Here is a 72,089-nt window from a genome sequence, read left to right as displayed (position 1 = left end):
TTTGCTTCTTCTGTCTCCTGGGAGCACCAGCGTCCCTTGACTCATAGCAGCATAACTCCAATCTTTGCCTCCGGCATCACACAGAATTCCCCTGTGTGTGTTTCTCTCTGTGTCTCTCCTTTCTCATTAAGGACATCAGTCATATTGGATTAGGGCCCACTCAACTTGACCTCATCTTAACTTGATTACATCTGCCGGAATCCTTTTTCCAAATAAAGTCACATTTGCAAGTACTGGGGGTTAGGACTTGAACGTATCTTTGGGGGGACACAACTCAACCAATGACGGCCCTCTAGATATGAAAATGTAAAAAGCACAAAGTAAAGCAAGAAGGACAACAGTTGCCTAGGACGTTTACTTTATCTGACATAAAATTGACAGACTATGAAAATAATTGTAATATGTACGATCTATGATACCTTTATGATTAATAATATTATTTTATTTTGTTCTTTTCAAGAAATCTATACACTGGTTATTTTATTTCATTCCTACAACAAATCCATGAACTCTTTCACAAATGAGAGAGACCTTATTTTCTAGTCAACGACATAAGATCCCATTCCCTTATTATCAGCCATCTCACTTTTCATGGCTATGTCTTCTCCATGAATCATCAAGTGTCACGCAGCTGATGTAGTTGAAAGGAAGGAGTCAATCCAACGTTAACATCCAAGCCAGGAGAATACTGGAGACTTCAGTCAAGGCTGCTTTTCTTCTCACTGCCACATGCTGTCACTCTTGAGAACTGGTGCTGCTCTGGTGGTGCTGATCTGTCCCAGGACACTGCGGATCTTTCTGAGGGAGGATCTCATTCTCCTAGTCCGAGTTAGCTTAGAGGACTCGCCAGTTGAGCTCCCCAGTTTGCAGCTCTTAGCCCTCATTTTCAGGTCCTACACAGTCACTCTCAGGTTACCATCTAACTCAACAATGCATCCACCCAGAACCCTTACCTCCCCTTCCCTGAATGGAGATTCCGACTAAGGGCTTTCAAGTGCCCCAGAAGAGTGTTAAAACACACCATATGCCTCGTTTAGTCTTTAAAGGTCACCTTGTCTCCAAGGTTAAGGTTGCTTGGACTTGCCTCCTACTACAAATATAAGGAAGGTTTTCTTACAGCCATATCCAGAGGTGACACCTGGCCCTGAGAACACTATATCAGAATCAACTTAGCTGCTTTCCACTTTTGGACCCAGAATCTCATTTCTATTTCCCCAAGGGTTCTCTCTTTCTCAGATCTGCCAGTTTTTCTGTTTTAAAGCCTGGAAAACCATACCCTATTCCATTCTAGATAAAGTTGTTTTCTGTCACTGTTTCTGCATTACCAAGGGTCCCATTACAAGTCCATGTTGTAGACAAAAGGACCAGTTGCCACTGTATACCTGCCCTTCTGAACACAGCTGTCTTCAGTGACTCAAGATGCCCTTCTCCTCCACGTGGGGACAGCTTCTCTCAGTAATTCCAAGCTGTCTTCCTCGCACCCTCCCTTAGAAGGTGAGGAAAAAGGAAAATAATCATCTTTAGCAGGATCATGTGCTGTAAAAACGATGATGGCATCAGATGTGGCAAACTGTCTGAAGCCAATTTGGCCATTCACACTGCTAGGTTTGAGAAATTAGAAGTGGATGGAGCTATGTGTCTCCCCTCCTACAACCTCACTACTAGGCAATGGAAAGTATGTCTTATACTGCATCTTGCCTCTTACACAAATATTTACTAGCCAGTAGACACAAAAAGTGTCATAAAGCCTGTTCTGTAGGCATGGTGAAGTCCCAAGTTCTTGTCCTTTCAGGGGCTCTGACAAATCCTGGCAAGGAAACTCCTTTCAGTGAAAAAATGCAACACTGTTCTGACTGCATTCTTCTTGAAATTTCTTGTTGGACCGAACTGAGTTCTGTAGCGTAAAGGATAAGACTGGAAGGTCTTCTGTGCTTAAAGGTCAACTCTGAGGTGCTAGATTGCTGGACTGGCTGATTCATTATATGTACTTTGTTCATACCTGTGGTCTTTTTAGCCATTTATTGAGCTGCACTCATTTTCACAATAAATACTGGGTTTTTAACACCAGTGTTAACAAAGTGTCTAATGCATACTTACAGGATTTTTTGAGATGCCTCTCATAGCCACCTCTGTGATGTGGACCCATAATCAAGGTCCTACAGATGCTAACTAACCACAGACATAGTGTGTATTTGTGATTGAGGTACTTCAAGTAAAAATGAACTTCCCTATGTAGATAAACGTTAACTTGCATATATATCTTCACATAGTTTAAACTAAAGTCATATAAAGAAAAGTAAGGGCCGTGGAGCACTGTATATCTACATTACAACTTTTAGCATTATTTTTTGCATAATTTATAAAACTTTTTAACATACTTAATTTTATTTAAATTCATGGAAATTAAATACGGTAAAATTATCACCTCCCTTTTTCAGATGAAAAAACTAAGGTTTGGAAGATGAATAACTTCCCCCACAGTTACTCCACTCCTAAGTGGCAGAGGGGTTTCCCCGTGTCTTTTCACGTTCACCTTCCAAATTCTTTTATCAAGACTTGCCTCTCAGAATGGGACCATGAACCAGAAGCATAGCGTCATCTGAGAGACTGCCAGAAATGTAGCATCTCAGGGTTTACCCCATAAGTGCTTAATCAAAATCTTCTATTCTTTGTCTATATAAATAAAGTTTTGTGGGACCGTGATTATATCCATTCATTTATGTATTGTCTACGGCTGCTTTTGTCCTTTAACAGCTGAGTTACTAGTGGCAATCGAAACCGTACAGTCCACAAATCCTAAAATATTTAGTACCCAGACCTTTATTTAAAAAGCATGTTGACCCCTGGTCTAGAGCAGTGCTTCTCAAACTATCTGTGTCTAAGGGCCAGATTTTTTCTATGTTTGTTTGATTTTAATTTTTAATCCATAGGGATTAATTCTTTTATTTTAATACAATAAAAATGAATTACTATAAAATAAAGCAAAAAGACATATAAATATAAGGCTTGATTTAAAAAAAAATTAGATTCAACACACATACAGTTACTCTGTCGAATTGCTAAAAATGTTTAAAGGCTTGCTCTCAATTTTCTTACCGATCACAGACTGGTACCTATTTGCCTCCTTAGGCTAGAAGAGCACGGCTAACTCGTTTTTTTTTGTTGTTGTTGTTTTTTTTGCGGTACGCGGGCCTCTCACTGTTGTGGCCTCTCCCGTTGCAGAGCACAGGCTCCGGACGCGCAGGCTCAGCGGCCATGGCTCACGGGCCCAGCCGCTCTGCGGCATGTGGGATCTTCCTGGACCGGGGCACGAACCCGTGTCCCCTGCATCGGCAGGCGGACTCTCAACCACTGCGCCACTAGGGAAGCCCATAACTCGTATTTTTCACTGCAGTTCTCATAACCTGGTTTTCGACAGCTTGTTATTCACAGGACAAGGAAACCTAGGAATTACAAATATTTCCCAAGTAGAAGATGCCATCACTCTTTGATATTTCTTTTAAGAACTTCTGCTGACGTTTTATTTACCACTTTCTTATCACAGCTGCTATTTTCCATTTGCCTTCTTATTCAGAAATATATGCAGCGGCTGCTGCTACTTTGCACTAAGTGCCACTCACCCACTTACCCCTGAGCTTTCGATTTTAAATATATAGTATCTGTGCTCACACTGCTGAAGGGACAGAACCCCCAGATCTCACTGCATACAGGGAGGGCTCACTAACTACATTCTCTTGACTAATGGACAGGCCGAACAAATGCTAGATTCCAGAAAAGAAAAAGATATAAGAACATGCTTTCCAGACTCCCCCTAGAAAAATTACCTGCAGTCTGGGAAACTAAAAAGCCTCCAACTCCCCTTTATTATCTGGTGTCCTGTTGCTAAGCGACGAGCTCTCAATAGCTCTTGGCCCGTTTCCACAGCCAGGCTGTAGGGAGTCAGGCTTGTCTCTAAGTCCCCCCAGAGTCCTCAACTCTGACTCCTGTCTTCTCTACCTTCTGTTCAGTTGCTTTGTGGAGACTGCCTGATTCTGGGATCCTGGCAGAATCCCTCACCTACAGCCCAGTAGAGCTATGTCCCTTAGGAATCACAGGTGGGAGAAAACTTAACCTGACATCTATCTGCCTCTTAGGTTTGCAGCCTGGAAGAGACCCTGCAGGCCATCACGCTGCTCTGTGTGCTGACCAAATGCTCTCCTGCAGAGCTCTTGGAATCTCGAATGCACACATGAAACAGACTGAGAGTATATATAGACCTGGGATAGAAAGCACACTGGGTCAGAAAGTGGCACCCCTGACCGCACACAACTGCTCTCTACTTTTTACCCTACAAGGGCGTGAATAGAGCTGTCCATCGTTTTAGCTCCTGAAGCCCAAAAAGTGGACATTTTTGCATTACCTGTACAACACACACCACTAGGTAGGCACATAAACAAAAGCTAAATATTAATAAATGTCACTTTCTAAGCCATAAAAGAGCAGAAGAAGCTCAGCTGCCAAGTAAGTTGCCATAATTATAGTCAGTGAATCTCAATCATGTGTTCCATTTATCACCAGACGCAGGAACAAGAAAAATGGTCCAGGACCTCCCCCTCCACACATCACAGGTTTGAGCATAAATTGGCCCAAATAAGAAATCTAGGAGAGAGAAGGAACTGAAATCACAAAATTTTCCTGCTGTAGGTGAAGGTAGGAACAAGACGAAAGAAACTGTGCTCATTACTCCAGTAAAATGCAACCATTCATTGTGGGCTCACAGAGTGCCAGGCCATTTATCTTTAATCCTGACAATAGTTAAGGAGCTTGGTAAGTAAACCCAATCTCGCTTTAAAAACAAGGACCTGGAGGCTCAGTTAAGTCTCTTGTGCAAGTGGGAATTTTTAAATGGCAGAGGCAGGATTTGAACCTGGATCTGTTTTGGTTCAACGTTCTTCCTACCAATTCAACGCCTCTATCGATGCCTCCTTGGTGAATCCTCAGTGCTCAGGAAATTGTAAGGTCTTAGAAATATAGTTGGAGTTGAAAAAGTATATAATACAAACCTCTTGACCATTAATATCTGAGCCCAGGATGAAGAACAAAGATAGTGGCCCAGGACTCCTCAGTTAGGTTTTCAATCGCAAGTGTAAAATGGAGATGGAGCAAGGGGAGGGCTAGGGAGGATAGGTGTAAATTCATCACAGGAATTTGAAACTTTCTTTGAAGCTTTTTGTTCTGTTTCTCAGAGCTTCATCTGGCATTTAAAGTATTAAATATACTAAAAGGATACCTTCTAAGAACAGATTCAGTACATGGTGTTTTCCAGCCATACCTTACTTGTACATCAAAGGGTAAATATTTGAAGCTAAATTATTCAGTGAGGATTTACTATTCATCTATTGCTGATGAATGTTAATGAGAGAATGAGGACATGGTTTATCATTTTCTATTACAATAGAGAAGAAAGCTATTGGCAAAGTTGCTGAGAAATGCCTTTTCTAGGTCACTAACCTTTAAATATTTTGAACTATCAGTGACAAGCAAATATGTATGAAGTATCAATTATGTACCATCACCACTAGGGAATGTGTGTGTGTCTGCAGGGTGTGTGTATGTGTGTGTGTGGCAGGGGGAGAATTTGGGGATTGAGAGCTTGGAAATCCAAATAGGAGAATGACCTATCACCAAAGGACTAATACTTAGCTGAAGAAATGCGGTGTATGCTTAAAAAAACAAATCACCCTTCAAGGCAATAAATAATTTATCATTTTTTAGGAATGACAGGATATTGATGATCCCTTTTCCCCTTAAACCTCTTCATCTCCCTTTATATTGTTTCTTCTTATCAACATTTAAACTTTTTGAAGTCACTCCATGAAAAAAACCTTTCCTTCAACCTTATGTTACTATTCAGCTGCCACCTTATGCCTCTTCTGTCCTTTAAACCTCTGAAACCAGTGTCTACCTCCATATCTCTAACCATCCAATCTGGTCACATCCCTCCACTGTACCTTCTAAGACTGCCATTTATCCCAGGTCATCAGATCCTGAGGGTATTTTTCACTCTTCCTATCTCTCAACATCTCAGCATCTTTGCATCTTTCATTATAATGTTCCACTTCTTTCTTGAAACACTATGTTTTTGCTCCCATCCCCACTCCCAGTTCTTTACCATCTGCTTCTCAGCCTCTTTTGCTGGCGTCTTCCTAACCAATTTTCAAATATTGGCATTCCTGAGAGACTTTTCCCTTTTTGTGTATACTTTCCACCTCTCCGCCACTGACGTGGGTTTAATTATTCTCCACCTATATGACTTCTAACTATATGTGAACTATTCCCAAATCTGTATTTGAAGTCCACATTTTTCCTGAATCCCAGGTACAAATACATTTCCTTAATCAGTACCTGTCTCACAGGTACCTCAACTCAACATATTCCAAGATGAATTCATACTCTTTCTTCCTGCCTTCCTCCACAAAGGAAAATGCAACCTACAGAAACTTATGGATGAGTGAAAGCAGTGCTCACAATGAAAGTAATAGCTGAAAATTAAAAGAGAGGAAAGATCTCAAATCAACAACGTAACTTTAAACTGTAAGGGACTAGGAAGAGTTAATTAAACCCAAAAGTTGCAGAAGAAAGGAAATAATACAGATTAGAGCAGAGATAAATGAAATATCAAAAAGAAAATCAGGGCTTCCCTGGTGGCATAGTGGTTGAGAGTCCGCCTGCCAATGCAGGGGACACGGGTTCGTGCCCCGTTCCAGGAAGATCTCACATGCCACGGAGCGGCTGGGCCCGTGAGCCATGGCCACTGAGCCTGCGTGTCTGGAGCCTGTGCTCCACAACAGGAGAGGCCACAACAGTGAGAGGCCCGCGTACGGCAAAAAAAAAAAAAAGAAAAAAGAAATAGAAAATCTGAAAAGACCTATAAAAAGTAAAGAGATTGAATCAATAATCCAAAAATTCCAGCAAAATCTACAGTTTCACTTGGCAACATTTCTCCTTTTGTTGGATGACCCCAGCAGCTTGGAAGAATACCATCTGTCAAATCTCAGTTTCTGAGATAGCTTTGAGAAAATGCCAGTCGGTGTACAGAATGGGGCTCACACATGGCCTCAGTCCTGCTTCAAGAATTGACTGAGGAGGGACACTGCGACTTGTAGAAGAGTCCCACACCGTGGATTCTATTTGGCTGGAAAGTATGCAACAGTGCCTGAGCCAGCCAAATGTGATGCCCTTCTATGATCTTTAACTCCAAGAAACAAGAGTCAGCCCATGCCTCTCCACATGACAAACCCATATATCTATGGCCAATTGATTTTGAGAAGGGTGCCAAGATCATTCAACTGGGAACGAATAATCCCTTCGGTAAATAGTACTGAGGAAATTAGATAGCCACATGCAAAAGATTGAAGTTGGATCTTTCAGTTATGCCAAATAAATACATGCTGGAGATCTAACATGCAATGCGGTGACCATAGTTAATGATACTGTATTGTATACTTGAAATTTGTTAAGAAAGTAGATCCAAACTGTTCTCACCACAGAAAGAAAGAAAGAAAGAAAGAAAGAAAGAAAGAAAGAAGAAAGAAAGAAAGAAAGAAAGAAAGAAAGAAAGAAAAAAGAAAGAAAGAAAGGAGGGAGGGAGGGAGGGAGGGAGGGAGGGAGGGAAGAAAGAAAAGAGGGAGTATAGTAACTATTTGAAGTGATGGATATGATAATTACCTTGATTGTCATAATCATTTCGCAATGTATACATGTAACAATGTATATATCATGAGCTATCGACTTGGGAAAAGACACAGAAGAATCTTAAATGCCTGTTAGTAAGTAAAAGAAGCCAATCTGAAAAGTACATACTGAATGGTTCCAACTATATGGCATTCTGGAAAAGGAAGAACTATGAAGACAGTAAAAAGATCAGTAGTTGCCAGGGGTTTGGGGATGGGGTGGGAGGGTTGATGAGTAGGCAGAGCACTGAAGATTTTTAGGGCAGGGAAAATACTCTGCAAGATACTATAATAATGGATACATGTCACTATACATTTGTTCAAATCCATAGCCTGTACAACACCAAGAGTGAAAGCTAAATTAATTATGGACTTTGAGTAATTATGATGTGTCAATGTAGACTCATCAATTGTAACAAATGTACCACTCTGGTGGGGGAATGTTGATAATGGGGGAGGTTACACATGTGTGGAAGCAGGGGATATATAGGAAAACCCTATACCTTCCTCTAAATTTTGCTGTGAAACCTAAAACTGCTCTTTAAAAAGTAAGTCTTTAAGTTTAAAAAAGAAAGAAAGAAAGAAAGAAAGAAAATGGTAACTATGTGAGATAATGAGTATGTTAGCTTGACTGTGGTGATCATTTCACAAAGTTGCAATCTGTGTGGAGCTTGCCCAATTATCGTGTGCTCAAATGCAAATAGTTAACGTATTAAAACAAAGATTAATTCATAACATACCTTCTTTATTAGCATTAACTGACTTAATTTTAAATTCATCAGTTAAAATTATGAAACTTTACATACAAATTGTGTCCTAGAAGCGTTAAATTAATAATATGTGGTGCCCACAACCATCCATTAGCACTCTTCCAGGTTGCATGAGCATGGGAATAAAAATGGGGCACATACACTTGCTTGCACAGATTTATAGACCAATATAGTGATCTGAAATTTTTAATGTGCTAGAGACTCATTCACCATACTTGTTTATATTGCAGATGCTGGGTTTTTTTTAAGTTTTATTGGGGTATAATTGACCTACAAAACCCCATACATATCTAATATATGCAATGTGATGTGTTTGGGACATAGGCATACATCTGTGAAACCATCACTGCAATTGATTAATAGACATATCCATCACTTTCAAAAGTTTACTTGTGCCCTTTCAAATGGACGTGTGGACACAGGGAGGGAAGGGAAGGGTGGGATGAATTGGGAGATTAGGTTTGACATAAATACACTACCATGTGTAAAATAGATAGCTAGTGGGAACCTGCTATATAGCACAGGGAGCTCAGCTCTGGTGCTCTGTGATGACCTAGATGGGTGAGACTGTGGGGTGGGATGGAGGAGGGAGGTCCAAGAGGAAGGGGATATATGTATACATATAGCTGATTCACTTCATTGTACAGGAGAAATTAACACAACATTGTAAAGCAATTATACTATAATAAAAAAGTTTACTTGTATGTTTTTGTTTTTTATGTTTTGTAGTAAGAATGTTTAACGTGAGATCTACCCTTCTGAGAAATTTTAAATGCACAACACAGTATTGTTAACTAGAGGCACTATGTTAGTACAGCAGCACTATATGTGTCTGTCGACAGATGCGTGGATAAAGAAAATGTGGTATGTACATACGATGAGGTATTATTCAACCTTTAAAAAGAAGGAAAGCTTGCCTTTAATGAAAGATGCTAGTATTCTTCTTGCCACCACCTCCAAAGATTGTGATTCAATAAGTCTGAGCAAAGTACAATTTAAACAAATATTCTAAACCATTTCATCAGTGTTCCAGGGACCACAGTCAGGAAATGCTAAGTTAATGGAATTTCTGGAAGGACTAATTATTTTTACAGATAAGGAAATGGAGATCTTTAGAATTCTTTTACATTTATCTTTAATTCACTGTTATTTTCATTCCAAATGGAAACATTTCAAAAATTAACTTCTTTTTTCTCTCTCGAATCTTTCTGGTGATAAGTCAGAGAACAATGAACCAAATGGCCAACAAACAAAATTAACAAACCACAAACAAGCAAACAAAGGACCAGGTTTTTAATGTCCTAAATTAAGCTTTCTTCTGCTCTTGTTTAGGTTTCTTATGCTAAAAACAGATGTATGAAAATATATGCAGCATTATTTTGATTTAGAAATTTATTATGCATAAATACGTAGTAATTAATGCGGTAAAGTCCATAAAATTCCTATTTTTGAGCTGAAAACTTTCCTCTGTAATTTTATCATTACATGAGTTAATTTCTTTTCTTCTTACCATTTTTTTTAATGAATAATGTACAATTAAATGTGAGCTCCAGTTCAGATCCCAACTCTGAATAGAGTCGAAAGTATTCTTCTAAAATTCACTATTAAGAATAATTTCCATATGGTTACTAACACATTCACATACATTTTCTTTTGATCCACTCAATAATTCTATGAGGGAAGTAGGAGAATAATCATTATAATTCATATTTTTAAAAAGATAATTGATGTTCAGAAAGTTTAAAATATGTGTTCAAGGTCATAACAGACAGCAAATGGAGTCGATGGAACTGGAAACTAGGTCTCCTGGCTTTAAATCCTGTTCTCTCTCAAATATACCACCTTGATGTTCTAATTAAAATTATTTAGTATACATCCCACCAAAGTACAATCGAATTCAAGTTCAAAATGACAGGGAATAATATTTTATCAATTAGTAATGGAGAGGAGCATGTAGCAAGCTAGGAAAAAAATGAAAAACCAGTTATAATCTAGCCAGCATCCACAAATCCATTCTCAAATTTTATAGCCAAGCAAAAGCTTGTTGTCTTGGAGGGGACCAGAAGAAGGCTGAAGTCTTTGTAAGATGGGTAGAGAAACAACATAGCAACTTTGTTAAAACTAACTACTATTAACAAAGTGTTCTAGCAGCAGGGGTTAGTACCCCGATGTGAAAAGTGATTTTCTTCCCAAGTATCATCTTGTAGCGTAGTTTGCAATTCTCAAGTTTTATGTATTTGAATGAAAGTTACAGACTATTATAGTTTCTGATAATTTTTCATTCTGCTCATTTTCTTTGTGGCTATCATCAAATCCAAAGGATTTAAAAGGGAGATCAAAGAAAGCAAACAAACCAAGATTTTTAATATGACAGTTATAAATTAAATGCAATATTTTAAATCCTTACACTTTTAAAAATCAGGTGAGGGGGTAATGCCTGACTCACTACTCCCTACCACTGGGAACTGCAAGGGAGAGACTCTAAGTGAGAAAAGAATCTTAGGGTGCACATGGCCAAGTTCAAATGTGAGGGCCTGAGCACTTCACCCTGGAAGGAATCTGTGTTCCCAGATACCACTTTTCTGTCTATCACAATAAGCACCACTGCATCTTTGCCTCCAGGACCCACAAGAGCAGAAGTAAAACAATAAGCTCTAGTCTGCATATTTCACATTGATTTTTTGAATAAAGTAAAAGCTGTTTTTCTGAACACCTACTGTATCTCTGGTAAAGATTTCAAAAGTGCAGAGAAGCCAGGATTTTCTTTCTCTTTCTCAAATTCCAGTACAATGATTTTAAATGATGCTTTAGATTATCAAACACGAAGCCACTAAATATTTACTATCAGGCACAAAGAAAAAACTCCAGAAATACTGTGGCTAAGATAAAAAGATATAAGAAGAAAATTTTCAAGAATTTTACGTTTCTATATGTTGGTCATTTTCATGATCTTTGAGTTGTATAAGGTTATACTTGCTGGGTCATTTGAAACATAAAGTATGGTCATCCTTTTCAAGAATAATCTGACCAAACAAGCAACAAGCCACAGGTGATAAATTAAAAACAATTTTAATTATGGAATTAAATGCATTTGCATACAATGGATTAGCAAACACCAATGTCTGAAATGAGGGCTCTGGGGAAGAAAAAAGTTTTAAGCAAATTCTGTCATGGAAGCCCATTACATTGTGAGCTGCTTACAGAAGGTGACTGTGTGCTATTCAGGTTAAATCCTTAGTACCTGGAACATAGTGCACAATGAATGTTGAATATCTGTTATCTCTAAGGAGAAAAGCTAGGACCTCCTTATCCAGAAACAGAAAAATCTCCTCAGTCTAAATCTGGCTGGGATACTAGATTGTACATTTCTGGAGGCATCATTCAAAAATATGGAAAATATTTCCATATTTTCATAACCACTCAAAACATTTTAGTGAGTCATACAGAATATCAGGAACTAACAGTCCAAGAATTAGAAATTCATTTCTTATTACATTAGAAGATGAAAGTCAAAAGGAATCACAAAGAACAAAGAAATTTAGCATGATGGAATGAAGGGAGAGGGATGAGAGACAGAAGGAGACAAATAAAAAGTTAAAAATCATGGACTACAAATAAAACACACAGAAGAAAATAAGAACTCATGAACATTAAGCAGAAACTGAAATAATAATATGACTTACTTTAAGAATTAAACCAATTTTCAAAACTAGTTTATCTACAGCATAGGTTGCTGGAATTATTGATGGACTTTAATTCATTTATTCTTAAATCATCACTATCATTACTATGTTGATTACCCCCAAATCACTGGAAGACTGACCACTCCTCCTGAACACCACACCCAGATTTTCTACTCTCGGATGTCTTCACCAAAAAATCCCATGAGTATTTTTAAGCTTAACATGGCTAAAGCTGACATGGTATCACCAGATACGCCAAAACTCCTTTGTCCCTTTCTTAGTAAAGGCATCGTTATTTCAGGCATATAAGGCTAGAAAATCAGGGTGATCTTTATCTCCTCTTTTATCTTCACATCCAATTAGTTATGAAGCCCTACTACTTCTGCCTCTACGAAGTTTCCCTTACCTGCCCCCACCTCTCCATTCCCACTGCTGCCATGAGCATATTATTCCTGCCCTCATCCTTTCACATCTGGACTTGACCAGTCTTGAGATATGCCTCAATCTTTGGAAGTTTATCATGTTCCTTCCTACCTCACGATTCACGGTCAAATGCGTAATGTTTATTTCCTGCGGTGCTATGCAGGATTTATGTGTCAATGACTTTGCTTTCATCTTTTCCTCTGCCTGAAATGTTCTTCTTGAACCAAAATTCTACTAATATCTGATGCTTTTACATATTCTAACAGTATAACCTATATCTCATTTATTTTCTTGAACATTTTGATTTACGTTTCTCTTAAAGCATTTTCCCCACTCTGCTTTATATTAAAATTGCTTGTTAATATACGTATCTCTGCCAACAAATTCTAAGTGGTTTAAGGGAAGTGATGGTGTTTTTTATGTTTAAATCTCCCCAAAAAACTTAGAAAGTATGTGATTCATAGCAGGCATTCAAAATACATTGATTAGTTATACTTTTAACACCAAGTGATTTACAACTAAAGACAATAGGAAATATAGTTTCAAATTGAAAAGTATATTATATTTGGCAAAAGTAAAACATTCTAATAATGATTATAAAAATAGAATTATTTGCACTGACACTTATGCTGTCTTAAAAACACAGAATTATCCTATCCAAGACATGAGATTTTATGTAAAAGTTACTTGTCTTCAATAATCATAATGGCTGACATTTATGAAATATTTACTAGGTACATTAAATTATTTCATCTTCAAAACCACCTCATTCAACAGATAAGGAAACTAAGATGTGGAGAAATTAATAATTTTCTTAATGTCCTAAAGATAGTAAGAGTCAATGCAAGGGTCTGAGTAAAAGAAGGAATAACATATAATGTAGAAAAATCATGTCATATTTTATTGATTTTTTTCCACTGAATTTATTAAAGTAACTAATGTCACTGTGATGAGAAGCCTACCATCGATTTCCATTACCAATGTGTTCAATGGATTCTTGCTCTTTTAAAAATAAAAACTTCTAAATCATAAGCTGCACTAAATGAGTATTTAAGGAATACTGCTGCACAGCCCATTTCAAAGTAAAAGTTTAAAATTTTTTAAACATTATGATAATATAGCTGCTTAAGGAAATGTTTGATTCTGAATATGATTTCCTACTCTTGCATGAATTTCCTAGAGGTCAAAACATTACATTTTAGGGCCATTTATTTGCATTTCTACCACTGTTCCTTCAGAGTCAAGTGTTATTGCTGGGATAAAATAATCCCAAGCATTAAAGTAAAATGAGAATTATATTAAGTGATTCCTTATCTCGTAAAAGCTATGCTCACCACTAGCCCATATATAATTCTACATAAGTTCTATGTTTGACTCAAGGCAATATTTGTAGAACATTAGCCACAGCATTTTTCAAAGAAGACCTAGGGAGCTTCAACTCTTCCATCAGGCAATAATGGAAGCATGAATTGTGTCTCAGATTTTTCAGCAAGGAAACGGGAATGAAGAAATAGTGGCTTAATCCAGTCCTGAAGTATAATAGTAGTTTCAGCAACATTTAATATTTAAGCCCTGGGAGAGAAGTGAGAGGGGAAAATTACATACACTTGATTCCATGAGACTGTGATCCCTGACATAATGATTCCCATCAAGTGTGAACCCCAGGCAGCCTATCACCTTGCAGGGACAGGACTCAGTTAAACAGGCAATGGAACAGAATCATAGTATCACCATGTCCACATCCTCATTCTCAGCTTTCCCCTTTTTTACAAATTCCACTCTTTTTCTCATTGCTCATGATTCCACCAACAAAAATAGTTCCTTGTTTGAAAGGAGAATTTTTTTCTAGAATGGAAATGGCTAAAATCTGCTAAAATATAATAACAAGAAATTTTTATATAGGCTTAACTTTAAGTTTTTATTACACATCCTAGTAATAGAATAATGGATCCGAAAACATTGTTTCTTTTGTGTGTAGAACTGCCTCTTTGAGCAGAAGGAATCTAAGGACATCTAGGAACCAGCCCACCAGAATACTCCTTGTATTTGTACAGTGTTTTCTCATTTATCAAATTCTTTCATGCATATTTAACTTTAGCTTCCTAACAACACTGTGAGTAAGAAGACAACATTACCATCAGTTTATGCTAAAGAGATGCAGAAATTGCGGCTTAAGCCATTGTTTCCTTCGGTCTCATAGTTGTACAGCTATTAGGCAAGATTCAAGGAGTGTTATACAAGTCACACAAAAAAGCATGAACTCTAAAGAGAGCAGGAGATGTGTAATCAACATAGCAGGTTCAGGCCAGGGAAACATTAAGAAATGTAGAGCTCAGGACTAGATTCGGTAGATTCTGCTGACCTCTGTTGTTGAGTAAAGAGGGACTGAAATCCAAATCCTTGTCCCAGTAGACTGCAGGACCATGACAAGGGTATCTGCAGTAAAAGATTGAAATGGAGACTAGGCAAGTCATAATGAGCGGGACTGAGAAGAGGTATTCAGAAAGGTTTCCAGAGGCCATCAGATGCAACAGGAGCACGTTTGAGACGTACATGAATAGACAAGGAGCAATTAATGTCATAAATCTGCCTGGTTAACAAACCTAAACTCCCTCAGTTTTTAATAAGGATTAATTGCACACTTGAAGAAACTATGAGTGTACTGTTTAGTGGATACTGTGTTACAGGAGGAGGTGTGATAAGAGGAACACCAGCAGGAAAGGCATTGATAACAAGAGGTAGTCTCCCATGGGTTTTGCCCCACGGTTCTTTACAACCCTGCTATGGTGGCTAAGGCCTTGGAAATTGAGCTGGGAATACACTTTCTTGCCAACAGCCTTGAGAAGGCCTAATTCCTCCCAAGGAATAATGATTTTTGTACATTCTTGGATAGGACTTATCCCAGAGAGAATGAAGTAGATATGTTTTGTCAGTCCCACTTGCACATCCACATCTCCACACTCTGAGGCTCCTTCTCTCTGAGTCCTTATACTTAGTGCCTCATGTCCTCCCCAGAGTGGCCTTTCTAGAACCTGCAAAGAGGGCGAGAGGAAAGGGGCATTTTGAATTCCTGAAGGATGTTGTTCATGTTATTACTTGTAATACATCTCACTGATTGAGAGATGCTGACATTAATAAAACCTTGCCATTCCTTCGCAACCAGCAGTAATTGATAAGTTACAAGTGTCATGATTTGCATGCATGTGCTGAACAATAAACAGCCACATTTGGACAGTGGTAGTGATTACGCTTCTTCATTAATTCATCAACCGTATGGATCTTTGAAGTGTTCCTGTCTAGTGATGCCATCTCATGTCACTTTCAATGAGGAAGAAAATCCTGATTGATTTGTTTTACTTTCTCGCAGTTAACCAGCAGAATCAACTTTAATGTAAGCTACTAAACTTCAGACAATAAGTATGGTAGAAAGGAAAACTGGAGCAAAAAGGATAAGTTTTTAGACTCTTGTTGTTATTTTGATGACATCTTTTTCCTCCCATGGGTTGCTGTATCAAGGGGCTCTTTCAGGGTTCTCAAAGCAATCTTACCTTATAGATTCCTCTTAAATTTACCTATCTTAATCCTATGCCTGTAAGGCCAAGTGAGTTTATATGTATAGTGGGTGGATTATATAATTATATATGTAGATAAACATATTAGTATGTATATTATATATACCACATGTGACAGGAGAATTATTTAAAACTTTTTAATCCTTCCAGATCTTCCAAAGGGAGTGGAATCCAAGAATAAACCTTTGTCAAATTTGGTAATGAGCATGAAAATAAAACTTATAGAAGCCAAAAGAAAGCCAAATTTCACTTCACAAGTAAAGTCACATGCCAAGAGAGGAGATGTGGAGGAGAGGCTTACGAAAGAAAGACTGGAGTTTGTATGGCTAGAGAAATTAACAGAAGAGGGTAAAAGTGATTGATATTGGGATAGAATTCTGGAGAAAGACAAGAGATTTTTCAGAAACATCCCTTAAAGATCTCATGCCATCACCCCAAACTGCTTATCAAAATATTTCTTCCAACATATACGGAACTCTTAAGAGTTCTGACAAATAAGCCTTTAAGACAGATATTTAAGAAAAACTGACACAGACATAAATGCACTTTCATTATAAGGAAAATGGGAATATGAATTTGTGATCGTTAATTTGATGTGTTTACTTGAATGGGCTGACAGATGCCGAGATAGTTAGTAAACATTATTTCTGGGTGCATCCATGAGCGTGTTTCCAAAAAAGATTAGAATTTGAATTTGTAGATTGAGTAAAGATCATTCTCACCAACGCCAGTGGGCATCATCCAATCTGTTGTGGGCCTGAATAGAACAAAAAGGTACAGGAAGGGAATTTGCTCTCTGCTTGAGCTGGACATCCATTTTCTCTTGCCTTTGGACATCAATGCTCATGGACTTAGACTAAATTACAACTACTGGCTTTCCTGTTTCTCCAGCCTTAAACAGCAGATTGTGGGACTTCTCAGCCTCCATCACAGCATGACCCAATTCCTACAATAAATCTCTTTCTTCTCTCTCCATACACACTCACACATATCTACATATTTCATAGATATATATCTATCTGTATCTATATCTGGATCTATACCTCGGTAGGTTCATACTGGTTCTCTGGAGAACCCTGATAATACAGATGTGCTAAGATTTATTGATATTAGAAATAATTCATTGAACATTTACTATTTACCAGACACTCTGCTAGATAGTAAACATCTTTTTGAGCTCGATGATACAAGCTCTATTTTACAGATGAGTAACTGAGGCTTAGAAATGTTAACTAACATGCACAGTATTACAGAGATAGTAAGAGTAGGAGCTAAAATTGAACCCAGGTCTGATTCCAGAACTAATGTTCTTAAACACTATCTCTGCTAAACTGCGTTGTGTGTGGTCTCATCTCCTATACTTGAGTCTGTCTGACTCTATTCACTTGAATTATATAAAATTCTGGCAAAATAAAAGCTATTAGCCATTTGGACTTTGAGTAAATTTCCTTACTGGGGATGAAAGGAAATCTAACTTCATAGACATTTATCAAATTGCTGAGCTTTCTTTTTTTTTTTTCAGATTTGGAAACATAATTTATTTAGTGCCTATTCTTTAGAGCCTCTGTTCATACCACCATCCCTCAACCCACTCAAAAGTATATTTCGTCTTTAGCTAGGTATATGCAGGAATATACAGGTATATCTAAATTGAGTGCAGTTAAGGATTTGATCATTCAAATGTCTAGCCCTTTATGCTTGAAATAACAACAAAATAACCTTTTGAAATCATGACTTCAGAAGTATGTAAGGTAAAGCATCACCAGTATTTGCGAATGTCAAAATTAATTCCATTCAGGGGTTCTATTTCTCAAATCACAGAACCAAGCTCTAATGCTCTGTGAATATGACAGCAAAATAATAGATTCTATATCCACAATTGACTCATCCTGCCGTATCAGTGGATTAAAGAGTAGGAAATCTATCTGGCATTTATTATAACTGTCAATCATTGAGATTATTGCTACCTTTCCTGTATTAAACCATCTCCACTTTCCTTCTATTTCAATGGTCTCTAACTTGAATGCTAAAATATTAACCTGCAGATTCCCAGGCACACTCTCCAAATATTCTGATGACAGGTCTGGCATAGTGCCTGATAACCTTTTTAAAATAGAAAACTACGATGATTCTTGTACAGATTATCTCTGCCTCACACTTGGAAAAATAGTGCCTTGTTTTAATTATTAGAATATTTTTCCCTTATTTTGATGGATGAAAAATAAGTTTTTTATTTATAACAATTATTTAAATATTTAGTGAGAATTTGACAATATAGAAGAAAGGAAAAAGAAACAATATTTATTACCTATTGATAATCTATTAACTTCCTGGTAAATATCCTCCTGGAGTTTTCTTTTATTAATATATGATATGGCTATTCGTATATTCTACATTTATAGTATATTCTGTGTTTTACTGTTTGTATATTCTTTGGGGTTGTTTCCAGTTTTATGTGCCAGCTGTTTTTTTTTAACTTTGTTTTTTAAACTGAATAATATCTATTGATCTCTTTCAAGTTCATTAACCCTTTCTTCCATTTTTACCACTAGTGCTTACATAGAAGTTGCTGAATACAATGTTCTATATCCATCCCTTAGCTTATTTGCTAATTCTATTGCTCAAATCAGAAGATTTAAGCACAAGAATTCTTTACTGATTTTTTCTTTACTTGTCTTTAATCACTGAGAAATTCATTCTAAACTACCTTATTGTGATTGTGGATTTGTCCATTTCTTTTTGTATTGTTGTTCATTATTTGTTTTCTATATTTTGAGGTTACTGTATTTAGATGCTTACAAATTACAAATTGTGATATCTTACTGAAATGCAACTTTGATCATTGTTAATTGATCGTCTTTATCTCTGCTAATGCTTTCTGTTTTTCATTCTATTTTGTCTGATATTAACATAGATAAATCAACTTTATTTTGGTTAGTGTTTGCACAGGTATTTTTTCCATTTCTTTAGCTTCAATGTTTCTCTATCCTAATGTTTTATATTTGTCTCTTCCAAATAACATTATTAGCTTGAATCATAAAAATTATTCATTATTGGCAATTTAATATGATTTAACTTAATATTTGTAGTTTTTTAAATATACAGTCAGACAGCATTAATCTTTTAACTGGAACATTCAGTCTTCTTCCATTTAATGTGGTGTATAATGTGTGACTTTAAGTCTACTCACTTATTTTGTGTTTTCCATTTATCCCAGTTTTTTCAATTTGTTTTTCTCATTTTTACATATTCTTTTAAAATAAATTTTTAATGTTTAAATGTATTCTCTTTTTGGAAGTTATATATGCAATTCCTGTTCTTTTAGTTAATAGTCTAAAAATTCATATATGCATTCCTAACTTATACAATAGTTTAACATTAATCAATACTTTTACAAATTCCTTGGACAAATTCCTTACAGCAATTCCCTTTTATTCCCCTCTCAACTTATTATTTTTAACTTTATTTTAGTTCTATTTGAAGAACCTTCAGATCATCATTATTTTTACTTACAGTTAATCTTCAGTTATATATGTAATGTATTTACCATTACTATTGTTTTCTTTCCTTCTTAGACTTCTGACTTCCATCTAGGATAGTTTTTCCTCTGCCCAAAGCAGATTTTTAGAACTTCTCTTGAAATTGTCTTTTTCATGCCTCCATTTTGGAGGATATTTTTTCTCAGTATGGAACTCGAACTTGGAAATTACCTAATGTCAGCACATTGAGTTTTTTATTTTTTCTTTATTGGAACTATACTGAAAATTGGTTCTATAAATCCTTACCATCTTGTTAATAATTTCATACTTTTAAGCTCTTTAAAAATTTTTTTTGTCAGCTTCATAGATGCCTCTAGTGGGAGGGTTGGCCATAACTATCTAGAACACAATTACTGAAAATAGCAATCTACAGGCTTCCCTGGTGGCACAGTGGTTGAGAGTCCGCCTGCCGATGCAGAGGACACGGGTTCGTGCCCTGGTCCGGGAAGATCCCACATGCCGCGGAGCGGCGGGGCCCGTGAGCCGTGGCCACTGGGCCTGCACGTCTGGAGCCTGTGCTCTGCAGCGGGAGAGGCCACAACAGTGAGAGGCCCGCGTACAGCAAAAAACAAAAACAAAAACAAAAAAAATAGCAATCTACACCTTTAAATTTTTACTCTATTTATATGCCATTTAAACACTTACGCAGAAATTATTCATGTGTTATTTACATATATAAAAAATACCAAAATTACCTATAATATACTTTTTAATGGTTGAATTCTATTGTGTGTGTATATATATATATGTATTTTTGATACATTTATTAATCTGTTACTTGTTTCTTACCATAATTTTTTCTTATAAGTAATAAATACAGAACATCTTGTAGGAGAATCTCTAAGTTCATGCCTAATTATTTCCTTAGGATAAATTTCTAGAATTTGATTGTTATGCAAAAGATTTGCACTATTTTAAAGCTTTTGTTATACATTGTTCAAATCCTCTAATTTATATTCCCAACAGTGTGCAAATTTCCCCACATTTTCTGCAACATTAAATTTAATAAATGTCCTATACCTGTGTAGTTTTTATAATTTAAATAGTTTAGGTCTTTCACAGGAAGGGAAAATATACTCTAGAGAAAATTAATAATTATGTTTTTTTTTAAGAGTGGAAATGTATATGAGTTTGCTTTAGACCAAATTGTAACTTAGCAAATTCCATGAGTTTGCCCAAATTATCTTATTGTGCTGGAATATTATTGTACAGAATGCTACTTGAAATAATAGGAAATCAAGCAGATCAGAAAATGCAAAAAGTTTGTTTGTTGGCTTAAGTAGTGTTGTAAAGGAAATGAAGTAATCTTTTTTCAGAGATACTTTTTACAGGTACCCTGCAGCTTGTATGTTTGTCTCCTTGAAGAGAATTCTTGATGGTAATTGCTAACATTTATAGAGTGCCTACTGTGTACCATGCACTTTGAATAAATTTTCTCCCTTATTATAAAGGAATATGTCTTACATAGATAACAGTTGTCACCATGACCCACGTGATTTAGTACAACGTAGCCCAAACACAAACTCCAATCATTACTTGCATATTTTAAAAACATTTATGCCATGCAGCATGGAGTCTGTGGCAATGCTAATTAGAATCCTCTTATTTTAACACCTTGGAACGCCTAGATTTCTCTCACACCCTTAGCACAAAAGAATTCACTCTTTTCTACGATCTGTTTCCCTAGATCATTTCTCTCCTCTTCACCCTGAGCCTCTCGCATGCTATGCTCCCAGCACATCACATTTCCTTCTACCTGCTCATCCCTCTGGAGGAATGCAATTAGCCATTCTCTACAACAGCTTTACTCAAGAGAATGCACTTGCATTCTTCTCTTTTTAGAGGGCAGGAGAGGGAGAAAAGATGAGCTGGCAACACCCATACGCTCTTTCCCAGATGGAAGAAGGGAAGGCTGTTAACTACTGCCCCTCCAAAACACACACACATATGCGCAACGCATACACACATCCCACTACCACTTTTGCCCAGGCATATACGTCAAAGGAGAAACTCCTTATCAGAGCTTTTTAACACCCTGAAATTTAATGATCATGCAAGTGTTCCCTTGTTTTAAGCAAAAAGCAATGTATAAAATATGCACTTATTCAAAATTAAATTATATATTATTATTTACTTTACACAAGGGTACTTCACATATTTCCTTCAAGTAGGTAGCTTTCCTGGTACAATTATAATTTAATTCCAGATACAGAATAAATATATCTGTGATTTTAGAAACACTGGTAATAACAAAATTGAGCTGCAACTCCAAGAGATTAATTTATAAATATATGTATCATACAGTCACATAATACTCTTGACCCATATAAATGGAGCTTTAAAGAATTCCTATAGTTAAAGGATCATCTCTTCTGGAATTAAAAAATTTCCAAACACTGAAATTTCATCACATATTTGAATGTATAAGAACACAGATGGTTATAGATCACGTATTTGAATATAGAACCCCTGATATCAGTGGTTATAATGTGTGCTTAGAGTCTTATCGCAGTGGCACAGCAATATTTGAGGATTTTAAAAAGTTTATTATTAGTAGTATTATCATTTCAGATCTTGGCATATCACCAAACTTACCAGGTGACTATGTAGAAACTGTGTTTTCCCCTGTATTTTTGCAGAGCTAGGATCCTTTATGAAATGTTGAACAGGAAAAACAGAAGCCTCCACTTTGGTGTTGACTCTAAAACACTATTTTAGTGAGTTAATGGCCTTGTCAGGCACTAGGCCAAAATCTCTTAACAGAAAAACAAATATTCATTTTTACTAGATATCAAAATTTTTCAGTAATTTTGAAATTTAATACTTTCTTTTCATCCCCACAAAAACGATGCAAGTAGTTTTGAGGAACTGTTTTTTAATGCAAGATTTCTTTTTAAGACAATTTTCAGCTAAAATTACTGATTTATAAAAGCTGTCTACTCTGCAGTGTCATTTCCTCCCTCAAATAGGAAAAAAAGTCTTCTTCTGGCATTTTCATTAAATACTTTATTAATCTCAGTTACAGAATTTATTTAGTCCTTATTGGCATTGACATTTTACTCCCTCCTAACTCGCCGAGGTCAGGACTATATCTTCTTTATTCTGTTATCTCCCCACAGGGGTACTTAGCATAGTGCTTTTCACATCATCGGAGTCTAACACATTTTTCTTAACTGTATTGAATTAGTGATTTGGGGAATATTAAATATATTATTTATAAATTTGTATGTTAAAACTATTTTAATTGAACCATGGAACTAGAAGTAACACCTCAAAGAGTTAAAAGAGTTAAATTATTGTCCAAGGTCCATAGCCAGTCAATGGCAGATTCAAATTCCAAACTTCCTAATGCTCGGGACAATATTCTTCTTTAATCAAAGTTTTTTGAAATAAAGTATATTCAAATATTAATGACAAATTTACTCTGAAATTTACTTTAAAATTTTTAAATTAAGTGGACTCAATACAATTGCTGTATGTTCACTTATTAATAGTGGCGTTTGAAGAGTATTCTACACTGGATTGTTTTGATACTTTTTTCCTCACTTTTGTTGCTCTCATAAAATAATTCCCAGGCAATTTCAATTTTTTAAAACATATTGCTTTACTAAATTTCATTACTAGAGGGTGAAAACTGGATATCTGTGATGACACTGATATTACAGTATGAGAATCAAATGAAGGACATTAGAAAGAGCCAGTTATACTTTCTCCAGTCTGGTCTTCCTCATTCCACACAAAGAAGGATGTTTTCATGGCTTCAAGATTTTCTCCTATATCAGATTAAGAAATACATTGACTTGTATTTATAAAACATTTTACAGTACAGAAAGAACTTAGTGCCTGACATCAAGTAGATGTGTAATAAATATTGTTTTTTAAAGTCTTTATTGAATTTGTTACAGTATTGCTTCTGTTTTATGTTTTGATTTTTTGGTCGCGAGGCATGTGGGATCTTAGCTCCCTGACCAAGGATCGAACCTGCACCCACTGCATTGGAAGGCGAAGTCTTAACCACTGGACCACCAGGGAAGTCCCTGAATGAATATTTATTGAATATGACCTACGGGGGTGGGTGATTCCTTTATCTCATTGAATCTTCACCTTTATGAAACTTCACAACAACTTCATGAAGTAGGTATGTATATATTTACTTTACAAATGAGTTTATGTATGTCAGAGCTGAGATTTTAATTCAAATTAGCATATTCCAAAGGTCTCTGTCTCTCTCTCTAGTTGTATTTGGATATTAATAGTTCATAAGATAATATGTGTAACTCACATTTTCACCTTAAAATATTTATAGTATGCAGTTGCAGAGATTGTGTTTTTCATTCATTTCAGTCAGAATCATGACAGGACACACAAGGTGTATTCTAATAGGCTATTTTATTTTTATATATAAATTTATTTATTTTTGGCTGGGTTGGGTCTTCGTTGCTGCGCTGGGCTTTCTCTAGTTGTGGCAAGTGGGGGCTACTCTTCGCTGTGGTGTTTCTCATTGCAGTGGCTTCTCTTGTGGAGCACGGGCTCTCGGCACGCAGGCTTCAGTAGTTGTGGCACACAGGCTCAGCAGTTGTGGCTTGCAGGCTCTAGAGCACAGGCTCAGTAGTTGTAGCGCATGGGCATAGTTGCTCCATGGCATGTGGGATCTTCCCGGACCAGGATTCGAACCCATGTCCCCTGCATCGGCAGGCGGATTCTTAACCACTGTGCCACCAGAGAAGCCCTCTAATAGGTTATTGAAGAGAGATTAATAAAAGAACTTTGTACAAGGATGTGGACAGTTAATAAAGAGAAGCCAACAGGTGATGATTAAGGATCTAGGGAGCTAGCTACAGTGGGTGGGGAGCTATCGCCATCAATTGCCTGAAAGGCAAAAGGGAAAAGATGATGATTCCACCATCCCTTCAGCCACCACAAGCCAAGTGAAGAGAATCCTTTGAATTTGGGGTTATCTGCAAAAAGGAGAAACTACATCTAATTTCCCTTGGGCAACAGGGTTGGGGATATGCCTTCTGTATCTATTTGGTTAAAACAGTTGAACTGGTGAAAAGACAGTAGTAAAGAAGCTCTATTGGAGCAGTCTGCACTCCCACTATTTATCCAGATAGAAACTGCAGGCAGGATATCCAGGCTTGAGTTGCATTACTAATATCATGAACAGCAAGACTATACCAACAAGAGAATATGGGAGGTATCCTAGAGTAGGAATCTGAGTAGAACTCTTTAATAATTCATGCTCTCATCCCAGGTAAGAAAGCCAGCTTTGGAACGCAGGTGTAAACATCTGGCCTATCTCATATTTCTCTTCCCATGTTCTGCTGTAAGAGGAGAAAGGTAAACCCAGAAAAGGAGGGGACAGAATTAGAAAGGGAGAAGAAATGAAAGAACAGGACCCACACACATAACTCCACAGTGCAATCTCCTTAGACCTTTAAACAAGCACAAGACACAGAGAGGAAGTGTGCTAATCTAGCATGTAGCTGAACTTATGTCATTCTAGAATGGGATCAATTTTTTAATGTCTTGGAATGGATGAAAAGTTATGGAAACAATCTAAGATAATTTTAAGAGTACTGGAAACAGTGATTTAACAGAGCATGGTTGAAAGTAGCAATTGGAAAAAAATAAAATTATTTCATAATTAATACCCAACCAGGATGAACCTGCCTAATAAACCAGTTACCTGTATAAGCATTGAGCACCAGTGCATACATATTTGACAATAGTACTGCAAAGAATTAACTGCAAATAACTTTCAGCCTTGTTAGCCTTACATTATCAATAAGCTTGGGTAGGAAAACTGACCAAAATAGTCAGTTTAATAGGAACTCATGTTTTACCATGTATCACAAAAATGTACTTAAATATAATTTACTGTTTGTTATCAAATACATATAGACCTTTATCTTTTAAAACAGAAGTCCATTTTTGTTTTACTTCCTTTGTAAATATTACAGTCACAGAGCCAGGAGTGCAAGTCTCAATTTCCTTCTAACTTCAACTTTTGACTTGTTTTCACATCTCTCACATATTTTGAGTGAGCTTAGGAATAAGCATTTTTTTAATGTTTTCCACAAGGTTAAATTCTTTACTACTTTCTATTTCCAGTGCTTTGAAAACTAAGCAAGAGAACAGAAACATATCCACGAGCCTCTGTATCAAGTCACTAAGAATAGTCCAGCAAAGAACTCTTAAAAAATGACTCATCCACCCTAAAGTTAAAAGTATATCTAGGGACTTCCCAGGTGGCGCAGCTGTTAAGAATCCACCTGCTAATGCTGGGGACACAGGTTCAAGCCCTGGTCCAGGAAGATCCCACATGCTGTGAAGCAACTAAGCCTGTGCGCTACAACTACTAAGCCTGCGCCCTAGAGCCCGCAAGGCACAACTACCGAGCCTGTGTGCCACAACTACTGAAGCCCGCTAATCTAGAGCCCATGCTCCACAAGAGAAGCCACTGCAATGAGAAGCCCGTGCACCACAACGAAGAGCAGATCCCACTCGCGGCAACTAGAGAAAGCCCGCACGCAGCAACAAAAGACCCAACGCGGCCAAAAATAAATAAATAAAGTAAAAGCAATCTCTCTTTTAAAAAAAAAGTATATCTAATTCTTCCATTTAGGAGTTGGTTTTATCTGCTTATCTTCAGTGGTGAGGATTAAAAATCATCTAGTTTTTTCACTTTATAGCTTTCCGCAGCAATATTTTTTTATCAGTTTTTAAAAAATTCTTTAGAAACTTCTGCTTTACTATCTAGTAAGGAAAGCTTCCAATTATTCTCTTTTTTTATTTATTATGTTTTAAATAAATTTATTTATTTATATTTTTGGCTGCATTGGGTCTTCGTTGCTGCACGCGGGCTTTCTCTTCTTGCAGTGAGTAGGGGCTAGTCTTCGTTGTGGTGCGCGGCCTTCTCATTGCCGTGGCTTCTCTTGTTGCAGAGCACTGGCTCTAGGTGCGCAGGTTTCAGTACTTGTGGCACATCAGCTCAGTAGTTGTGGCGCGCTGGCTTAGTTGCTCCGCAGCATGTGGGATCTTTCCGGACCAGGGATTGAACCCACATCCCCGACATTGACAGGCTGATTCTTAACCACTGTGTGACCAGGGAAGTCCTCAGCAGCAATACTGAATCAAGTCTGTACATCACTGGTATAACCCTTTATATTAAAATTTGTATTAATCTTTTTGGAAGCATTGGTAATACAATGTATATCCTCATATTTTTCAGGGTAATTATAAAAAAGTTCTTTTTAAAAGAAGGAAAATAATTTCTTCTCCCTCCTCTGCCCCCAGATGAATTAATTTCCTCCCTAAGCTTTCACATCTCCAAATGTGTTTTCAGTTTACTTGACTACAGTTGGCCCAACTGGTCACTGTTTCCTTGAAATCTTCCTTCTCCTCTTAAGACATGATATTCCTATTTCCTTGGCTACAGTTTCCCTCTTTCCCATCTCCTCCTCTATTCTTGACTCACACTGCTTACTTTGATATTATGTTCTCTTCTTTCTGTATATTTTCTATGTTTAACCATTCTTGCAGTTTCAGCTATCATATTTAGGTTGGTAATTCCTAAAGTTTACAACTTATATCTCAGTGTTTCATCCTTTTTCCATCATCTATGCAGAGGGCATGTCTCATGGTGTCTGCAATATCTGAAATGTAAATAAGTCTTAAACCCAGTCAAATGACCCTACTATTTAACTGGCACCCTGAGTCTCCCCCTAGTCAATCAAACACTGTCCCTGCCCCACTTTGTGAATTTGTATTTTCCTCTTCCTTTCTCTGGAAACCTCCCAAGAGCAGAACTTTATCTTCTTACTGGGATTACTGTGAAGCCCCCAGTTATCTGCTAGATCTCTAGCCTCCAAGCCTATCATTCTATCCTGCACACTGCTGCCAGGATTATCTTCCTCAAACACTACCTTTATGATGTCAGTCTCTTAGAACCACTTTCTCTCGCCTTTGACCTCTCATCGAAATTCCTGAGGCTGGCGTCTAAGGCCCTTCATCAACGGGGCCCACATTCCCCATATTTTCTAAACAAACATCTCATTACTCTTCAACATACCATTGTTTTAGCTTCATCAAGTAAACCGTAACTTCCCACATATATCTTAATTAACCCTTTTATGTGTTTTTTTCACAACCTCACATTTCTTCCTTCGTCCTTTTTACTGGCCCATGATTATTACTGGCCCTCCTTACTATCTTTGGCCATTTAATTACTGCAAGTTTGCCAGTCTAAGACTACAAAATTTTCTCTACTTCTCGCCTAGCCTATTTTTGGATTTTCCTTGAGGGTCTCATGCATAGTAGTCATCAGCGATAGCTTCCATATATTGCTGACAATCCCGTATCATTTTTCAAATAAATTGTCAACCTAAATGTATACAAACTACGTATAATTTCAGATGAATGAACTAACCCTAAATATGTCCAGTTCATTCATTAATTCAACCAACATTTATTGAGCATCTACCACATGTCAGCAACTATGCCAGTAGCTAGCAATGAAAAGATATATATTTTAAAATCAAAATACACTCAGTAATTTGAAAAGCTCCTCAAAAACTATTTTCCCATCTATAAACAAGCACTTTTTGAAGTTTATCCCTGGGTCATTTAAATATATATCCTTTATATCTAGGAGTCATTATCTGAGAGTTGAAAGAATTCCTTCATTCAACAAATATGAGTACCTACTAGGTGATGAAAGCTTGAATAAGTGAACTCTGCAAGTAGGGGAATTTTTTGTTATCCTATTGTATGTATCCTCTGTTAGAGAAAATACATTTTATATTATTAAAAATGTTGCCAAAGTACAAAAGGACATGAACTTCTTGCTTTCAGAAGCATTAAAAATAACTCTCCATATTTAATAATAATGTACTAAATGTGTCAATGACCCAAATGGCTCCAGCTGCTCCCTGTTACGTGGTGTCTCATTTTTCATACATAATATATATGATGACCAGGTTTTTTCATCTCTTAATGGCTATGTATTAGAAGAAGACCAAATAAGAGCATTTGTGCAACCAAAACTGTTAGAAGGCAGTCTCATGTTAGAGACCCTCTCCTCTGTTAGTGACCTTGTCTCTGAGATGGGTCTTTTTAAGGAGATCACTCAGACATGAATAACAAAAACTACAGATGTTTCATAAATCGTCTGTTCACAGGATACACGTTTCTAAAGTGTCAAGAAAGAGTCCAGCTGCCTGTTTGAAATTGTATACAAACTACAAAATCAAGGGCTGATCCAGATTTTGTTGAACCTGAAGCTTATACAATATTGGGAGACACTTCACCCAGAGCAAAGACAATATGAGGTACAAAAGTGATGATTTATTTAGAATAAGAAAATCAACCACCAAAATTACTGCAGATTCAAGGTCCTTTCTTCAGAGATTTCTTGAGCCATTTAACAGAGATACCAACAGAGAAATGCTTCCTGATAGCAACCTGGATTCTCCCCTCCATTTAAAACTCACAGTAACTCCCAGAAATCTCACACTCACCAGGGGAGGTACCCTGAAGCTTTAATTCATAAGCTGCATGGGAAATTTACTTCTGCATAGTTAAAACAAACAAATGAACAAAAAAACCCTTTAATACTCTTTTACATGGTTTCTTCTGTCCTAGCCTTGGCCTTCTCCAGTTAAGCTTCTGGCCTTTTCTGGGTTTCCTATGATGTGATCATCATCTTTATTAAACAATATTTAGGATGCAGAACATGGTGTCCAGGGACTATTGGATACATATCTCTACAAAGCTATCACCATTCTCTCTTATCCCCCATCACACAGAGATCAGCAGGACAACTATGCAGCCCTCATTTTTGTCCTCCCAGTTTCAGTCTGTATCTTCCACACTGACATCCAAGGGTTTCAACCTTTTTGTCTGCCTTCTTGAGTTTCTTGAGTTTCTCCATGTTCAACGTCAGCATGACATTCAGACCCACATCCTCTCCAGAGTGCTAAGTTCTTGGACAGACCCTCAGGTTCTGGGGGCACCTGTGGTACAGCAGACAAGACAAGCCAACAACTGAAGCCAAAAGAAAAACCTTTCCAAAAGATATTTCAGATAGTAAAGCAAAACGAAACGTTTTCCTACATCCTCTAACTAGAAAACCATAGAGCAGCTTATAAAATACCTCAGTCTCACAAAAAAACTACATTGCCTTTGCATCTACAAATTTACAAAATGTTTTAGACCATAAGTTTATTTTCTGGTCATAAATAGAACTTTTAAACACACTATTAACTGGGAGATCTTGAATTCTCAGTGAGCTACAAATAGCAATTCTGGCTACTATTGGGGATTATCTCCTAAGGATAATGAAAATAAATTTTGCTTTGATATTTTATATCAGGTTTAAGAACACTAACTGGGGCAGAGACTCAGACTGGGAGTTTGGCCTCTATGGGTTTATTTCTAGTTCCTGAAAGTATCTTTGACAGTTCACTTCAGACAACTTTATTGAAGCTCATTAAGAAACTACTGGGTACTTTTGTTATAGTTTATTCTAATATGTTTTCTTTTAAGCAAAAATTTAGTTTGCCTCAATTTTAATAGTTCTAAAGAAAATTTAAAACAATACCCCACTGTCTTTGTTAGAGGTCAAGCTGTAGAACTTGCAGCACTGTTAAGGAAATTGTTTAATGAGGTAAAAAATTTCTCTTATGCAAATATATTGCTAATCATTTAGCAACTAAACGTGCTAGAAAAACTAGCCTCCCAAGAGAATAATGCACATTTTAGCAGGTACATTGTGGTATGTTTCTGAATGGATCAACCTCTTACTATCTGTTAGATAGTAGGAACCCATACATAATAACTGATAATACACTTATTATTATTTTCTTTGTACCACTTTTTGAATAAACTCCCTAAATATATAAAAGCATGTCATTCTTTGTAGTACATACAGGATACAAATAGCTAACACCTTCTAAACATATATTGTTATCTGACAACTTAGGAGATTTTTTTCCAAGGTGAGTATTTTGATATTCTACTTTATTAATATATAGATATGGAAATCATATCAATAAATCTGCTCTTTGAGAAAATATCTCAGTGGTTTTCCTTTTGGGAACCAATGCTTAGATCAGTGATATTCAAAGTGTGATCGAAGGACTACTATGAAGGTCCTCCTCAGTATACAGAAACGTATTAAGTGAGCTATAAAAGGTCATTAATAGTTGCTGTTTATAAACCAAAGTTACTGTTAGAAGAATTTTCTAAGGGCTTTAATGTAGCATTCTGTTACGAAGTCTGGCTGCTATGCTGTGCTTCACAATGTTGTAAAGCCCTACTGGGCACATCCCTTCAGAGAGTTGAAATTCCTGAAATTTTCTAGTAGACTTGTACACTATTATTAGTATACTTCAGTGTAGCTTTTAGTAAATTACAGGATTCATTTGCTGCTATTCTTTCTTTGTCTTTAATTCTATATTATTGTTGATTTTAATCATCATTATAACTATTTGTTATAAATTGTTAGGGTTTTCTCTTATAATTTGCATTGATACAGGTTTTCATAAGTACATGAAAAGGGTCTCAATATCAATAGTTGTCAGAAACATGCAAATTAAAATCAAAGTGAGATAACATAAAGCCCACTAATATGGCTAAAAATAAAAAGAATGTATAGATGTAGACATAAATATAGATCTCCTGTGGATACCATAAAGTTTCAGTGTATTCTTACCATAGTAGAGGAGAACACAGGGACTCACTGGTTGTCCAGTGGCTGAGCCTCTGCGCTCCAAATACAGGGTGCCCGGGTTCGATCCCTGATCAGGGAACTAGATCCCACATGCCGCAGCTAAGACCCAGAGCCACCAAATAAATAAATTAAATTAAATTTTAAAAAAAGAGAATACAATCTTGAGGGAGTTTTAATAGCATCTCAGAAAGAAATGACAAAATCAAGGTATTTGTGAAGATTGGGAGTCTGGTTTAAGGTGTATATTCAATGCAGGGCTTGATTGAGATTGGTATGGATCATTATAATTTAGGACTGATGGACACAGCAAGGTGAGGATTTAGAAGCATGAGTTTCAAAGGGTTTAGGGAAGTAAACAGTTGTTTGATGCTCTCTACTGAACAGTTGAACAGTTTGGTGTTTACTTAAATGGGTTTTTTTGTTTTGTTTTGTTTTTTGCGGTACGCAGGCCTCTCACTGTTGTGGCCTCTCCCATTGCGGAGCACAGGCTCCGGACGCGCAGGCTCAGCGGCCACGGCTCAGGGGCCCAGCCGCTCCGTGGCATGTGGGATCTTCCCGGACTGGGACACAAACCCGTGTCCCCTGCATCGGCAGGCGGACTCTCAACCACTGCGCCACCAGGGAAGCCCTTAAATGGGCTTTTAAGAGAGTCCATGGAACAAACAAAATTATTTTCATCTTCTCTTTTTCTAGACAAGAGTTTTCCAGAATGTTAAATTCATATTGATGAAGAGCAATAAAGTCATATTAATGAAGACAGCCAAATAATAAAAGTCATGCTTATACATTCCATAAGCAGAACGGATGTAGAGGGTTTCAGTTCTCACTGTCCTGCCATGTGGTAATTCTTCAGCTTGGGCTGTGAGAGGTCCATTAACATCTGGACCTAAATTGTCATCACATGAGTTGTCATGATAGCGTATCATGTATCCAGAGATGGTTGTTTTAACCTCCACAAGTGTCAGGTTTTCCTATTCCTTTTGTTGGATGGTCATTTGTTGGATCATTCAGTGCCCCAGTGGCTACTTAGCAATGTTCAAAAATCTGGAGATCACATATCTGAACACTGCAACCAGACAAATACTGAGGGAAGAATTATGATTAGAGTTTGCAATTCACTTGTCAGCCAGGAATCAAGGTGTCCAAATTAGTCAGAATAGATCTCATCCTCAAACCAGAGAGCCAACATACCAAATAGAGGTTTATTAGACAAACTGATCATCTTATGGTTTGTTCCCCCCCAAATCTTTTTGGTAATATTAAAGATACAAAAGAATTCTGCAAGAACATACGCACAATTCTTCCCCTGAAACGGCACATACTCCTCGTAAGCAGCCGATATTATATCTAAAGAGGCTCTGTTCTGAACCAGCACCTGTCCAATTTCATGAATTTCTCAAATGACACTTCTCTAGGAGGCACTTTCTAGCTCTTTTGTTAGTTTGTGAACCGTGGCATGTAGGTTTCTTCCTACTCCCCAGGCCTATTCTAACGCACATGGTGAACTTTTTCTAAAAGGAAAAACGGGTGGACCAAAACGGTCCCTGGGTGATGCAGACTATCTTGAAGATAGGAATCAGATTACCAATATAACAAGTCCCTGTCCAGTTGGCAGGTAGAAATCAGTGGTCCTTTGTACACAAATCCAATACCAGTCATTGGAAGCCTGTCAGTAATCTGTTTTTGGACAATCTACCCTAATGGACTGTCAAATAGTGTTGTAAAGTTTGGCACCACTTGTCAAGAAAGGCTCAGTACCAGGCAATGAAGTTTGCAGTATCAAGATCCTTAAGCAGATCTAAGTCAGAAGAAAAACTGTTTCTTTCTTAGATCTTTGAAAGTTAGTTGGCCTTCAAATATATACCATTTGTACCATGATCCTCCTCAGTTCTATTTTTGCGTAAGCTCAGTTTCAGAAGTGAGGCCCAACAAAAGATCACTGAATGTTGTTTCAGTGGAGACAGGAACCTCCTTTTCTAAGTACAATATGATATGGGGTTTCAGATTTCTCACTGTCTGGTCTGTTGTGGGGTTCTCTATATACAATGTTAGTTAACAGTCAAATACAATTACCCAGGAAACCAATGGATTTAGTATAAGGAATTGGTACCAAAGGAAGTTGGGGGGCTCCCAAAGGAACGTGTACTTTCTGTTACTTTAGTTGCATGCTTTAGTTGGCTAGTAAATTGAAGTCATTCATGGGACCCATACAATGGAGTGACTAAGGAAGCAAACATTAAAATTAGGAATATAATAGGTTTTTTGTTCTTAAAAAACATAGTTAAAGATAGTCTTAGTCCAGCAAAAGAAGAAAGAAAATGTCTAGAAAAATAAAGAACAAAATAATGAGATTAAAGCATTACAATCCACAGTCTTATTCTGTGGATGTTTGGTGGAAGCTCTCTATAGACACAGAGATAGATGTAGATACATCACTTAGTCATCTGCTCAGTCTGAAGATCTTGAGATGAAAAAATCTCCTTCAGAATACTGTCTGCTTCTGGAGAGATCCAGAGAACCCTCATCTTGAGATCTCTGCTAAGGACCATCTTCCAGTGATTCAAGAATATTTTGTACCTTTTTATTTGAAAGATATGAATCCAAGTATCAACCCCTTGGAATTTTACAGCTGTTCTAGTTGTAAACAATGCCTGAAGGACTCTTTCTAGAAGACCTGCTCTCAGATTTTAGGTCATTCAAGGGTTGTTTAGAAAGAATATGAGAACAGGCTGAACAAACTTCTTGATATAATATATTATTCCCCTAATTATCTGCAATATTTGACCATATCTGCTTAGAGACAGAGTCTAAGCAGTCTGGAGTCCAGAGTCTAAGCAGTCTGCTAAGAGTCTGGACTCTTAGATAGAGTCCAGAATTGCATGTGATATTTAGAAATATATATATGGGTCACCTTGTTATTAAAGATAAGGGGAGAGTCATTGAATCCCAGGAGTTGATCTCAGTTGCAATACCTTAAGCCTTAGAAGTTTGAGAGTCTCTTAAAGTTTTGCTAATTTGAATTCTAGTGTCCTTAACATGCTTCAAACTTCTCTGAACTTCTTTCTGTGTTATATCTCTTCTGCTTCCATCCAGAGAAAGTTGTGTTTTTCAAATTTTCTGTAATGATATCAAGCCCACCAAGATAATCCAGAATAACTTCCACACCTCAAAGTCCTTACCCCATAATCTGCAAAGTCCTTATTTGCCATGTAACATAAAGTGACAGAGGACCAAAGTATGAACATCTTGGTGGGAATATTATTCCAGCTACCATATGCCTATATCAATCAAAAAATTTTAAGACTGTTCTTCAATATGTAAAGAAATTTCTCCTTGTAAAAGTGAAGGGAATTAAGTGCATGATTGCTCCTCAGAGTACCTTCATCGATCACTTGCTTCATTTTTGCCTTTAATTTCTTAGCTATAACCAGACAATTCTTTTTACAACATCTTTTCTGTTTGCTGTATCTATCTGTTTAAAAATCTTTATCACAAGACTCTCTCCTCCAGTGTTTATGACTGAGGTATGAGCCTCTGACTATTTATCTGTAAGGTCATCAATTTATTTTAATTCTTATTCTGCTTTTGTTCAAAGCCTTTTTCAAAATGTCCACCAGCATAGGGAGATCTGACAATGGGGCTATTTCCCACTCTATTTTTTGCTTATATGCTAAATCCTTTATTTCTGGCTTAAGGGCACTTCTAAAAAGTGAAGAGAGAATCAAGGTTACTCCTGTTTCAAGAGCTAATCTTGAATGCTGTCTAAGCGTGTGTAAGAGCCTTTCCCTAAAGTCTCTGAACTCACCGGGACTTCCCTGGTGGCACAGTGGTTAAGAATCCACCTGCCAATGCAGGGGACACAGGTTCGATCCCTGGTCCAGGAAGATCCCACATGCTGCGGAGCAGCTAAGCTTGTGCACCACAACTACTGAGCCCGCATGTCACAACTACTGAATCCCACACCTAGAGCCTGTGCTCCGCAACAAGAGAAGCCACCACAATGAGAAGCCCATGCACCACAACGAAGAGTAACCTCTGCTTGCTGCAACTAGAGACAGCCCATGTGCAGCAACAAAGACCTAACACAGCCAGAAATAAATTAATTATTTTTAAAGTTATATTTAAAAAAAATAAAGATGATTGAGAAAAAAAAAAATAAAGTCTCTGAACTCATCCTTCCTTTGCTTACAGGCCTGGAATAGAATCCATTCATTTTCACAGAAAAGATTTTTGGGGAACCTTCAAAAGACCTTGTCTAACATCTATAGCTTTTCTAAATCTCTCTGATTTCTTATGAAATTTGGGTCCTTTTAAGACACCATCAGACTCTTTCCATTTTGCCTCTTCCATCTAATGTTCCCACTAATATATGAACTAATTGGTATAGATCTGGAGCCCCTGAATTAAAAATCCCTAAAACAATTCTAAATGTCTCTATAAGGTTTTGTTTTGTTTTGTTTTTGTCCTATATGGGCTTTGGAAAGTCTTTGGCAATGGCTCACAACTCAGAGGAAGAGTGGAGCTTAAAACCAACCTCAAGGAATTCTTCTATTCTGAGGGCTGTTTAACTTTAAGAAGTAATTGAGTTTCTGGCTGAATAGAAGGGAAGGAGAACAGACTAGAGGAACAAATAGGGTGAGAGGGAGATTGAGGAGAATAGGATGGAGGAAGAGGAATAGTAGGATAAAGACCTTGAGGTGTGTGTTTTGATTTAAAGGGAAATAAATGAGAGATATTTTAAGTTTTTCCTAGTCCTCTTTTGCTTTGACCAATTAATCTCTTAAGGAAGCAATTTTGGAAACTTAATTTCTTTTGGGTGAATTTGTATATCAATAAAAATGCAGACAATCTGCTACTTGGAATTTTGTTCCCTTTTCATTCTAAGATGTTTCTCAAATGAACAGTTTTGATCACATCAAAATTTCCTTTTACATATATCTGTCGACCCTTTGTATGTCTTCTTCAGAGGAGTCTCTATTCAAGTCCTTTGGTCATTTTTAAATTAAATTCTTTGTTTTTTTGCTATTGCGTTGTAGGAGTTTCTTATATATTTTGGATATCAACTCCTTATCAGATATATGGGTTGCAAATATTTTTTCCATTCTGTAATTGCCTTTTCACATTGTTGATTATTTCTTTTGCTGTGAAGAAGCTTTGTATTTGGATATAATCCCACTTGTCAATTTTTGCTTTTTTTGCCTTTGCTTTTAGTGTTCTATCCAAGAAATTATTGCCAAAATGAATGTCAATTATTGCTTTTTCCGTAAGTTTTCTTCTAGGAATTTTATAGTTTCAGGTCTTACGTCTAAGTCTTTGATCTGTTTTGAGTTATTTTTGTGTATGGTGCAAGGTTAGAATCCAGTTTAATTCTTCTGCATATAGATATCCAGTTTTTCCAACATGATTTTTTTATTAAAAGGATATTACAAAGGGTATTAAAGGATATAAATCACAACCAGATGAAGAGATACATAAGGTGAGGTACCAAACAAAGAAGCTTCTGTCCTCATAGAGTTTGGGGCCCAGTACTGTGGCACTTGGAAGCATTCCGGCTCCCCAGCTTGGAAGCTCTCCAAACCCCCTCATTTGGGGTTTTTATGAAGACTTCATTACATAGACATGACTGATTAAATCACTAGCCATTGGTGATTGATTCAACTTCTAACCCCCTCTCCCCTCACTGGAAATCAGGAGGGTGTGCGACTTAAATTTCCAACCCCCTATTCTTGATTGGTTCCCCTGGGTCAGTACCCACACTTAGGTGCTTTCCAAAAGTCACCTCATTAACATAAACCCAGTTATGGTGGAAAGGCACTTGCTACGAATGACAAGACACTTATTTCACCTTTATGGCTCTGAGGTGTTTTTAGGAACTGAGGATAAGAGAACAGATATTATAACAGAAGATGCTCCCATTGCTCATAGCTCAGAAAATTCCACGGGTTTGGGGAGCTGTGAGCCAGAAACTGTGGATAAAGACCAAATATATCTATAAGAAATACATCTGAATTGTAAATCAACTATGCTCTAATATAAAATAAAAATTAAATTAAGACAAGCAATATATCTGAATAACCAAATATATATTTCTTATATATCATATCACAATATCACAGTAATAAGGCAGATTTCCAGCAAGAATAGGAGGTTTACAAATCTAATTAGATAACCAAAGAGTTCCTGTAAAAGGCTTATTACTCCTAGAAGGCAAATAAAGTCAGTATTGGGGGAGCCAAAGGAAAAGAAAAGGAAATAGGAGGTTGGACCCGAAGCAATATCCCTGAGTTGAAAGCTCGAGGACTTTCAGAGAAGTGCTCTATTTCCAGATGGTCTTGGGCTGCAGAAGTGTGAGATCTTGATCAGATCTCAAAGGGCCTCCAAGGTGCTTTGTAACAGGGAAGAGCTAAATCGGACTGCACGTGGGATCTGTTTCTTTGACTTTAACCTTCGCTTTTCGTTGCTTTTGTTATTATAATCATAAATAATGGCCTGCCTCGGGGAACCCTGCCCCTCTGCTGTTCAGCTCACAGAGGGACAATCTGACCCTACCTTCCTGTGGATGGCTGCAAGAAAGACGAAACTGACACATCCCCTCACCGAGGCTGCTCATTCCAGATGTTTTGCAAGACCGATGGCCCTTTTACTTTACTTCCTCACCGCCTCTCCCTCTCTATTCTGCCTTTTTACTTTACTTCCTCACCGCCTCTCTGCCTCTGATTCTATAAAAGAAACTGGCGTCCCGACCCTGATTAGATGGTTTTTCAGAGTCCCTGGTCGCCATCTTCTCGGTCTGCCGGTTTTTCGAATAAAGTCGTCTTCCTTGCCTCAACACCTCGTCTCCAATTCATCGGCCTGTCGTGCGGCAAGCAGAGCGAGCTTGGACTCGGTAACAGCTTCACTACAAATATCACCAAATTAAACTATGGATGAGACAAAGCTGAATCTATTCCTCATGAGATAAAGGAGAATACTACTTTGGCAGCCTTTCTGAGGAGGGAGGGCAAAGTTGGGAGATTTATGAGATTCTGAGACTTGTTTAAGACAGTCTTCCAGTGCAGAGAACTTTATTGAGATTGTGCGAGGATCGTGATATAATAGATTAGACTTGATGAACATGGCAAGGTGAGGTTTTCTAGAGGAAGGTTTAGGTCTTACAGAGTAAGAGTCGACTGATGCTACCTACAGAAAAGTTGAACAGTCTGATGTGCATTCTACTTTTTTGTCTGGTAGCTCCTGGAGCAAATAATAAACTTATTTGCAATTTCTATCTTTTTGGGCAAGAGTTTCCTGAAATAATAAAGTCATGTTGATAAAAAATAGTGTAATAGTAAAATTGTGTTAGAGAAAACAGCTGAATAATAAAGACATGCTAATGTAGATGGTAAACTGTGTGGGTATAGAAGCTTTCAGTCCTCACTTTTGCTCTTCTCCCAAAGAAGAATGTTTTCTAGAATCTCCAAGGGCTTTTAAGAGTGTGAGGTATTTTGTTTATCAGTAACTAATCAGGAACCCATAGCAATGACCATTTCTTGTCTAAAACTCTACAACAGCCTCTTAACCGGGCTCCCAGCTTTCATTCTTATTCTACTCCAAGCTACTCTCCACACAGCAAGCAGAGTGAGACTTTGAAAATGCAAATTGAAACACTTCAGTGTCTTCCCAGCTTTGTTACATTAAGAGCCAAATCCCTACCAAGGCCTACAAAGCCAGCTGGTACCCTTCTTAGAACCCAGGCTGGAGCAAGTACTTTTCAGGGCCCAGTTTTCACCTCTCCCCAGCTGCACCACCAGTTGCCCCCACTCACCTGCCACCAGATGAGGCGTCTGCAAGTCACTGAAATATGCACAACTGGAGTATACAGCCCACTTATAGAACATGCCCTGGTTCTCCAGAGGCCCAGAATTTCCTGCCCAGAGGTCTGCAAGCCTGCTTCCAGGGCTGCAATCTATTCTTCCATATGATCCATCTCTCTAAGGACAGGCTTTGCTGCAGCTGTGCACACCCTAGACCCAAGAGGTAACCAAGAGGCAGGTGTTGGCAGGGGTGAATGTGGAGCTTGGACAGAATGGTCTGGGATGTCCATATATATGTATAATCTCTCACAATATAGAATGGAGCTGAAGGTGGAAAGCGAAGGGGGCAGACCAGGGACCAGAGGCCCTGCTTATTCACCAACCTGCAATCATGAGTCCAAGGATTTTACATTTAAAACTGGCCTCCTGGGTGTTATAAAGGTTAAAGAAGGGAGAGAGAACATATTTTATTTAAGAGTATGTTAGCTTGATTTGTAACTTTTAAATCTTCAGACATTGAATCATAGTGGGCCTCCATTTGCTTTTGCCCCTTGTCCCGTGCTAGGTGCAAGCTGCCTCCTAGTTTAGTTAATGCATCTCCTACCACTCCCTCCCTCCTCCACTTGCTCCTGTGGGCTGCCTTTCTGTTACTCAACCACAACTGCCATGCTTCTGCCTTATAGGTCCTTCTTTCTGGAATGCTCTTCCCCAGATAGCTAAAAGTCTTGGCCCCAGACTTTACTGAAGTCTTTTCTCAAGTGTGGCCTCATCAGAGAGGCCATCCTCCTTCACCACATCAAACGCTTCCTGTCTATTGTCCTCTCTGCCCTTACACTCCTTCAGTTTTCTTCATAGCACTTTTCTAAAATAGCACTACCTGGCCTTTTATCAAATAGCTTTCCCTCTGTTAGAATGAAGCTCCATAAAGGCAGGCACCTTTATCTGTTTTACTTACTGCAGTACACCCAGGTTCTAGACACTTCTTGACAAGTACTAGATACTCTCTCTTCCTCTCTCACACACAAACATATCACACACATAACACAGAAGTGAATGAACGAATGAATCTGCAATTTGCTCAAATGTCAATTTAGGTAAGCAGAATGAGTAAACTGCCGCAAGCTTTAACATTTTATAAGTGTCTCCTCTTTCAGTAATTAAAAGGTGTACTACTCAGTTGATTTCAAAGAGTATTTGCTGGCAATGATAGAAAGAATTTCACATTTTTATAGTGATGCTTATTTTTGATCCATTTAAAATCCTTCAAACAACTGACAGGGCAGCTTCTGCAGAAATGTAATGAGAGTGGTGAGTGAGGGAGGAAAAGCCATTTGCATGCCTTAAGTACTTGTTATCACTTAATATATAGTATGTGGGTGGAATAAAGGCATAAAAGTTAAAGAGGAGAAACAGTTTCTACCTGATATAATACATCATACAAAATATATATCATTTTATATATATATATATAATGGTTTTATGTAGTTATATATGGAAACAATGGTTTTTCAAGTGACATCATACAAAAGCATCCTTTTCTTTTTTAACATTTAATCCTTAGTGCTTAGTCAATAGTAGGCAGTTAAATACTTCTTGAATAAATAACTAAACTTAAATTGACTAGACTGATCTGGATTCAAAAAAAGAGACAAATATACAGAAAAAGAGCAAAGAGAAAAATTGCAGTAGAAATTATACAAATTTATTTACTAAAACAATAGAAAAGAAACAATAGAAAAAGATGAAGTAAGTACATATACTCAGGAGCTAGAATCCAAGATTATATACATTCTAAGTCACGTTTCCTTGACTTAAAATTTATACTACTCAATTAGGTAATATGTTTCCCTATGAGGTGGCTATGTTTAATTCATGTAGATTATGACTTTTGCAAGTCTTAAAAACATTTTATCACACCTTCTCTATCACTGTCTTGTTCCATAGTTCAGCCATTATCTTTCCTTCTTTCATAAGAAAAACACCCTTTAACCAAGTCCCAACTTGCTTCAAGAGTGCAGAAAAATCCTTTATGTGTTGTAGTGTATCAAGTACTGAGATATGTGTCTTGAGGATTTATTTTCCAACCTGAGATAAGTTTAGACTTGTATCAGGGATTCCAAGGTAGCAATTCACCTTCGTTTTTTACGATTGACACTCTGATTCTATCTCCTCTGAACTGTGACTCATCAGTCACTGAAAAACAGCAACAGTTGCTCAGGAGGGCTGGGCAAGTAATTCGGAAGACACATCCTTATCTGTCATGAATTTCTGCCCAAAATACCATCATGCTAAATGCAAGGTGTTTGCAACAACAAAGTATAGGTCTGATGCCTATGAGGATGAGCCCTCTGAGTCAGGCAAATTTCAGGATGAATCCAACATTATTTCAGCATTATTCTTTCAAAATATCAGTAAGTTTTGCCCTACCCACACAGTTCTAAATGCACAGAAATCCTTTCTGAAAAATGAACAAATCATCACATGTCTAGAAATTATAAAGCATGGTGTTTCTCCTTTCTCTTTTCTAGCTAGTATGTTCCAGGAAAGCAGGGATCATGTCTGCCCAATTTACAATGTACCTGGTACAAAGTAAGCACTCCATAAATGTTTCTTGTTTGAAACAAAAAGAAGAATGAAGAAAGTCTTTGGTAGCAGTTCTTATATAATGACAAAAAATATATCATACTTAAATATGGCAATAATATGTTTTCTGGAGTCTTTTACTGGTAGCCATGAATTGAGAAGGAATGATATGGTACCTGCTAGGTTTCCATGTACTTACGCAGCCCCGGCTTCTCTTTTGAATTTCATTATGGCTCTTTTTCTATGCCATAAAGCCTGGGAAGTGAGAATCACACAACCAATAGACATCTCCTAAGGCTCTACCTGTAAAAAGGCAGCATTTGGAGGGAAAAAAGGTATAGTGCTCTCTCATTTCACACTGTAATTGATTTCTGAATAGCTAGTTTTAGATAACATCTGACTATAAATATTTGATATATTAAAACAAATGTCTGGGACTTCCTTAGTGGCGCAGTGGTTAAGACTCCACCTGCCAATGCAGGGGACACGGGTTCCGGCCCTGGTCCAGGAAGATCCCACATGCCGCGGAGCAACCAAGCCCGTGTGCCACAACTACTGAGCCTGCTGTCTAGAGCCCGCAAGCCACAACTACTGAGCCCACGTGCCACAACTACTGAAGTCCTCGCGCCTAGAGCCCGTGCTCCTCAACAAGAGAAGCCACCACAATGAGAAGCCTGTGCACTGCAATGAAGAGTAGCCCCCGCTCGCCACAACCAGAGAAAGCCCTTGTGCAGCAACGAAGATCCAACGCAGCCAAAAATGAAAATTAAAATAATAAAAAAATAAAAAAATAAAACAAATGTCTGAAGTTCCTCTTGCAAACTTCATCCAGGATAGCCTAAGTTTTGGAAGGCTTTGGTTGTTAATCATCCCATTGGATTTGGTCAGCATTTCCCCCAAAGTGAGATCTTTAAAGTACTAGTTTAAGCAGATGTTCCTGTGTGGACTAGGGTCGGGAGAAGGCATTTTTCTTAGAAAATGACGACGTGCATTAGCATATTTAAGATTCTAAGTCTTACAGTTAAAAGAAGTTTCATTTTGTTAAGACCAGAATTCTCCACTAACATTTTTTTAATCTGGAAGTTTTCTTTTAAATCCAAATACGTATAAAACCATCCTACAACACTTTTACGGAAGCAGCACTAGCATAGATTGCTCTACACAGCTGCATGTCTGCACACTCTACCTGTTAAACCTCATGATAAGTAGGGTTATGCTGATGTTTTTGAAAAACCTTGCTTCAGGAGTCTAAGACTATTTTGTTTATTCTGAATGTTTGCCATATGTCCTAGAACGCTTAAGCCATCTCCCTGTGGGCCAACTGGAGATCTTAACAGTGCTCTAGCTATAGGGGTAGACAAAAGTTCAGTACCTGGAAACACACTGTGAGATTATAATTTAATGTAATCCCAAACACGCGAAAACACCATCAAATGAAGGACAAGAATTCCTGGGAATTTCCTGGGAAACCCAGGGAAATGCAAATGAGCTTCACTTCCTCCTCAAAACAGATGACGTGAATATCCAATCAAAGTGTGTTTGGAGATAAAGGAAAATGTGGAGGAGGCCTTGGGCTGTATATGTGAATGCAACCAATGAGCTGCCTTTATTTCGTGTCTCCCAGTGAATGAATCTATGTTTCAGGCTCCTTAGGAAAAACCACTCTATAAACCAGTTTATGATTTTCTTTCTCCGATCATTGCAGCTGGTCATTACGGAAAACGATGATCTCAGAGTCGGCTGTTCCTGCCAGAGTGCTTGCACACAGAGAGATGCCTTTGTGAAGCCAGCCATAGAAACCTGCAGAAAATTGGCCTTCTTTCCTTAATAGAACCATGCGAACAAAGATGAGTTTGTTGCTGACTCAGAGCTGAAAGCTTTGTTTTGTAAAGCTCTCTGAATATACTGCACTCTGCCAAAGGAGAAGGGCTCCTTCTTAAAAAAAAAAAAAAAAAAAAATGAGGAAGAACAGTCAGCGGAAACCAGACAACAAATCAAAGTGCACACCCTTGGGGTGGATATTTGTGACCAAAGCAGCCTGAAACTTTTTTTTTTTTCGGTGAATACTGGTCACATTTCACAAGCTGAATAAAAATGAAAGGAAGAGGAACTTTAATTGATGGGATGCCTTTTGATTTGCAGAGCAAAACTGCCAGAGCAGATGTACCAGCAAAGAGGATTAGATTGTCCCTGCTATGATGCACTGCAATGTTCTTTTTTCCCCTGTAGTAACCCCATTGAAGAGAGGCTGCCTTTAGTGTCTAAGATTCAGCACTGCAAAGAAACTGTTGTCTTTGGGCACAATGGGCCACTCTCACAAGGCCAGACAGAATATGTGAGGAGAGAACTAATATCCCTTTAAATCTTGGCAAGACAGTTTCAGTTTTACTATTTTTAAAAGGCAAAAATAAAAGAGAAATTTGTGGATGCATTCAAAGTTGATAAAATATTCATTCGAGTGAATCGTAAAACATTCATGACTACTGTTCGTCATTTTGAAAACTCAGATTGAATCAAGAAGGACTCACTGCTCATCTTGTTTTTTAATTTAATCAGTCCAGGGTGTTTGGAGGGTTTGTGTGTTTGTTTGTTTTGATTTGTTTTTTGGTTATTGTTGAGATGCTCATCTAAAAAAGATAGCGTTGTCATTAAAAAGGAATAATTACCAGAATGTTCATTTTAATTGCCATCCAAGAAACCAAAATGATCTGTAAATCATGCCGATGGTAAATGGTGTGCTTCAGTGAGTCTCAAGTGAGGGGAGAAGTAATGCGTTGTTATTGTTATTATCCTTAATACGTTTGTGAGAGGAAAACAAGAATTGGAGAAGTGTATTTGTTCTTAATGTCTAGTGCCAGATCGTTTTGTATTTTTCACTTCTGGGAAAAGAGTAAAAGGGAAAAATGCTACTCAGCTGGGGTCTGATTCTACTGAAAATAGCTGTGGTTCTCTGTACGACTTGGGTTGTGGAAAAGCATGAATGCTGGCACCACCACAGACTCACTTATTCAAGGGAAAAGTGAGGTCAACCTACTGAGGAAGTGAAAGAAATAATCCTCTCTCCCTCTCCTCATTCTTCGCACTACAGCTCCTTAGTGATGAGCTGCAAATCTGCCCCAGGGTAGGGAAAAGTATTTATGCAAATGAGTTCCTTCTGCACTGGCTAGCTCTGCGGTCAGTCTGTCTCTTTTGCAGCTATGAGGCTTTGTCTTCTGACAACAATAAATAAATATGCAGCTCACGCACACACACAAACATGCAACCACACAAATAAGCCTGGATCCCCCTCTGTTTTAACAGCAGTTGTCACTTCTTAAGACAGAATTAATACTCATGTGAAAAACAACTTTCACATTATGGTCTAAGTGATTTGTCCAGGAACGTCTAGTTCTACGGGTACCAGTGCAGGCTGACCGAACAGCTAAGGAAGAGTGACCACATCTGCTTCCCCACTCTCCTTCTCATTCTGATAGGAAGAGAAAGTTCTCAGGGTTCTTTTATCACATCCTGAGTAATTATGCAATACTCCACTGGATTTCTCTTTTCCTCATCTAGATCAGCACCAACATAAAGTATCATCAGGACAGAGTACCTCCACCCCAGGCCCAGTCTCCTCATGGCCTTATTAGACACATTTACACATACAGCACATATCCTTGAGAGACTGGTGGGACCCTGCACATAAAACAGGCCAGGTAATGGCACTCAGAGAGAGTCTTGAAGGGCCATATCAACACGCACTAGTGTTCAGAGGAATTTCAGGCACATGGACAATGGCCCGGACATTGACCAGTCTGTATGTTCACATACAAGCCTAATAAAATCCTATTAGAGTAGATTAGGCCAGTAGAGTCTCATTGCTTACTTTGTTTCTACAGTTACACAAAAACATTGTGGACAAAGAAAAGACCCTGATGTTAAGTAGTATGTGAAAGAAAATCAGACAAACTATATTGTGTTCCTCTTGGTTTTATCCTCAGCAGAGCCAGAAGACAGCAGCTGGGAATCTTCCTTTGCTTAGCTATTTAATGTATATAATTAAAGCCTCTTATTACTCCCCTAAATTTTATCACTGCCATGCTAAACCATCCCAGTTCCTTTGACCTTTTCTCAAAGATCCTATTTTCCAGACCTCTAATCTCCTTGTACCTGAACACTAGACCTCTCCCAAATTCTTTATTCTTCCCAACTCTTGCCATCATTTCTAGGAGCATGTTTCATAACTGCAACTGTACTTCTCTTCCAGGCTATCAAGACATCTTATTCATATCTTCATTTCTTCAGTTGAACAAATAAGTACTTACTGTGAAACTACTGACTACACTGTGGAAGGTGCTGTAAAGTACAAATCCAGTGTCCAGGAAGTTCACACAATTCCTTAAGATACAGATATGCATCCAACATCCCTTGGCTTAAGGCAGGATGAAATAAGTGCTCTTACAGAGGTTTAAGAGACATGCATGGGCAAGCAAAGGGATGAGTAATGTTATCAGACTAAGGGGCAGTGGGATAGAGTTCAGGAAACACTGTCCATGGATAGGTGACATTTTAACCCATATTGGAAAAGGAGTAAGCTTTGAGTTAGGTAATGAGTGATCCCTAAAGGAAGGCTTGGTGGGTAAAGGTCAACCTTCTAACTTTACAAGGTGTTATGCAGCACCTCTACTGTGCTCATGATTCCTCAGCAGGGTGACTGGTGGAAGCTTGCACTTTCCCTGGGTACAAACGCCCCATTGATTTTCTCAGTCTACTAGTGATGAAGTCTCCCTGGGTCCTACGGGCTAGGAAGGGGCCCATATTGATGTTCTTCTTGACGTCCCTCCTTTCTCATCAATGTAAGGAGGTTTAGCGCATGAATCTATTCAGAAATTTTAGCAAAGTGACGTAAAAACGAGCTGAATGCTCAGAGAGCCTCTTAGATGTTCCGGGGTGAATAGTGTAGACTCATTGAAAAACTGAGCATAGCGATTAAAATCATACTATCTGTTCACTTCATTTCCGGCACCCTATTCTTTGGCCACATTTCCCAAGTGGGCATTAAGAAAGTGTGGCTGAAACGTATTTCCATGGTTCTTCCCTCTCTGGTTTCCATATACTGTTTCCTCACTGTGAAAGCCCTCTTGCCTTTTGCCAACTCCTCAACTGAGTTTTTTCTTTAACCTGTTGAACTCGTTTAAGATCTGGAGGCAAATGACATGTTCTCTGTGGTGTCTATCTCAGACCAAATCCAAGCAGAAATATTCAATAGCTCCACTCCGCTCTCCAAGCACTTTGTACATAGGGTAAAGGTCTTTTAGCCAATCTTTACTGAACAAACGCAGCAGCGCGCTGAATTCACCATCACCCTTCCCACTCCCCATGAAAGCACATGGACCGTTGTCCATGCCTGCTCAAAGCTCCTGACATGTAATATCTCTCCAGTGCGCTGTGCCCGTCTCCCCCTGCCAGTGAGCTCTATGCTTACCAAGGAGCAGTTGATTTGTTCCACTCTCTACGTCATTTGTATTTAATACTTTCATTATTTATTTAATATGTAAGCCAACACAATATGAATGAAATGAAAACCAAGTTACCTTGTGGGCACGCCTCTAAGCAAAATTTCTATTGAGTGAGATATGGGTTAGACAATAATAAAAGATTAAGGGAAAAAATCATAAAAAATGTAACAGATTCTATAAATGTCTTATAAGTTTGTTTTCCAAGTGACTTTTTAAAAAATTTATTTAATTTATTCATTTATTTTTGGCTGGGTTGGGTCTTTGTTACTGCGCACGGGCTTTCTCTAGTTGTGGCGAGCAGAGGCTACTCTTCCTTGCGGTGCACAGGCTTCTCATTGCAGTGGCTTCTCTTGTTGTGGAGCATGGGCACTAGGTGTGCAGGCTTCAGTAGTTCTGGCTCACAGGCTCTAGAGCGCAGGCTCAGTAGCTGTGGCGCATGGGCTTAGTTGCTCCGTGGCATGTGGGATCTTCCCAGACCAGGGATCGAACCCGTATCCCCTGCACTGGCAGGCAGATTCTTAACTACTGTGCCACCAGGGAAGTCCCGAACCAGTAGGTTTGATGAAGGAGATCTGCTTTGGTGATTTTCCAGAGGAAATTGGATCTTGTCTGTCATAGGAAATGAGACTGTTTTTCCTTCTCTGATCAGAGTGTTATGAATGGCATAAGTTTGTTAACACTTTTGGTCACAAAGTCTACATAAGGGGAGCCCATTGGGCATCAACGTCATAGTTCCAGAAAGGTTAGAACCTATGGATAAATGTTGTTGCCCCTAGTCTGCAAAAGCCAAAAGGAAAATCAAATCCCCTATTGATATCTCACAAATCATCGGAGAGATTGTTCAAGCATTCGCTTTCCTTATTCTACTGTGCCTTCACTTGAGAAAATAAGTAGCACAGGGAGAAATGGTAATAGTGACGAGGAAATTAAAGTGTCTCCTGACATTAGAAGTAAATTGGAGTCTTCATTTGGCAAGCATCTGAGGAAACGTTAGCATTCGGGAAATCTAGAGTTTACTGAGTCAGTGGACAGGGCCCTCAGTGACTGAAGAACATGAGGCTAAGTCAAAAGGAAAGGGACATAAAGTCTGTCAGACTGACGCAAGAAGAAATCAGCATTGCTTTTATTGTTGCACACCTGCCTCCTATAAGTTACCTGGCATTTTGGTGTTCTCTTCTCCATACTGAAGACTGATTTGATATTAATCATTTACATTTTGGTGTGAATAGTTCAGAATTAGAAATGATAAAGAGAAAACCACCTGGGCTTCTTTTTAAAGATCTTGGGTCTGCAAGAGCACACGTGGCAGCAATGTTTCTGGTTCTCATAACAATTACATAGAATTTGAGGAACAATATCATAAAGAGGTTATTATTAGGTTTATAATAATCATTTATTCAATCTGTTTTTTTCTCTGTAATGAAAGCTGCTATTTTTTCAGCATCTTCTAAGTGCTGAGTGTTCTCCATACAATATCTTATTTAATTCTCATAACCAACTGCCACTCTTCATTTGCATGTCAGATACCTGAGCTCTCCTGATTAAAGAAACATGTGATGAAATATTGATCGGGTGACTAACCCCTGTAATGTGTCAGGTAGGTAATTTGTAACTCTAGTGTTTAGAGAAAAAAAAAATCTTTATTTATTTAGGAGATGTGTATCTCTAGAAGGTGACTATGGTAGGAATTTTAAATCAAGGAAATATGAATAAAATTTGTATTCAGGCTAGCCTTTTGAGGGCCCTCACATTAAACAAAATAGCTGCCTTGTCTGTTTCTTTATAGAACCAGCCCTGTTGAAAATGTGCTCCGAGAGCAGAGAGCTTCAGTAACCTTGGTAATGACATGGGAATCCATAGACTCTCCGTGACTCATCAGGAAGTGCCATTTGGACAATTTTAGTTGAAGAAAGCAACCAGCTCCCAGCTCAACACTTGTACACCCTTTTCTCTGTCAATAGCTCTAGAACCGGATTTAGAAGACACGTGCCTCTAAATATTATGTAACTGGATATAGCAGCTCTTTATAAATGGTGGTAGAAACCTTAAACCCTTAAACACTAGCAGCAGCTATGGAGCTTGACATAGAAACTCACGCAGTCTCCCTTCCAAGCCTCCTCTGACCCCATGTATAGCAAAACATCTGCCACAAGGAGGTAGTAAGAGGAATAATTATAGAGATATATCTGAGGAAGAGGCACAGTTCACAGAAGAAACACATTTTTTTTTAAAAAGAAGATGCTGGGGGTAGGAGTTTATTAATTAATTTATTTTTGCTGTGTTGGGTTTTCGTTTCTGTGCGAGGGCTTTCTCTAGTTGTGGCAAGCGGGGGCCACTCTTCATCGCGGTGTGCCTGCCTCTCACTATCGCGGCCTCTCTTGTTGCGGAGCACAGGCTCCAGACGTGCAGGCTCAGTAGTTGTGGCATGTGGGATCCTCCCAGACCAGGGCTCGAACCCGTGTCCCCTGCATTAGCAGGCGGATTATCAACCACTGCGTCACCAGGGAAGCCCAAAGAAACACATTTGAAGAAGAAACATAGTTCACAAAAGATTTAAAAGCGCTGGATCTTGAAGCCATAAATCTTTGTTTTGGAGAACTGGTACTTTCTAGGAGCTGACTTGAGTTGTACAGATAGACCAGAAATAACACAGGGTACTGACAAAATTTTAAGAAGAAATAGAAAGTTGGAAGAGGATCTAGAGCGAGTAAGGAGGTGGGAGGTGTCATATTTAAAGAGGGTGTCTGGGGAAGTCCTCGAAGATGTGACATGTAGGCAGAGTCTGGAATAAAATGAGAAAGTGAGTCTTCCAGAGAGCACCCTCTCTCAAAGTGATGCCTTTTTAACAGCACTAGTTAAGACCACAGTGAAAAGTTATTAGAGTGAGCAGTGTAAAATACACAACTGAAGGAACGGTGGTCACATGATAAGTCAAAATAAAAAGGTAGTGAGACAGACATGGTGATATGTGATGACGCCCTCTCCAGTCTATAGCAGTCTGCCCCTCTCCCAGCATTAGGACATGGTTATTAGGGCTTGGATCCAGGTGAGGCTTCTGTGTCATTCTGATGTTGCCGACACCCTGGTTTTCAACTACTTTCTCCAAGAACTGATCTCTTTGAGCACTAGTTCTTCTTCACCAGACCTAGTCTCGGGAGTACCTGAATGGTGGGAATAGGACACCATTTTTCTCTGTGGGTGTAGGAGTGGCAGTCAGGACCTTAGTGCACCTGTTGTATCTGCCTAAGGCTGGTTCCAATTAGACTCTTCCCAATGGAAACAAGCAAAAGTTAGTTAACATTGTTGGTATTTTCCTTTATAGTGGTTCAGCAATTATTCATCTCATGCTAGGCCCTTGAATAAGAGTCCTCCAAGAGATACTAAGCATGGCTCTGATGTCCTGGGATTTATGTTTAAGGATACTTTTTCCGTGGTATAGCCTCTTGACTTGCATGACATTATATACTCTTTGTCTCTTTCAGTGAGTCCTGTTTTACTAGCATCTAAAGTAAGAGTCTCTTCCAATACAGAAGAAATTGTTATTATGAATAAATAGACTATTTTCCTGAAATGGCAACCTTTAGAAAAGCATCCAGGAGTGGATTTAGATGAGTGACCTGTAAGTGATTCTTACAGGTGACTCCTGCATGGTCAAGCAGAAAATTTCAAAGGAAGAACCTATATTTGTTTCCGGAAATCTTCAGGATTCACTGAGTCTGAAACACATTGGTTTGCTTCTCTGCCATCTTCAGCTCACCAAACCTAGGTACAGAATTTTATCACCTTTAATAAATGTATATCCTTCCATGATATAAACTTTGAAGTCTGGGGTGATCCTTTCCCCCACAGCATACATTTTCTTCCTATTCATTTAATAATACTTAAGAATATCTATGATTTATTTTAGTGTTTGGTCAAGTACTATAGAAAATACTTTAGTTTGGTACAAAAAATTACAATAGTGAACATGTATTTAGTGTGTCATATGCTGAGTGCTCTACATGAATATTTCATTTCATCCTTACTCTATTAGGTAGGTATGATTATCATTGCTCCTGTTTTATAGTTAATAAAACTGAAGCTTAGTGGGGTTATATTAATCTGAATTTTCACAGCTGGGAAATGTGGTCACTAGTTTCCTAACCCAAGCAGTACAGCCCCACACTCCCACACATAACTGTCATGCCATGCAGTCCCCCTTTACCTAGTCCCCTAATTAAATTCTGAATCTCTAAAACTTTAACATAAATACAGTGTGTGATGTCCAGCACTTTAACCTCTTCATTTTGTCACACTCTCTCCTATGCCAGCAGGTACCTGACAACTAAGTGGACTCTGACGCAAACCAGGCATGTTCATTGAATTATATATCACCTCTACCACTGTAACCTGATTTTTCTCCTAGAGCTTCTACCTTCATAGCATTTATAGAGAAGAAACCCTTGCCTCTTCAATATTGCTGATAAGGCCATTGTTGAAGTCTTAATATCCAGATCTGTGGACAACTCGTGTCAGAGATAGTTTCTAAAGGATTTTTTACATAAGTACTATTCAAAATGCAGTCTGTAGACCAGCTTCCTGAATGTGATCTGTTTTGTTATCAGTATGTAATGCAATAAGGAGCTTGTGTCAGAATGTAAATCATCGATGTCACTGTCTTAGTCCACTTAGGGATGAAGGGGAGCAAAATTTTCCCACCCCAAAATGTCTCTTTGGCATGCAAATTATTTTGTGCTGAAAACAATCAAAGCCCCAAAGACTCAGGAATCAACGTGGATCTTCCTCCTAATTGCCTGAAGAGTGCAGATAGAGGGCCTGTTCCAGGACAGGAGCTGTGCTATGTGGACAGGAAGAAGCCTAGCAAAATCTGTTAAAGTTCCTCTGTGTCCCATTGTCTCTGCATAGCCTAGCAAACATCTGTTTACCAAACATTTGCTTTTCCTTCTCTAGGTCAGTTGACTTCCTCCCTTTGAGATCCCAAAACTACTACCCTCAACATCTTTTGTCTGTAGCTGAAGATGGTATGTTAAGGCGAAGGTTTCAGCCATTTTGGTGAGTTACTCAGCTTTCCTGGGTCTCTCCCATGTATATGTATTATTAAACATTTGTTTGATTTTTCTCCTGTGAAGCTGTTTCATGCCCATTTAATTTTTAGGCCAGCCAAAAGAACCTAGAAGGGTACAAGAAAATTTCTTCCTCCCTGACAGCTGCTACAGCAAAATACCATAGACTGGGTAGCTTATAAACAATAGAAATTTATTTCTCACAATTCTAGAGGTTGGAAGTCAAAGATCAAGATGTGGGAGATTGAGTGCCTGGTGAGAGCCCACTTCTAGACAGTTGTCTTCTTGCTGTAACGTCACATGACTAAAGAGGCAAAGGAGTTTTCTTGGGTCTCTTTTATAAGAGCACCAATTCTACTCATGAGGGCTCTTCCCTCATGACATCACCCCAAAGGCCCCACCTCCTAATGCCATCACCTTGAGAGTTAGGATTTCAACATATGAATTTGGGGGGAACATAAGCATTCAGTCTGTTGCCATCACTAAGCACACCATCCAGTTCCTCTGACCTTTTTTTTCCACATTAAGACTTTCTCAATGAAGGATCTGGTGAATTGATCTGCATTCCCATGCAAGCTTTTTACTTCATCATGGACTGGCCCTTTACAGACTGTGGCCCTACACTATGGCCTGTGATTGAGTAACACTATGTTTTACACCTATCCCATTTTTTTTTTTTTTTTTTTTTTTTGCGGTATGTGGGCCTCTCACTGTTGTGGCCTCTCCCGTTTGCGGAGCACAGGCTCGGGACGCACAGGCTCAGCGGCCATGGCTCACGGGCCCAGCCGCTCCGCGGCACGTGGGATCTTCCCGGACCAGGGCACGAACCCATGTCCCCTGCATTGGCAGGCGGACTCTCAACCACTGCGCCACCAGGGAAGCCCTACACCTATCCCATTTAAACAGACTTCAGGTGAGATTATATCAGGCACATGATGTCTTCTCTGGATTTAGTCTCCCTCTTTTTGTCATCAGTATATTCCCAAACACAGTCAGGTGTTTTGAGCAGGCCAAGAATCTTCAGGCTGTTCATACAGTGTTTTATATGAGCAACTAAAAAGTGACCAACTGGTGACCCAGAAACATTTTGACATACACATTTAAACTGGTAAAACCCAGCAGGAAATAAGGGTGATCTTATCCTTGTCTACCTCACACACTGGTAAAGTTCAATCCTGAGATTCAAAAATTATGTACCCGGTATTCAAGAATTATCTTAAATTCACAGAACAATGGAGCAATTTCCTTTAACTTTTCAATTCAAAATATAGTTACTTATCTACATTCTAATGATTTCTTGTCTTCTTTTGTGTCAGCCACTACTGGGTGATACAAAAGAGCTTCACGGTTCATAATAATTCTATTAATTAGGAATTAACTCAAGTGCTTATTCTGATGCTCTAATTCTGAAAGAACAATTCTCAGATTTATTCCAGGAAAGGTCAAAACTTCTTTTGAAATGAAAGATTTCACAGAATCCCCATATATAAAGCATATAAAGGTATAGCCTCCTAATTAGAGTAAAATCAGAGGGACTGAAACCCTTTCTACCCCCAACCATCACAACCAGGAAGCACCTAAGATGCCTTCTCAGAGCCCTAAGGTTCTCTGCAACACAGTTTGAGAATCACTGTTACAGTCACCAATTTCTGGAGTATCATTTACAGACTATAGTTATCTGCAGTCATTTTCATCCTCCTTTTGAACTATAGTTAGCAATGTGCCATGAAACTGCTCATCTTTCTCCATGATTCCAACTTTAGGGTCCAATTGCCAGAAGTTCTCACATATGGTGATAAAAGGCTTATCAATGTTTAAAACATAAAACTACATGACTCAAGCTCCCCAAGCATTCCCAACAAGCATTTCCACTTCTCAATTCTGCAGCACTCTCTAGCCAGAGTTCAAGAGTTTTTTCTCCTAATGTGATAACAAACAACCTCTAAGAACAAAACATAGCTTTTAGTAGTGCCTTAAGTCAAGCAGTACCACTTAATCATCCTAAATATGTTCCAGAGCTTGGACCCAAAAATATATTCTGGGGACTTCCCTGGCAGTCCAGTGGTTAGGACTCTGTGCTTCCACTGCAGGGGGCACAGGTTTGATCCCTGGTCAGGGAACTAAGATCCCACATGCTGCATAGCAAGGCCAAAAAAAAAAACCACATTCCAAGCTTGTAGCCTACCTTAGCAATTTTGTCATAGATTTCTCTTTTTTCTACAGAAAGAAGATTTTTCTTAAAAGTTACAATATTGAAGTTAGGTGTTGTTTTTCTATGTACTTCGTCCAAGATATTTCTCTCCCTGGATCTCAAAGGTCATGGAAGATGCACAGGTCAACATTTGAACTGACTTTCTCTCCTAAACATCTTACCCACTGCATAATAGCCTCTATATCAGTCTTCAGAAGACTTTGATATTTGCCAGCTATCATCGTGGTTCATTGATATTCCCAGTAGTCCAAAGTTTTTCCTCTCAAAACACACAAAAATTACAAGAGCTTCGACTTTATCTATCACTCATGCTATTCACTGTCTAAATGAAACTGCTGCAAAAGTGTTTGATGTTTGCTTGCATGTTGTTTTTGTTTTGCAGAAAAAATCCAAGAAGTGTGTGTGTGTGTGTGTGTGTGTGTGTGTGTGTGTTGTCTGTAGTAAAGGTGAAAAGAAGACATAAATCTTATCTGACACGTTTTCTAGAGTCCTGATCAAGAATTTGTACTGAAATCTGAATTTTCAAAAATGGTGGTAAGTTAGACATGTCTCATCTCATCAAATAGACTATAAACTCCTTGAGGATAGAAATCATGGCTTGTGTTTCTTTGGAGTTGCTGACGGTACTCAGAATAGTGCCCCTTGAGAGTACTTTTGGAATCAAATAAAATCAACCTAGAGGGTTAAATTAAGCCATAGAGCAGTTCCTACACTGTTCTTAAATCTTGTAAGTGTCCTTCTGTAATTCATTAAGTTTAGACTTGACATATAACTTACTATATGGTGCTATAATTGAATGACAAAAACGGCATTGAATGACAAAAGCCATCACTGCCTACGCAGTTTTTCTACTTCTTTGGTGGACTACTGACATAAGAATTTAAAAAGCGTGACTACTGGGTATAAGGTAGGCTCAAGGATGTATTATACTACACGGGAATATAGCCAATATTTTATAATAACTGTAAATGGAAAGTAACCTTTAAAATTGTATAAAAAAACATTTAAAATTTTTTAAAAATAAAAAGCATTTAAGGAAAATGTGGCTAGCAGTGACATATCCTCAAACATCTGAATGGATTAGACTTAACATTGTTTACAAGGGCAGAAATTGCAGAACTTAAAAATGAAATTGTACAGTACACAGTTAGGTTTGAGATGATTAGGTGGTATCTGCGGTATTAAGTAAAATCACAAGTGTCAATAGTAGGCAACTATTTTTGCATAAACACTAACTTACAAAACAAATTAAAATGTTGAGATGATTAATTTCTTTTCATTTATCCAAAATGAATATACCCTTATAGCACTCCACAAGGAGACAATATGCATTTTTTACAATTTACTTCCAAAAGAATGAAAGATCATCAGTGAGAACGTTGTCATCGTGTTTAGTGATGAATGTGAATCGATGAGCATATTTGCAAAGTAGCAACACGGAGACAGTAGCCTAAATATTCACCTTAAAATTCAATCAGTGGCTGTCTCTTTGCACAGGGTGGCTATGGATTGCTCATCACTGACTTATGTAGAAGGCCACATAAACATTTGTCTTATATTTTGAACGGTATATTTGGTTGTTTTAGATATTTATGTTACCAATTTCTCTGCATCTCTCCTTGACTTACTTATGTTGTTGCTACAAGCTGCTTTTATTAAACAGGAAACACTTTATCTTGCCTTCAAAAGCTAAAATACAGGCAAAAACTAATGTCCACCATGATTCTATGTATGTATGTATGTATGTATTCAGTCATTGTTGCTTAGCAACATAATGATTCTTCCTATAGAGAGGTGTAAAATATATATATACACATATATATAAGCATGTATAAAATCTTGTAAAAATGAATACCATTAAATAAACTACCTTATCATTTCCAAACACAAAATATCTCTTTGCATACTGATATTAACATTGTAGCGTATAATTTATTAATATTTTAGAAAAACATTTAGAAAGAAGTAGTACATTAAAAATATACTCTAGCAAAAATGTCTAAGAAAGAAAAAAGGCAAGAAACTGGAAATCTAAAACTCAATACTATGATCTTTACTTTCACCATCAATGCTAATAAAAACCACTCAGGAGAGGCAGAGAGGGAAGAGAAAATAAACTTGTTAGAAAACAGTATAAAATGATTAAGACCTTTAGGACAATCAGTCCTGGACTTTATCCTAAATAGCTGAAAAATGATACAAGTATTCTCTTTACGTGAGAGTTACCATATACATAAGAGCTATTTATTAGAATGCAAGATAATTTGGAACTGTAAAACTCTGCCAAAATAGTCTAACATGTTTTTGATATCTCAAAAGATACTTCAGGGCTTCCCTGATGGCGCAGTAGTTGAGAATCCACCTGCCAATGAAGAGGACACGGGTTCGAGCCCTAGTCCGTGAAGATCCCACATGCCACAGAGCAACTAAGCCTGTGCACCACAACTACTGAGCCTGCGCTCTGGAGCCCGTGAGCCACAACTACTGAAGGCCACATGTCACAACTACTGAAGCCCACGCACCTAGAGCCCTTGCTCCCCAACAAGAGAAGCCACAGCAATGAGAAGCCTGCGCACCACAACAAAGAGTAGCCCCCGCTCGCCACAACTAGAGAAAAGCCCATGCATGGCAACAAAGACCTGACGCAGGCAAAAACAAGTAAATAAATAAATTAAATTAATTTATATAAAAAAAAGATATTTCAGCTTATTTTAAGTATCTTGAGGTCTCATTATAAACAATTCTTATTGCACAATACAGTGAAAGTTATCTTAGTTTTCTTATTTTTTCCTAATTCTGAATGAAAGAGATGATTATACAGCCAATACCTGACTTAAAAACAGTTGATGCTTCAAAATTGATCCCTAGTCAGTTGTTGAAAATTGTTAATATATTTTCCCTTTTTAAAAAGTTATAGACTTCTGCTTCCACCCAAGATGGAGAAACAGGGACAAGATCTATCCTCCTACCTGAAACAACAAAAAACTGAAAATATACGAGACAATGACTTGCAAGGCACTGACATCAGGCAACAAAAGACAGAGATCACTAAGAGATGGGAAACAGACGAGCCCTATGACTTTCATGAGAGAGTTTCCAGAGCATAGTGGAGGAAGGAAAAAAACAGGTGGAGATTGGAGACTCCCTGAGCCGAGAAGATGGAACTGATACTCCAAAGAGACAGAAGCATCTGGGGTTCTCAGGAAAGAGTAGCAAAAGGAGAAATTGCACACAGAAAGAATATCATAATACCTGAAGATCTGTAAGTCACCCCTGTAAGTATTCACCTGTGTACTGATCCATGCATGCACTGAGGAAACTACATGAGGCTTGGGAAAGAACCACCCAAAATAATTAAGGGTTACAATGCCCAATGCTCACACAAGGCAGGGAATAGTGCCTGTTGCCACCACCCAAATTGAATAACCCTCAAAAACTGAGGGACAGTAGTAGAGTACACACAAGTTTTTTTTACCTCAGTAATAGAAAATGATTAGCTTAAAAATGAGCACTGCTCTGGTACCTAACAAATCTTAAAAGTAACACCTGAAATAATCAATTTCTTAAGAAATGTAACTTACCTCACAGAACAAAGCACAATAACATTTATAAAAATAGACATAAACTGTACCCAATAAAGTAAAATTTACAATGCCTGGTGAAATTCACAATGCCAATCAAAAATTATCAGACATGCAAAGAAGAAAATATGACTCATAAGAAGTAATTCAATTGAGTAGGACCAACCCAGAACCAGTACATACGTTAGAATTATCAAACAGGAACACTAAAACAATTAAACTGTAGTCCATGTATTCAAAAAGGTATGTAGAGACATGGAAGATATTTTAAAAATTTAAAGACCTTAATAAAAATTCTAGAGACTAAAATAAAAACACTAGATGGAATAAATGGCAAAAAGAAAATTTAATATAATGAAAACAGGACAACAGAATCTATCAGAAATGAAATACATAGAGCAAAGGGAATCAAAAAAGAAGTGGAAAAGCAACAGTGAGCTGTGGGGCAGTTTTAAGCAGCCTAATACACATGTAATTGGAGTCACAGAAGGAGAGGAGTTGGAGGATGGGACTGAATAATTTTTGAAGATATAATGCTTAAAAACATTCCAAATTTGATGAAAATTATAAGTGCATATCATACCTCAGTAAATCTGAGGTATGATATGCATGAAAAAAACTACCTCAAGTCACATTGTAATTAAATGGCTCAAAACCTGTGAGAAACAAACAAAAAAACTTAAAAGCAGTCAAAGAAAAAATGGCACATTATGTAAGAGGAACAAAGATAAGGACTACATCAAATTTGTCACCAGAAACAATGCAAGAGAAAAGATAGTAGAGCAATATCTTTATTACACTGAAAGAAAAAACTTAGAACGTATCTTTCAAGAACAAAGGCAAACTAGAGACTTTCAGATATACAGAGGTTGAAAGAATTCATCACACACCTGCACTCCAAGACATGTTAAAGAATGACCTTCAGGCTGAACAAAATGATGCCAGAAGGAAATTCGATCCACACAAGGAATGAAGAGCACCAGAAAATATAGAACTACCTGGGCAAAACATGCAGGAGCTTTGTACTATTATGTAAAGCTCTTTAAAAGATACTAATTGTTTAGGGAGAAAATATTTGCAAATGAATCAATGGACAAAGAATTAATCTTCAAAATACACAAACAGCTCATGCAGCTCAATATTAAAAAAAACAAGCAACCCAGTCAAAAAATGGGCAGAAGACCTAAATAGACATTTCTCCAAGGAAGATATACAGATGGCCAGGAAGCACATGAAAAGCTGCTCAACATCACTAATTATTAGAGAAATGCAAATCAAAACTACAGTGAGGTATCCCCTCACACTAGTTAGAATGGGCATCATCAGAAAATCTACAAACAACAAATGCCGGAGAGGGTGTGGAGAGAAGGGAACCCTCTTGCACTGTTGGTGGGAATGTAAATTGATACAGCCACTATGGAGAACAGTATGGAGGTTCCTTAAAAAACTAAAAATAGAATTTATGACCCAGCAATCCCACTACTGGGCGTATACCCAGAGAAAACCATAATTCAAAAAGACACATGCACCCCAATGTTCACTGCAGCACTATTTACAATAGCCAGGTCATGGAAGCAACCTAAAAGCCCATCAACAGACGAATGGTTAAAGAAGATGTGGTACATATATACAATGGAATATTACTCAGCCATAAAAAGGAATGAAATTGGGTCATTTGTAGAGACGTGGATGGATCTAGAGACTGTCATACAGAGTGAAGTAAGTCAGAAAGAGAAAAACTAATATCGTATATTAATGCATATATGTGGAATCTAGAAAAATGGTACAGATGAACCAGTTTGCAGGGCAGAAATAGAGACACAGATGTAGAGAACAAACATATGGACACCAAGGGGGGAAAATGGTGGGAGTGGTGGTGGTGGGATGAATTGGGAAATTGGGATTGATATATATACACTAATATGTATAAAATAGATAACTAATAAGAGCCTGTTGTATAAAAAAATAAATAAAATTAAATTTAAAAAAGATACTAATTGTTTAAACAAAAGTAGAAACCATGTATCATGGGGTTTATAATAAATCTATGTCCATGTTAGTTCAAAGGCTCGCACAGAAGAAATGGAAGCACACTCTAAAGTTAGTATACTATTGATTAAATGGTATAACATCATTTGAAGGGAGAGTGTAATGAGCTAAAGGTGTATACTACAATCTTTAAAGCATCCATAAGATAGCAGAACAAAGATTTACAGCCATTCAGCCAACAAATGAATTAAAATTAAATCACAAAAAGTGTTCAGTTAATCCCAAAGAAGCCAGAACATTTTGGAAAAGGGAATAAAGAACTGGTGGGAGAAATAGAAATCAAGAAGCAAAATGATAGATTTAAATCAAACCATATGAAAAAACACAAAATATGTAAATGGTCTAAACACCCCAATTAATAGGCAGAGGTTTTCCAGTTGGATAAATAAACAAGACACAACAATAGGCTGCCCATAAGAAATTCACTTCAAATATAAAGACACAAATAGATTACACGTATGAGGATAGTAAAAGATACACCATGTTAACAGCAATCAAAAGAAAGCTGAAATCTTTATATCAATATCAGAAAAAGTAGATTTCAGAACAAAGAATACTATCAGATATAAAGAAGGTCATTTCCTAATGATAAATAGGTCAATTCGTCAAAAGGACATAATAATCCTAGACATTTATACACATAATAAGAGAACTTCAAACTACATGAAATGAAAACTGACAAAACTACAATGAGAAATAGACAAAGTCATAACAGTAGAAGATTTCAATATCTTTCAATAATTGATAGAACAAATAGAGAAAAGATCAATAAGGATACAGAAAATTTGAACATCATTATTAACCAACTGGCATAATTCACATTTATAGAACATTATACCCAGCAACAGAATACAAAATTCTTGGCTTCATGCACACATTACACTTCCAAGGTAGACCATATTCCAAGTCATACTAATATTTCAGTAAATGCAAAAAATTCAAATCATACAAGTATGTTTTCTGACCACAGTAGCAGGAAATAAGTATTCCATAATAGAAATATTTAGGGAAAAATCTCCAAATATTTGGAAAGTAAATAACATACCTCGATATAACCTATGGGTCACAAGAAATCAAAAGAAATTAGAAACTTTGATCTGATTAAAACAAAAATACAACATATAAAAATTTGTGGGCCGCGCCCTGCCTTTGCCCTTGCCCCACCACCTGCTCGGGAGCGAGCACACCTCCTGGCTGCGGTGTGGCTGCTCCTGGCGGCTGCTGCCTGCGCACAGCGGCAGCAGGACTTCAAGAAGGTCAGCATCCGGGGCAAGACAGTGCCGCTGGAGAAGCACCGCGGCTCGGTGTCCCTAGTGGTGAACACGGCTAGCGAGTGAGGCTTCACAGACCAGCACTACCAGGCCCTGCAGCAGCTACAGCGGGACCTGCGGTCCCATCACTTCAATGTACTTGCGTTCCTCTGCAACCAGTTTGGCCAACAGGCACCTGACAGCAGAAGGAGATGGAGAGCTTTGCCCGCCACACCTACAGTGTCTCTTTCCCCATGTTTAGCAAGATCGCAGTCACCGGCACTGGTGCCCACCCTGCCTTCAAGTACCTGACCCAGGCTTCTGGGAAGGAGCCCACTGAGAACTTCTGTAAGTACCTAGTGGCCCTAGTTGGAAAGGTGGTAGGGCATTTGGGACCCAACCGTGTCGGTGGAAGAGATCGGGTCCCAGATTACGGCGCTTGTGAGGAAGCTCATCCTGAAGAAGCCAGAAAACTTAAAATCACTTTCCCTCCTCTCCCATTGTCCCCTCCCCTTCCCCCCGCTGTGCACAAGTGACCAAAGCAAACTCAAATGGTGCTACAAAGGGAGAGACTACTGACTCTACTTCCTTCACTCTTATCCCACTGACCCCATCACTCCTGTTGCAGGAAAGTTCTAGTAGTTTGATTCTTTGAATCTTAGAGCAACCTACAGGAACCCCTGACCAGTGAGAGCTCCTGACCAAATGACTCAGTAAGAACCTCTAGTCCATGAAAACATGTGGCAAATGGAAGTATTTGAAGCAATAATCTCCTACCGGTTATGAACTCTGTAAAATGGGGCCAATTCCTACCTCACAGGGCTGTTGTGAGGATGAGGATGAAAGGTCTATGAAAGTGTCTAGGGCAGTGACAGCTAACTAGGAGGCATTCAAAAATTATTTTCTGCAGATGAGCAAAAAAATAAGTTGTGATCAATAAAAACTTGAAGGCCTCCCCCCCAAAAAATATAATTTGTGGGCTTCCTCTATAGCAGAACTTAGAAGAAAATTTATAGTACTAACTGTCTATATTAGAAAAGTGAAAAGGTCTTAAATCAAAGACCTCAGCTTCCAATTTAAAAAACTAGAAAGGAGGAATAAGTTGAACAGAGTGAACCAAAGGAAGGAAATAATAAATGTCAGTGTACATGTTAATAAAATCGGGAAAAAAGTAATAGAGAATATCAGTGATATCAAAAGCTGGTTTCTTGAGAACTTTAAAAAAACTGATAAACTTCTAGCCAGACTTATAAGGGAAAAATGTGAGATAACACAAATTATCAACATTTGGAAGGAGAGAAATGACATCACTGCAGATTCTAAAGATATTAAAAGGATAATAAGGATAGACAAGTTTATACCAATAAGTTCAACAACTTGGATAAAGTGGAGAGATAACATGAAAGACACAAACTAACAAAGATCACTCGAAAATAAGCTTGGATATTCTGAGTAGCCTCTCTACGGCTATCAGAGAAATTGAGTTTGTTGTTACAAACCTTCCCACAAAGAAAACTCCGGTACAGATGGCTTCACTGGTGAATTTTCCCAAACACTGAAGGAAGAATTACCATTCTACATAAACTCTTCCAGAAAATTGATAATGAGTGAATACTTCCCAACTCTTCTAAATGAGGCCAGCATTACTCTGATATCAAAACCAGACAAAAACATAACAGAAGAGAAATCACAGAAGGTATCCCTCATGAACATAGCTGAAAAAATCCTCAGCAAAATAATAAAAAATCAGATGAAACAAAAAATAAGGATAATACATGATGACCAAGTAGAGTTTATTCCAGAAATGCAAGGTTGATTTAACATTCAAAAATCCATCAACATTATTCCCCACATCAACAACCAAAAGAGAAAATAATATGATCATCTCGATAGGACTCAGAAAAAGCATTTGAAAAAAGGCACTATCCACTCCTGATTTTTAAAGAAATCTCTTAACAAAACAGGAATAGAAGAAAATTTCTACAACGTGTTATACATGGTGGTTAAGTTTACAGGGTAGCCCACAAATCGATTTAGTTCTTGTATAAATTGTTATATCTATGCAATTGTCAAGAACTGGAGGCAACACTCTTGAAATCTATAGCCTGGGATTTCAGTTACTCATATTCCTTCAGCACCAGGATCCCTTGGGGGTAAGCTGGCTGCTGGCTCAGCAAACCTGGGCTTATCTATACAACTTGGTCACACTAAAGTGTACATAATCAGTCTCGACTCTGTTAAAGGGCTGAAGACAGAAAACCACAGAGCATCTAGAGGAGATGGAAGAGGCAGTGGAATTTCTTACCTTTTTCAATCCTATAGGACTCTTACTGTCCATCTCTGTCCCAGAATAAAGACATGATTCTAATAGGTGTTAATAAATCCATGGGAGAAGAGAACATAGAGAAGGACTTTTCCAGGCTACACCAAACTTAAATGGGCTAAGATCTATAGACATCATGGATCTGAAAGAGGGGAGAGGGTTCTATCACAGGATTTTCAGCCCATTAACCAAACCAATTCGTGTACTCACTGTAGCCTGAAGTCAAAGCTGATTTCTCAAGGGCTGTGCTTTCCTGCGGAATCAATCTCGTTGTCTCGTAGTTCAGAAACCTAAAGGGAAGGAATCATACTATTTAGCTCTCAATAAAGGCTACCACAGTCCTTCAGACTCCACAGATTTAGCCCAAAATGATAGAGAAAGAAACTATGAACATACATTTCCTGTTCATTTCTCTCAGGGAAGTACCTGTATGGGAGTATGTGATCTACACCCTTACCCCACACACACATGCAAGACTATTTCTGCTTCAGCTCTGGAATCCCACGTTGTCTAACCTAATCACTCTTCCCCGGGAATCCCCTCTCCACCCCTCCTCTCTCCTCTGCTGGCCTGGGTGGTGAGAAATTGGTGCATCATTTATATACATCAGGCAGGTAGATTTCTGGATCCTGCAGAGGAGATGAGAGGAAGGAAGGATGAGGTGCAGGACAATAGATCCCAGGTAAAAGAGCAAGAAATTCATCTGCTTCATATTGTGACTGAGGGCCAGTCCTATTGACAGCCCTCAACTGCGAACAGATCATTAAACACTGTCCACAGAGGTACTTAAGAAATTTCATTGTTAGAGAAGCAATTAGCTCTCAGGGGATGGAGGCTACTTGCCATCCTACACTTCCCTTCTTTCTTTCCTTCCATAATTACTGAGTATCTTTTCTATGTCAAGTACTGTGCTAGGTTCTAGGGATACAATGACAAGTGTAGCATACCTTGAAGAACTTGTGAAGTCTAAACAGAGGCAAATAGATATGCTGGCATGTACAGGCAATAAACACTTAGTAATACAATAACCGAATATATTATAAGGAATAATTATGCCAAGAGAAAGAGGCCAGACCAAAAAAATGGAGTTTATACTGAAATGATTCCCCAGGTATATATAATTCTTAAAAGTGTAAATTAATCTTTAACAACAGAAAGTAGATCAGTGATTGCTTGGGGATGGGGCCCAACGGAGGAGGTAGGGCAATAGGGAGAGATCACAAAAGGGCACAAGGAAATTTTAGGTGTGATGAATATACTCATTATCCTGATTCTGGTGTTGATTTCATGGGTACACATATATATCAAAACTTATTAAAACTGGCACTTTAAATTTGTGCAGTTTATTGTATGTCAATTAAACTTCAGTAAAGCTGTTAAAAATATATTACAGGGTACAGTGTGGACACAAAGGAAAGAATGTTTGTTTTTTTCCTGCAGAGGATGAGACACTCTGCAGAAGCCTCTTAAACAGATATTGCTACAAGCAATCACATTCTTTGCATTAGACAGGGTCCTCACAAGGAACAGGGCACAATCAAATTGTGTAACATGGGAAGAGGTCAATAAAAGGACTGGAGACAAAGGTGTGAGAAAGATGTGGAAAAATCTGAGGGATAGTGCAGCACCCCAGGACTAGTAGTGCAAGGACACAGGCACTCCTTCTAGACTGGAAGTAGAGAAGAAGAGAGTGGTTCCTGGAACCTGCAAAGAGGGATGCTTGAAAAGGACCTGAAACCTTAGAGTCAACATCCCACCTACATGGACCTTTTAGGGAGGCAGCAGATGAAGAAAGACCCTAACTGGACTTTCTTCCTTCCCTTTCATTCCCTACTGGTGCTTCCAGTTGACCAATCCCAACCAAAACCAGAGAATAAGGAGGAATCCATTCAGACCAGCCTCCCCAGTCTCAGAGCAGTATGGAAAATGAATCTGGAAAAACAAATAGATGATAGGCAACATAATCCCCATTATAGTCTGCTTTTTCCTTTTTTGGTCCAGGATCAAAAGATGCAAAATTATATAGAAACTAATAGAGAATCATGTTTTTCCTCTGAAAAACAATGATTATTTCAAACTTTTACTTCATACTGGTAAAAACACCAGTTTTTACTCTGATTGGATAATCTCAGTTCCTACATTTGGAAGGATGCTGTGGAGAGCATGAATTTGATAGCCAGAGCCCTAGGCCAGGAGCTGACAAGCCAAACTATGGCTCGTGGGCCAAATCTGGCCTACCATCTGTTTATGTACAGCCCGCAAGGTGGAGATGGTTTCTACATTTTTAAATGGTTGAAAAAATATCAAAAGAAGAAAAATATTTTGTTATAAATGCAAATTACATGAAATTCAAATTTCAGTGTCCACAAATAAAGCTTTTCTGGAACCGGGTATGCCCACAATTTACATTATTATCTGTGGCTGCTTTTGCACTCAGTGGCAGAGTTGAATAGCTGTCCACAAAACTTTAAATCTTTACTCCCTGGCCTTTTACAGAAAAACTTTGATAACCCTTACCCTATGCTAAAGAAGCTGGAGATGTGGAGACAGGTTCACCTGAGACCAGACCCTGATTCTACCAGTACTTGGATGTGTCATCCTGACATGTTACTCAATTTCTATGAGCCTTAGTTTTTTTTTAAGAAAAAAAGAGAGATAATCATGTCTACTATATAGAGTGACTGTTGAAGATTAAGTCAGAACAAAAGTAAAGTACCCAGCACATAGGCTAATATACAGAGAAAATTATTCCTCTCCTTAAATGAATAATATAAGTGAAAAACCATGCAACATTAAGTAACACAGTTTTCTTGCCTTTCTTTTTATATACCTTTTTTACTTTACCATATACTAAACATATTTCTATCTTCACATCATTCCAACTAGTGTCAGAGGAGATTTACCTCTTATCTAAAGCTAATCTCTTGCCAGTAAACACTAAATTCCATCCCTTTTCTATGTGCTTAGATAATAGTTCTTAATCTTTAGTGTGCTTAGAAATCACCAGGTATTAAGATACAGATCCCTGAGCTTATTTATTTATTTATTTATTTATTTATTTTTTTTGCGGTACGCGGGCCTCTCACTGCTGTGGCCTCTCCCGTTGCGGAGCACAGACTCCGGACGCACAGGCCCAGCGGCCATGGCTCACGGGCCCAGCCGCTCCGCGGCATGTGGGATCTTCCCGGACCGGGGCACGAACCCGCATCCCCTGCATCGGCAGGCAGACTCTCAACCACTGCGCCACCAGGGAAGCCCTCCCTGAGCTTATTGAAGAATCTGAATTTTAAAATTACTTTAAGAAACACTGATATAAGATTCTCCCCTTTCTTTCTCTCTCTCTCTCTCTCTCTCTCTCCACACACACACACACACACACAGAAATACTTCCTTTCTAACATTTTCAGTCTCTTTCATGGACTCTTTCTTTCAATATCCTTTATCTTAAAAATAAGATTAGGGACTTCCCTGGAGGTCCAGTGGTTAAGTCTTCACCTTCCAATGCAGGGGGTGCGGGTTCAATCCCTGGTCAGGGAGCTAAGATCCCACATGCCTCGTGGCCAAAAAAACCAAAACATAAAACAGAAGCAATATTGTAACAAATTCAATAAAGACTTTAAAAATGGTTCACATCAAAAAAAAATCTTAAAAAAAAATATTAGAGCATTTATCGTCCTAATAGCCTTTCTGGCTACCTTTTGATCTCTCTTATTTTTACCATCAAAATCACCACATGCACAATATATAACACATCTGAAGCTATTTAGGGAACTTGTGTGATTTCTATATCTGTAAATTCCTGTATCATCTCTCACTTTCCATCTATTTCTTCTTTTTCTGTTTCTTTTGCTAGCTTCTTTTCCTCTTCTCTCCATCAAACAGAACTTTCCTCATTTTACTGCCACACGGTCCCTCAGAGCTATCTTTAAGGAACTTCCTAGTGGGAGGCTAACATGCTTTTACCACAGGCATTGGAGTTGTATTCAATGTTTCTAGACATGGTTCCCAGGTGTTGGGTTTGGTGGAACTCAAGAATTAACATCCATTTTCCCCTGCCTGAACTAACAGAGAGAAGAGCTAGACAGACAACACAAATAGAAAGGGAAAAATATATAGATATACCATCTTTATTACCAATAAATCAGATTGTGGAGAATGTGTGTTATGTCAGCAGCCAGCGGGGATTTGCAATACTGAACTGCGGACTTAAACAGACTTACACACCCCATCGCAGGCATTGCTGGGAAACAATGGATATGGAAAAGAATCCTCCAGACAACTGTAGTTGTGGTACATATGTGTTTGATTTGAGCAATTAAGCATCCTTTTCTCATTTTTTTTTGGCAAAAGTGACCTAGTTTCTTCTGGGGCCACCCCTATCCCTAGCTCTAGGAGTTGGCATGTGACCCAGCCTACATTAATCAGTAACTTTCATTCCCCTACAATAATGATCAATTCAGGAATTGTCAAAGGAGTGATTTGAGCCTAATATTAACTTTCTGATGGAAGCTAGGAGGGCTTCTTTTTCCTTGAATTTGAGGCTGGGAGGGTGTTGGTTCAACCTATACAGTAGCCATGTTTCCACTGGTATGAGAGAGTCTTTCTGAAGGTGAAAACGATAGGAAACAGAGCTCAGATGTTCGGAGAGAATCCAGGTCCTGAAGCTATCATTTGAGTCCCTGTACACAGCTCTACCTGGGATCAGTTTCTTTGGCTTTCCAGAATGTTCAGCTTTTTTCCCTAATAAATTCCTATCTGAATGGGGTTTTCAGGTTCTTATGTCTCTGAGCATTGTGATGATATGGTGGAGTGAACTGACAATAAATCTAGAGTTTACTGTAGTTCTGAGCTCACTATCAAGGATGCTGATGTGCCCTACGACTGGCCCCACCCCACCCACCAGTAAGGACCTCCAATGAGGTGGACATTCTCTAATAAGAGAGACAGAAATATCAAGGTGGTCGTCAGAGCCCAAGCCTCTAGCAGCTTTCCTGGGAGTGGAGGCAAAGTGTAAATGGGAAGACCCTGAGGCAAGAAAGTGATCAGAGGAAAAACCCAAGGTCAGTGTCTCCCAGAAGGTGATTTGGGTTTCAGTTGGCATTAATTAGAAATGACAAATGGAGTCATGTATCAGGCACCAAGGTTTCCTGCGTAATGGCAATGAGTACAGCCAGTTTCCATTAAGAACATTTTCTCATGGCTTGGGCATCACCATATGACCCTGAGAGCCATATGGACAGCATGTGATGTATACAAGAAATCCACTGAAATTCTAGAGAAGAGTGGCAGCAGTGCCAAACTCTGATGAAGACAGAGCAACTGCCATGGGACCCTAGGAGAGGCTTGTAGGCAGTTTCTTCAATGCAGGGAAATGACCCTGCAACATCAGTGAGCTCTAAGCAGTAGGTCAGTGCCCACAGGGCAGCAGCCTAGATCAGAGAGGAAGGTTCAGATCTAAGACCTGGGGCAAAGTGAAAAGAAAGGCACAAGTAGCAGCTCACGGACTAAGAAGGCACAGTAGGAGGAGCCACCCAGGAATCTCAGAAAGGAGTGGAAACAGTCCTGCAGTCATGTAGCTGCCAGACATAGAAGTTAACAAATAACTGAGTTAAATGGAGAAGTGGCCATTCCATGTGGAAAAACTGGAATTTGGGAGTGTGGAATTCCTTTTACCTTTTCCTTCTTTTTTTCCACTTATCTCTAATTCCTAATTTTTCTACAACGAATATAAATTGTTTATATAATAGAATGTTATGTTATTTTCATAAAATGGCAAAAAAGAAAAGCAGTCTTTGCTTTTGCATTAATAGAAAGAGAACACCCTGATCCAGGGAATTCTACCATTGTGAAATAATGGCCACACTCCAACTTTTGCAGATCAGCTTACCTCTGCGCACAGTTCTGATAGCACACTTTAAGGGCAATGTTGATAAATCAAAGGGTGAACAGGAGTAGGCAAAAGGGTTTGCCAGCACGTTTTTAAAAGTAGTAGAAAGAACTGAAATACCTAGCCTGGACGAGAGACTTCTGAGTGAAGAGTAGCTATACCTAGTACAACATAGGGGCTTACCTCACACTTGTGAATAATTAGTAATTAAATAAATGACATCTTGCTGGCTACGTTATAAACCTCTTATGAAAGGAAGTTATGAATTACACTTCTTTCTATCCCTTCAGAGCCTATGACCATGCTTGGCACATAGTGAAGGCTCAGTTAAGTATTTAGTGGTATTATATTTCACTCGTGGTCCCCATCACAGTTCTAGATAAACAGCTAGAAGCAGATCCCAGGAGCTGGGAAACAGGTAATTCTCTTGTATCTGTCTTCTCTTCTGGCTCATCCTTTACCGCCAGACTACTTGCCACTAAAGAACCTCACCTTCTTACCTCCGATGACCCAATGACCTTCACCTCCAACCCGCTTAATCCATCCACTGCTCCTCATGTTGGTATTCTCCATTATCCTGCACTGCTCTACCACTAAGATTTTTAACTCTGAAATTCCAGTTGCATTGTCAAACTTTCTAAACATGGCCAACCAGTGCCTCTAACCTTACATGATTAGGACTAAATTCATCTTGTCATCCAAACCTTTTCATCGTTTGTTTTTTTCATATTTCTGGTAACAGTGCCATGACTGGCTTGTTAACTGATGTGGATAACCTCCAAGTCATCACTCTCCCAAGTTCAAACGCTCCTCCTTCACCACTTTCTAGACAATAATGATGGCGTTCTAATTCGACTCCTTAGTTCCTTCTTCACACTGCGAACAAATCATTCCCGTTGCTCTCAGATTAGGCTTCCCGGTGCCTCACTCTGATCGTGGTACTCGCTGAAAAGCCTCGCCGACACCCTTTCTGACTAAATGGAAACTAAATCCTCCAGTTTGTTACACAAACCTTTTGACAAACTGATCCTAATCTGTCTTTTCCAGCATGATTTCCAACAACTCTCATAACTCAGCCCTCTGCTTCAATCTGTTCTACCCAAATATCTTTGATGCTTCTCAGCCCCTCAAACTTTCCATTGCTCTTCTGTTTTCAAGTCCTACTTCAAACACCGTCCTTGCCTTGTAAACTGCTCTAATCTCCTCTCCTGAGTCAAAAAAGTAAATGTCCCCCCCCCCCGCAACAAACTTCTATATCACATCCTATCTTGTTACTCTTACCTCTTCCTTGTATTTTCATAGGAATGTATATATTTGGCTGATTTTTCATAACAAAGTACATAATATAGTGAGACCCTACATTATACAACCTTGTATTATTTATTCATCCAATGATTTAAGATGTTTATTGAACACCTCATATGTGTAGGTGATGGGTTTAAGTAATGACCAAGATGGATTTGTCCCTATTCCCTTGAGGCTTAGTTTAGCATGTAAGACTGTCAATAAACAAATGACTAATAAGTAGCTGATCAATTAGAATTATGATAAATACTAAAAATAAAAAGTACATAATGCAGTACCAATATATAGAAAGTAAACATGTAAGATGATACTGTTTTTATAATCCAAAACACCCTTTCAAAATGGAGCCATATTCAGTCTAGCTTAAAAGTATTTGCTAGTTTAGAAGACACTATTTTTCTTGATTTACAGCATGATCTGGTTATTATGAGTAAAGACTATAATATCTGAGGGATGAAATAGGAAATTAAATTCCCATTCTTGGGCAAGCATAACTGACTAGCTTAGCTGCAAACCTCAGGCAGAAGTATAGTATGGCCTTTTTCTTCCTGTTGTTTCACTCTAGAGCAGCTAGTTTCTGCTTTTATCAGGTGCGTGGAGCCATCAGTCATGGCCAGTAATCTCCAACAAAATAAGAAGAGCTTAAATATAAAGAGGCAAGTGATTCATCACGAAGCCTGACTCTGGCTATAAGAGAAAAAGCCCTTTCTGGCCTGGAGCTAGCAGGCACAATGGCACATTATTCCCGAAGGAGCTATGACTTGAAATTTCTGAATGGGCTTACCACCAGTCTCAGCCTACTGTGCATGCACAGGCATGTAAACTCTTCAAATATACCTTTTTTTTTACAGTATGGAGACTGTTCCTGGTATTTCTATATTCATCAAAAGACAAGGTTAGATATTCTTTTTTGTTTTCTCCCACTGAATTCACGCTTCTGTGAGAGTATAAAATTCCCTCCAACTCTCTTAAGCAAGGGCTTTCTCTTTCTCAAACACAAGGTACCCTATACTTTGGCACCTCTGATTGTCAGTACCTGAGTACTAAGAATAACAAATTACAGGCGACTAACAGTCACATAAATGGAAGCAAGAGGGCCACCATCACAGCCA

At 38.3% G+C, this 72,089-nt stretch overlaps 1 pseudogene; it reads left to right on the top strand.

The window, feature by feature from the left end:
- The first annotated feature begins 38,186 nt into the window (after positions 1-38,186).
- LOC116759133 lies at positions 38,187-62,041 on the top strand (annotated as a pseudogene).
- The last annotated feature ends 10,048 nt before the right edge of the window (positions 62,042-72,089 follow it).

Source organism: Phocoena sinus, chromosome 9 (assembly GCF_008692025.1).
Source record: "Phocoena sinus isolate mPhoSin1 chromosome 9, mPhoSin1.pri, whole genome shotgun sequence".
NCBI lineage: Eukaryota > Metazoa > Chordata > Mammalia > Artiodactyla > Phocoenidae > Phocoena > Phocoena sinus.
The sequence above is the reverse complement of the archived record's forward strand: the minus strand, read 5'-3'. Positions and strand labels throughout refer to the sequence as shown.